The following is a 72,089-nucleotide window of genomic DNA, read 5'->3' on the forward strand; positions in this document are numbered from 1 at the left end:
TTTTAGGCAGTAAAGTCCTTTGCGATGCTTTTGTCGTACAAAACTAAAAAGAAAACGAGAAAAACCTACCTCAGTAAAAATTTGGACGGAAAAAAGATTCCATTGTTTATTTGTTTTCAATATTCTAGCGCGGTGTGCAATGTGAAGACATTCTACATTTTCAACACATTTTTCTTTTCTTTCTTTTTTTTTCCTTAATAAAGCTTTGTTGTCAAATTTATTTAAAAATTGCATCTCGTTTACCAAGCCCGACTAGCTCTGTCGGTAAAGCACGAGACTCTAAATCTCGGGGTCGCGGGTTCGAGCCCCACGTTGGGCGGAAGTATTTTTTAACTTAAAAGCGCAAAATGTTTTCCTTCTATATGTAAAATTTCTTAGCAAAATGGAAATTTCGAATAGTGAGAATCATTTTTTTATCAGTAAGAAAAAAATTTCTCAATACAGCTGCGTTTACGAAACGCAGCTTTGCGTTTTGGTAATAAAAAATTGCCTTACGTTTGGTAAGTCCGGCTATCTGAGTCGGTTGAGCACGAGACTCTTAATTTCGGGGTCGTGGATTCGAGTCCCACGTTGGGCGGGGGCGTTTTTTAAATTGAAATGCGAAACGATTTCTTTCTCTAAATGTGTAAGATTTCTTAGCAAAATAAGGTGACACTGATGGGTGAGAATCATTTTTTGAATCAGTGAGGAAAAAAATTCTATCTAACCTGCGTTTACGAAACTAATTAAAAACTCTAGAGAATTAAGCAAGCCCGGCTAGCTCAGTCGGTAGAGCACGAGACTCTTAATCTCGGGCTCGAAGGTTCGAGCCCCACGCTGGGCGAACGCTTTTTTTTAACGCAAAATGTTTTCCTTCTATTAACATATCAGATTTCTTAGCAGAAAAGTACAATTGAACGGCGAAAATCATTAATTGTATCAGCAAGGAAAATTTTTTCTTAATTATGTAATGCACCAATCAATCTTTCTACTCTATAGCAACTCGAAAATAAAATTTCCATTCTCTTCGCAAACCACTAGTACACGGGCTAAAACTGAGTGGACACTGTACAAGAAACAGAGCTTCTCCTCTGTGTACGAACACTGCTTTTTATCCTACTTTCCCAGTAAAAGCTAGAGTAAGAAGGCTTAATGCATCTTAAAAATATCGCTAAAAACAAAAAACAAAAAAAAAAGAAAAATGAATTTGAATTTTGACATCTTGAATTCAAATTATGTTTTTCGCAATCACGAGTGTGTGTATGTAGGCGTGTGTTTGTGTGTGGGGGTATGTGTGTTTGTGTGTAGGGGTATGTGTATGTGTGTGTAGGCATGTGTGTTTGTGTCTGTGTGCTGGCATAAGTGTGAGAGTAGTTGTGTATATGAATGTGTGTGTGGGGGGGGGTATGTGTATGTGTGTGTAGGCATATGTGTTTGTGTCTGTGTGCAGGCATGAATGTGTGGGTAGTTGTGTGTATGTGTGTGTATGTGTTTGTGTGCGTATGTGTGTGTGCGTGCGTGCGTGTGTGTGTAGTTGTGTATACATGCGCATGTGTGTAGGACATGGATGCAACCTGGAGATGGCTTTCGCTATAGGAGCAGCATCGTGAGGACCCGGTCGACGGTGATGGTGCGGAGGGTGGCGGTGGGAAAATAAAATGATAGGACGCCAAAAACAGTTAAGTGAGAACAATAAGCAATCGTGATTGCTCAAAAAAAAGTCAAAAATAAATAAAATGATTAAATAAATATCGAAACACTTAAAATTGGAAGTTAGGCATCAAGGCATAGCTATATTTTATCATTCGGAAAAATTTGGAGTTCTATTCAGAAAATTTAGAGTTTCTCGCCTTCCAAAAATTTAAGTTCGGGGTGACCCTCATAATCAAGCACTCTTCAATCTCTCCCACTATTTTACGGTGCCCCACGTTCCCCTGCTATGATACAGTTGATATTGCAACACAACAACACTAACTTTGGAATCACCCTAGCACTTCTAAAACAGAAAATCGATAATAACACCGAAATAAAAATACCGATCGGCTTTCTCTAACACAGCAACAACAAAGACAATCAAAATGCATCGTTTTTAAGTGTTCCTCTCCCCTTCTCTTCCTTCCCTCGTGAGCTCCGCTGTATATATAGATGGATTTCGAGGAAACTTGAATGGAAAAGTATTGTTCGAGTTTCGAGGATTTCCTTTTAAAGCTTTTCTGAGTACAATTCAAAAGTAACGCTTTTGAAGAAGGAAAAAACTTGTTTCGGAATTGCGTGATCAAAAAAACAAGTTTCGGATGTTTTCTTTTGAAAACTACCGAAACGCGATTTTAAAAAAATACTTCAATTCTCATATGAATAAAAATGAAATTATATCATGTTTTAATATTTTCATAAATTACATGTTTCACTGCGACATTCTGTGTATTGTACATCGAGAGGGGGGGGGGGACTTTTTTTTTTATTACAATGATGAGCTGGGCGGAAAACTTGCCACAACTTTTGTAGAAGGAAAAAACTTGTTTTGGAATTACGGGATCAAAAAAAAAGTTTCGGATGTTTTCTTTTGAAAACTACCGAAACGCGATTTTAAAAACATACTTCAATTCTCATATGAATAAAAATGAATTTATATCAAGTTTTAACATTTTCATACATTACATGTTTCACTGCGACATTCTATGTATTGTACATCGAGGGGGGTGGCGGGCATTTTTTTTTTTTTTTACTACAATGATGGGTTGTGCAGAAAAGATGCCACAGGTAGAGCCATGTGCACATAAAAGTTTTGAATTTTTTTGGACAATTTCTTGATTTCTATTGAGGTGAACAGTGGCATAGCCAGGATTTCATTTCGGAGGAGGTCCAATCAGTGGCCAGTATTTCATTTCGGGGCTGGGTCATCTAAGGAAATTTGACAAATTGATATGGATTATAATATCTTCTTAAATTAGGCACTAAACATTTGAGTGCTTATGTATGTATTTCACATGACATAAAAGTCAAAATTTCGTAAACAGGGTGTTACGTTTTAACCTGCAAGACCTCTATTTTAGCAACCTTAGATGCATACTTCCAATCACAAAAATATTCAAAATCGGATGTAGATTTAAGATATTGAAAGTTTGAAGCAAAAATGAAAATGATTCAAAAAATAAAAAGTTTAACTTTTTATACGGGCCCCAGGTCCCCTAACTTATATTTACGGAAATAATCTCCTTTGAAAAAAAATTCCAACGCAAAAAGTTTGAAGTTAGTACGACCAATATTCTTCGAGATATGAAACGCAGCGTTTTGTGACTTACACCACTTTACCCTCGCTGTCAATAACACCTTTGGGGGAAAATTTAGTGGCGAAATGGCGCCAAAAAACCTCTCCGAAAACCCTTGCAGAAAATGAACACAGTCCGTTTTTATGGCAGTAGACGGGCTCCGACTTGACGGCGGGAGCTTTTCTAGTGAAAGACAGACAGTAGGTGTCGCATGGCTGCTTGTTTACCCTCGAGGAACACCAGGGCACTTGTTCCGTGACAGCAGAACATGCTCCATATCATGATACTCCCCCTGACCCTTGCACAGTGTGAGTAAGGTAAGAAGTTTCTCTCAGACGTTTCTAATTCATTGACCAGTGAGTGTAGAAACACCGAATTTGCGATAATAACACCTTGTTTTCAAAAAATGAATGTAATAAAACTACAAGAAACTAAAAGCAGAATTTTATCAACATTAATTCAGAATGCAAACTTTTAATAAAAATAGTACTAACCGAAATGAATTTTTTTGCAAAAATCACGATCGTGAAAATTTACCCTTTTACATTTCATTTTTCTACTTTTTGAAACCCCTTCTTTCAAAAAATAAACGCGATAACTTTTCCGATATTTTTTTTTTGTTTTGTTTTTTGTTTAGAAAGTACTGTCCGACCACGGATTGTATGGAATTTTCAAACGTCCTGATGAGACGAATCTATCTGAATGAGGGGGAAAAGTGAAAATTTGATGCGTGTACTCCGCTCATTTGAATGACTCTGCTTCTGCAAAAGCTGACATCGCTAAAAATAATTGATTTGTCCATTTCCGGCTGTAAAACGAATGTTTGTTTTTCCATACAATCCGTGGTCAGACAGTACCTAGGAAGTAAACTTCTAAGTGAATTTTCAGTTATGTTACAATTTTCTTACCTGGGGGAGGGGGGAGAAAATATTTTTTATGTATTTTAGTTGCATTTTCACTAAAACAGTCAACATTTTTTACAACTCATTGCAGAATAGTCGTTTTTGGCCATATTTTGGTTAAAATAGTCGCCATAGCCACCTATGTTTCAGAATAGTAACTTTAGTCATCAGCGGTGGCCTTAAATATCTTGAACGCACTCAATACATTAAAAAATCGGAAACAATTAATTTTTGTTTTAAATTCTAATTAATAATTAATTACCTTTTTAATGTCTCGTGATCAGAAATATTGTTTTGGAAACTGAGTTTTTATTATTTCTACTCTGCTATCAGACTAAAAATAAATTTCACCACCTGAAGTTGTGCCGGTTTGAACTGGCTAATAATTTCCAAGGAGTATTTTGTTTATCTAAAAAGTTACGGTAACCTTTTTTTTTTTTTTTTTTTTGCTAGAAGTTTTTCGAGTCCGCGTAATCACTGAATAGAAATATAGAACAGTGTTTAGGTTAACAACTTTATTTACACTTTATGCATGAAAAAACAAACACAATGATGAAAATAGTTTATCTTTTAACAATATGAGTAACCAAATATGAGTGATACAACTTTTTATCATTCAAAATGCATAACATGCATAACAAAATGCATAACAAGATCTTTAAAGTTATCTTCAGTTTCCTAAACAAGAAGAGAAGAAAAAAAATTATCACTTCAGTTTAAGAAATCAAGTTTAAATCAAGTTCAGAAATCAAGTTTAAATTAATACATAGTGGTTGTTTCTAAACGCTCTAATTTTAAAGCCACTGCCAAAAGCACCCATATGGGGGGGGGGAGTGAGGGCTCAAGCACCCCCCCCCCCTTTGAAATTAGAGCTTCCTTGCTTTTAGTGCTTTTTTCTTTGCAAAAAATGTAAAAACATTTCTCTCCAGCAATTAATGAATAAGTTATTAAAAATATCAAGTTTTAATAACTCTAATCTGTACTGAAATTGGTTTCTACTGGGAAAATATCTTGCTAAACCATGGGGAAAACATCTGAGCCCCCCCCCCTCTTAAAATTTTGCATATGGGCGCCCTTGGCCACTGGTCAAAACGACTTGATATTTCATCACCAGAACAATAGTGAAACTACGGAGTTTTTTTTTTTTGAAGAAAAATAAAAGTTGCAATACATGTGTCAAAAGATAGTGCTGTTAGAATTAAAATTGTTGCTGTGGAGGTATGCTATTCCCTAAAATGTGGCATCAGCACAGGAACCGTCATTTTACAGTTCCAACTACAGTGATCTCTCGCTTATACGCGACCTCTGTTATACGCGTTTTTCACTTATACGCGTTTTTCTTACGGGCCCGGCCAGCGATATAGGGAAACAATGTTAACTCTTATTCATTTATACGCGAAACCTAAAATGCACCTTTCACTTATGCGCGATAAATTTTTTTCAATTTTAAGTTAAATCGCATATTTGCGCTTTGCTTATCAGAAGATTTGTACCCTTCTTGTTCTGTCTCTTGGAATGTATCGCACGCCTGTATTCCATTGTTCGAATTCTTCCAAACACGCGTTCTTTTTTGCACAAGTGAGCAATTGGGGGTGGAATTAGTCTTGTGATTGACATCGAGAGGGGAGAACGGGTTACAAACGAAAAGGTTGTCATCATTAAAAGTCGTGGTCAAGCGATAAGCATTGACGTTGCCTTTCGAGGATCTTTTCATCCTCGTAGACTATAGCTTTGATCACGCAATTTTTTAGGTTTTGGGGAATTCGCTTACTTGCTGTACAGTGTATAAAAATAACAGAACGTACAACTTTTTTTTTTAATTACAATGCATAAACCTAAAATATATGCATATTGATTCATTAATATTAGTAGTGTACTAATAGTATTACTATAACTGATGTAAACTTATTGCATTTAAGCTTATTTTTGGGTTTTTCGCTTATGCGCGAATTTCACTTGTGCGCGAAAATTTCGTGGTCCCCTTGGGTCGCGTATAAGTGAGAGGTCACTGTAGTAGTAGAGCACTGGGGCGAGCACAGAAATTTTGGAGCCGTCACAAATGACTTTTCCGCCCCCCCCCCTTCCATATTGTTTGCTCCTATATTTCACGCCTAGTTTTTAAAACATTGGGCCCCCTTCAGGCTCAGGCCCGGGCCAACAAGTGTCTCTTCTGCCCTCCCCCTGTGCTCGCCCCGGGTAGAGCAAGGTGAAAGGCATATCAAAAAACTTATGCGTTAATCATCGGTAAACTGTTTCATCAGGCTCCTGCTTTTTCCTGGTCAATATCTTTACTAATAATAAAGCTGAAAGTCTCTCTGTCTGGATGTCCGGAGGATGTCTTGATGTCTGGATCTTTGTGACGCGCATAGCGCCTAGACCGTTCGGCCGATTTTCATGAAATTTGGCACAAAGTTAGTTTGTAGCATGGGGGTGTGCACCTCGAAGCGATTTTTTGAAAATTCGACGTGGTTCTTCTTCTATTCCAATTTTAAGAACAAAACTATCATAAGATGGACGAGTAAATTACGAAATTATCATAACGTGGTACCGTAACATGGGCACAAGCCAATTGGCGAGATACGAAATTATCATAACGTGGAACTGTATCATGGGTACAAGCCAATTGGCGAGAAAATTCACCATACATTATTTGTAAATATACAGGCGAACCAAAAGACCTTTTAATTTTTCTATTACGGGCAAAGCCGTGCGGGTACTACTAGTCATTATATAAACAAATAACCTTGTCTTTTCAATAATAAATTTCTGGTTAACCCTCGAAGTCTATTGTTTATTTTCGGGTAACAACTTTCCCATGTTTAAAGAATCTCAGTATGTTTCCCTTTACATTATCTTGGAATTATATTTTTCCTTCGGAAACCGAAACTCCATGGTCTTATTATTGTTCTGGTGAAATATCAAATCATTATGCTCCGTAATTTTAAAATTAGAGCGTTTTGAAAAATCGCTTCTTTAAGTATAACTACCCTGTATATTAAATTATCAAAATTACACAACTGTCTACACTAAAACTTGGCACCAGGATGTTTTAGATTGTTCTTCTCTCCCCCTCCCTCTCTCTCTCTCTCTCTCTCTCTGACCTGGTGGTTTCTGCTTCTTTTGGGTATTTTTTGGAAAATAGTTATTAAAATTATCATAACTATTGATGTTTCATCTGAAAGATCACTTCTTCCTCTTTTAAAACATATAGATCTGGGATGCAAAACCTATGGCTTGCAAAGCCTGTTGAAATTGCCCACGTGTCCAGTCTAAAAAAAACTTATTATTTTATTCTTTTATTTAATTTATTTATTTAATTATTTATAATTTGTGGCTAATTTATGAAGTATTTACTATTTATCTTTCAGTTTTACAGTTTAAAGGTAGAATACAAGCTGTTTTTCTCCCATTTATCAGCACCAACTTCATGAAAAATCGCACTTGTAAAATTGGTACATTCACAAAAATAATCACTCTGCAAACTGGACCCCCGTAAAAGCGTTACAAGAAAATAATAATAAATGCAAAAATAAATAACTGAGATAACAATATTATTTTCACAGCAGTGAAATTTAACTACAGAGAAAATTAAAATTGAAGCTGTTGTTTTACCGGAAAAAAAAAGATTTTGATTTAAAAAAAATATGGACTTTTAGTTACTTGAGAATAAAAAAGGGATTTTAGGGAAAACAGGCAGCATTTGGGAGAACTACACAAATTATGTGTAAATTTTTGAGAAAAAATGCAAAATAATACTTTCAAAAAAAAAAAATAACAGGTAGAAATACTACAAATACAGCCTTACTTCGAAGTCTTTTTGTCTTAGCTTTGCGTTTCTCGGCAGAATACTTCTTTTGCTCTGATCTTTCTTCCTCAAATATTGTGTCGTGCATTTCCTGGGTGACATCCTTGTCATTTTTTAATAGATGGAAATAGACACCGGCTAGTTTTCTCCGTCGCTTCTGATTCTAAGCAAGACGTTCACATTTAATATTATTATTGAGAATTATAAGTGAACATTTATTCCAGTAAAAAAACATTCTCAATACTCATCCTAGTATGTATAATAGCCAACGATCGAGTAACCCACGAGTTTCAACAATGAAACTCGCGCCACGGCATGATAATTTGATAATATGTTTTGGTAATGTTTAACATGCAGGGAAATGCTTCATTTTGACAACGCTGAACTCGATCCGGTAACTTAACTGCTTTACTGGTGAGACTCATTTCAGGGGAATGAAGAAACGAAAAAGTGGTCAACAATGAACGCTACCTACTGGAGTTTAGCGTTAATCCATTGGAGTTAGGGTTACAATTTCAACTATTAAAATATCACTAAACAGGCAATGGCTTCGTTGAAAAAAGATCAACTTAGGTTCGTGACGACAAAAGTTTACATCGAATGAGTGTTATGAATCCTCGATTAACTAGTTTTGATCTGTCCAAGTCCATGGTGACAGCTGGTGTTGACATTGCAAAAAAAAAAAAAAAAAACGTTCTATGTGAACATAATCAAGGGTGCTCACCTAGAGCAGGAGGCACCATGGCGCAGACTCCGTCATTAAAATTTTTAGAGGGGTGTTTTAAGAGGTTTTTTCTTTTATTTGGGGGGGGGGGACTCTTGCTTTTAGGCGGGTCTTAGCAATACTTAGGGAGTGCGCCCTTGCTCTTAGAGGTGGCACCCCAGACATAAAAGCATGAAATTCATACAATTTTCAGAAACTACTATACTTGCATTTTTACGAAATCGTACATTGAAAAAACTAACAAAGCAAGTATGTATAAGAATTTAAATTTTTTTTTTCATGAAGCCCATTTCTTTGGAGCACTCATTTATAACGAACTAATACCACATTTCCATCGCGCTTGGACTTAAGCAAGTTTGATTGCAGTCTTGATATCTTGAACTTCAAGCCCTTAAAAAACTTGATATAGGACAAAAAAAAACCCTAGATTCTGAATAGTTATATAATGTTATTTATAATCTTTAAAATACGATGGTACAAAAGTTGTACCGCGAAATGATTTGGACTTAACACGCCTCAGTATTGCAGTAGTACCATTTAAACATTCTTTGCTTCTTTTGCCAGGTTGTTTGCAAGGAGAAGATAAGAGACAATCATCTAAGGATCAGCAACGTTCAGAAATGCATTTGTAGCATGTGAAGATAAGAAATTCGGCAAAATAATGGTGACTTTTTCGATTTAACGTCTTTCAGCCTAGGTTTTTTGGATTCCAAATTTCAAACCAGGAAGGAGGATGTTGCCCTGACTTTAAAAAATTAATGTTTTTACTTACGTGGGGGTGGTTTGTATTGTTTTCTGATCAGATTCGCATTACTATGCATCTTTTGCCCCCCCCCCGTAAAAATTCAACACCACGGGCATGCTTCAAACGCAAGAAATTTGAGATAAATTCCGGATTAAGAAAGATTTTTTTTAAGTACAAAAATTAGATCCCTTTAAATCCAGATACACTCAACACATTCACAAATATACATACAGCGAAATCCTGTTGCATTGAATACCAATACAATGAAATACCTGTTTCAGCGCGAGATAAATTTTCAGTCCCAAGTTAATTGCCGTTAACATTGCCTGAATTCCATTACAACAAAATTCCGTTCATGGCGAATAAAATTTGCGGTCCCTTGAAGCTTGTTGCAACGTGATTTCACTATCAACACTATTATGCATACACATGTGTATTTACGTACGTATGATTAGTGTTGGAGTGGGAGTAGAATGTGGGGGGGGGAGGACTTCATTCCCTAAAACCCTTTTGTACAAAACTCTACAGTATTTACTAATTTTGGAAATGAAATGAAGATTTGTTTATGTATCCCCCCCCCACACCACCCCTTTCACCTTACAGCTATCTTAGAGCAATTTTTCCACAGTAAAAAATTACTAAGTTATAACACTATTTCTACAGTTATTTTATGCATTGAAACACAGGTCAATGAATCTGCAAAAATATAGTTGTTCTACCTTTATCATCATACCTCCACTTTCTTCAATATCTTCCGTCATTTTCAACAAATTTAGTGCACGTTCATTTCCAATGACTTTGACCACTCGATCTGAAGTGAAAAAACTGACTAATGAGCATTATTCCATAAAAGCTAAACAAAACACATAAAATCTAAACAAAACCATAAAAACAATATTTCTTTATAAATGATACAAAAAAATCATTGTTATTTTATGAATGCGTAGAAGTTGTAGTCCGGTCAATTTAGACAGTTGAAATAACAAAAATTCCGGGAAAGCTAAATTTTTGTAGAGACCTTGGGTTTACTATTACAAATAAAGTGCCAAAAGTCCCCATCGATCCCATGTGCGCTAAAAAAGTTATTCGGGGACAAAGGTCAAAATTTTAGGTTTTTTGGATTTTTCTCAAAAACCGTAAGTTTTATCGAAAAGTACCGCAGATCAAAGTTGTAGATCTCAAAATTCTCTATAAAAATGGTCCTTATGATTTTTTTCTCCAAGACCAAACCCTCCCAGATATTGCGTACTCTCAAAAGACAGCCAGTCATTTATAGAATCCCCTCTACTCGCGTGGCCTTGAATAACATCTGGCTATTCTAGTCCGTGTGGTTCGCGTACCCAGAGGTGCCCAACCCACTAAGAGCAAAGGCGCACCCCCCTCATTTTCACGGAAATCCCCCCCCAAAAGCATGCCTCCCCCCAAATAAAAAATACTCCTCAAAACAATCCCCCTAAAAATTTCGATGGCGCAGTTTGGGCCATGACCCCTCCTAGGGGGGGGAGGGCACCCCTGACGTACCTGCTTCTTTTAGAGTTAAACGTGCAGTTCGAGTGAATAAACGTATTTATCACAAGCGTCTACTGTTGTTTGTGCTGGTCAATATTTAAGAAAAATGTAACAATTTCGCTTTATTTGCAATAAACTTTTGACTGAAGATGAAACTGTTGTGCTGGGCAGTCGTGGAATGCCAACTTTAATCGATGCAAGTGTCGGGAGAAGTTATAAGAATGCTGGTCATTTAAGAAGTCATAAGTCCGTTACAATTCGCGTGGATTGCAGAAAATCATACACCCGGAAAAATTCAATCTCTGCAGCAACGTGAGGATAAAGAGGCTAGTACTTCAAAAGTAAGTCCTCCTCGTACTGTAGCGCGATTAAGTGAATTTGAATCCAACTTTTGTTTTTAAAAACACTGCTTATTTTGTGGCTGTAAAGCGGATGAGGAGGCTGAGAAGAAGAAAACGCAGAATAATTTAAAAAATATATATATATATATATATATAAAGCAGCGATTAAATCATACTCAAAATTAAAACGTGCAAGAGCACCTTTTGACACACCTCAGAACGATCTTTAACTAATTTTAAAAGGGATTCTTTGAATGTAAGTGTGGAAACTTTATTAAATTTTTCTGCGATAATTCTGCGTTTTGTTCTTCTCAACCTCTTCATCCGCTTCCTCGCCACAAAATAAGCAGTGTTTTTTACAACAAAAGCTGGATTCAGATTCACTTAATCCCGCTCTTGTTCGAGGTGGACTTACTTTTGAAGTACTGGCCATGCTCATTACGGTGGATTGAAAAAAATCAAAATCTGATAAACGCTAAGTAATAGCCCGGAAAAGTTGCCTTTTGTAGAGATATTTGGTTCAACAAAAGGATTTCAACCGCAAAAAATATCTTGAAGTGTCGCTCGCGCCTCAAAGTTGACCATTAATGCATAAAAACTGGAAAAAGTTATAATAATTTCATCAAATATCAAAATTTCAGAAATTTGATGTTATCACTCTTAAGAGCAGACTTTTTGTGTAGATTACACATTGCATAAGATCATTTTAATAATAAACTGTATTTTAAAGTTCCACACATGCGTTGAGTCTTGAATTTGACCCATATAGTCAGAATTGAATAACATCGTGTTGCTCCGTACTTAGAGAAAAAATATTAGAAGTTATTATTTGTAAAAGTTTGCTTTCATATTAATTAATTCTTACATAGATACGAAAAAAAGTAAGTAATAAAAGCATTTCTTATCTAGTAAAAAAATGTTTAATTCTCCACTTAGCAGATAACTTTGGCTCAAAATGTCAAATTTACCTATGATAGAGAACAAAGGTTAAGTATAAAAATTTTAAAATAATGTGGCTTGCAACAGCCTACATCAGTCACCCTTTGAAACAAAAGACGTTGCTAAAGAAATTTTAATGGGTTTTGAGCCCTCAAACTGTAACCACATTGATAACAATAAAACATAAGTTTGGCATGCGAGTTGAACTATTTTACTTTTCATAATTTTCAGTCTTGATTAAAATTGTGGCGTGATGGTATTGTGGCTTAATGTTTCTAGATTCTAATTTGACTCGAATAAATCCATCCCTTTTGGTTAGGCAGCAAACTGTACCTGACATTTATTTTTCTTATTTTACCTATCGTCTCACTGCATTAGTATGACATGTGAGGTTTTGAGTACCTGACACTTCTTTTTCTTATTTTACCTATCTTCTCGCTGCTTTAGTATGACGTTAAGTTTTGAAAACCATACTACTCAGTAGGTACGTCACCAAGCAATTTCTTTCAAAGTTTTATCGGAATTCCCCTTTTTGAAAGAGGGAGCTGCCGAGTTTTACCAGTTATGCTTATCGATGAGCTCATAGCAATCTCTCTGCTTCAAAATTGAAATCTGGAATTATACATGTTCATTGTCCATCTTCGAACTGATCGTCGTAATCCGTCTTGAAACAAGTTCTCTGATGATGGTCATCCGCAATTCCTAGTGTTATATTTTTTAGATTCTCAAAGTAACCAGTTTGCAGAACAAGAGCTGATGTTCTAAACATAGTACGATGGCAAGTTTAAAAAATTCGATTGTATAGCGAAAATTTACAATTTCACATTTCAACTTGAGTTCTTTGATAAGCAGAAGTGGGAAAACTCGGATCATCTTCTTAAGAAAGGAATATCAGATAAAACTTTAAAAGAAATGGTGCTTGAGGGCGTAACTAGTGAATTATATGATTTCCAATACCTCACGTTATACTAAAACAGTGAGACGATGCGTAAAATTAGATAAAGAAGCGTCAAACACAGTTTGTTGTCTAACCAAGAGAGATGGATTTCTTAGAGTCAGATTAAAATACAGAAATCTTTCTCACAATGTATCACTAAGGCCAAACATTGTCAGAAGTCAAGATAATAATGCGACTCGCCAGCCAAACTATGTTTTATTGTATGAAATGTGGCTACAGTTTGAGAGCTCAAAAAACATTTAAAAGGGGGTTGTTTTGAGGGGTATTTTTCTCAGTTTTTGGAGGGGGACTCTTGCTTCTTAGGGGGGGGGGGGTCCGCGATATTGAGGGGTGCGCCCATGCCCTTAGTAGGTCCGGCTCCTTTGGGTACGTGAACGATGCCACCGGACTAGAACAGTCAGATGTTATTCAAGGCCACGCGAGTAGAAGGGATTCTGTAAATGACTGGCTGTCTTTTGAGAGTACGCAATATCTGGGAAGGTTTGGTCTTTGAGAAAAAAATCATAAGGACCATTTTTATAGAGAATTTTGAGATCTACAACTTTGGTCTGCGGTACTTTTCGATAAAACTTACCGTTTTTGAGAAAAATCCAAAAAACCTAAAATTTTGACCTTTGACCCCGAATAACTTTTTTAGCGCACATGGGATCGATGGGGACTTTTGGCACCTTATTTATAATAGTAAGCCCAAGGTCCCTACAAAAATTTAGCTTTCCCGGAATTTTTGTTATTTGATCACTATTTTTATGTCTAAATTGACCGGGCTATTGTTTCTTACTTATTCATAGAGAAGGAAAAAAGATTGAAGCAACAAATTTAAAATGATAAAAAAAATTAAACTAATATTTAGCAGGTTAGGGTATGAGGCTAATTATATATGATTTTTTTTCTTTTCTTTTTTTGAAAGTTAATCATTGATTTTAAAAAAATATTTTCAAAGAAGAAGGATGGCAGGAGAAAGGAAACTTTAAGTGTAGCAAGGTAGCATAGTATTTAGTTTCAAGAATTTAATAGTTAAAATTAATTTTTAAGCAAAAATTAAAACATTATGGAAAATATTTGCATCAAAACATGAGAATGATTGAGGATGAGGCAAACAAAAGTATAACTGCTCATCTGCCGTGGCCAGGTAAAATCAGTAACTTCAATTTTTTGAGCAATCACGATTGCTTATTGCTTTCATTTGACTGTTTTGATGTGCTATCATTTTATTTTCCCGCCAGCACCCTCTGCAGCATCACCGTCGACCGGCTCCTCACGATGCTGCCCCTCTAGCGAAAGCCGTCTCGAGGTTGCGTTCATATCCCACACACACACACACATACACACACACACACGAACACATATACACACACAAACGCATACATACAGACACCTACACGTACACACAGACAAACACATACACACACATCCACACAACTACCCACATATTCATGCATGCACACAGACACAAACACATATGCCTACACACACACATACACATACCCCGCCCCCACGCACACAAACACTCATACACACAATTACCCACACACTCATGCCTGCACACAGACACAAACACACATGCCTACACACACATACCCCCCTACACACAAACACACATACCTCCCACACACACACATAAACACACGCCTACATACACACACACTCCTGATTGCGAAAAACATAATTTGAATTCAAGAGGTCAAAATTAAAATTAATTTTTCTTTTTTTTTTCTTCTTTTTTTTTTTTTTTTTTTTTTTTTGTCATCTATTGCAGGCTAGCTTTATCGTACAAGCTTGCCTATTTGGTTTCCGCTGAAAAAAAAAACCTCTGATTCCAAGCTTGCCCTATAGTTTGCATTCAATCCAAAAAAAAAAACGCGTTTCTTCAGATATCTCCAAAACTCATTTCTGCAGACACTGCTGCTTACCTGGCCACGGCAGTAATAAACTATGAAATAACTGACATATGAGATAGTTCTTTTTTTCTCCTAAACCCCTTATTATCTTTTTAGCGGTATTTTTTTCTTCGACAGTCAGTTCCAAATGCTTTTTCTCATTTCTTTGATCATGTTCTTCAGCAAACAAGTGATCATGTCTTTCTAACCCACGGGCATTTTCTGGTTTATCTTTGAAGCAGCAATCTTGCGAAGTTTCCACATTCATTTCATCTTGTAACACATCACTCCAAGTGTTTAGCTTCCTCTTCTTCAAAGAAGCTTTTGATACATCAGTAGGCAGCTCACTTGATTCCTCGATATGATCAAATCCTCTTTTCAAAACTGCAGACTCTGTCTGACTTCCAACAAAACTACTGTCTGATGAAGACACTAATCCGGAACAGTAAGTTGAGCTCAGTTCCATAATCTGAAATTAAAAAAAAATACAGTAAATAATTGATTTATATAGAAACATTAGTGGTACCCGCACGGCTTTGCCTGTAACAGCAAAATTAAAAGGTCTTTTGGTTCGCCTGTATATTTACAAATAATGTGTGGTGAATTTTCTCGCCAATTGGCTTGTACCCATAATACGGTTCCACGTTATGATAATTTTGTATCTCGCCAATCGGCTTGTGCAAAAGTTACGGTTCCACGTTATGATAATTTCGTAATTTACTCGTCCATCTTATGATAATTTTGTTCTTAAAATTAGAATAGAAAAAGAACCACATCGAAATTTCGAAATATCGCTTCGAAGTGCACACCCCCATGCTACAAATTAACTTTGTGCCAAATTTCATGAAAATCGGCCGAACGGTCTACGCGCTATGCGCGTCACAGAGATCCTGACAGACAGAGAGACTTTCAGCTTTATTATTAGTAAAGATAAATCAGGGTGTCTACTGAAAATAATTTTTAAAATTCCCTCACTTTTCCAGGCTTTCCATACCACAAACAAAAATTTTCCAGGTGATTTTTTAAAGGTTAGTTTAGCTGCTTTCGCTATTTTTTTAGTGGTTGCCAATGCTTATGTGACATTTTATACACATTACGTTTATATCACTGTTTAATGTAATTCCATGTGATAAAAATTAAAACATTTTTCACAAACGTGAATGGGTTTTGATAATTTGTGCTTTCCTTAATCAAGGCAGAGTAGAAAACATCTAATCCCTCAGACTCACATTTAAATCAGACATTTCCTTTTTAAGGGGATCCAGTTTAGGCGGGTCAAAAAAAAAAACCTTTTTTATGTCATACTAGTGATACCCGCACGGCTTTGCCCGTAATAGAAAAATCAAAAGGTTTTTTGGTTCGCCTGTATATTTACAAATAATGTATGGTGAATTTTCTCGCCAGTTGGCTTGTACCCATCTTACGGTTCCACGTTATGATAATTTCGTATCTCGCCAATTGGCTTGTGCCCATGTTACGGAACCACGTTATGATAATTTCGTAATTTACTCGTCCATCTTATGATATTTTTTTTCTTAAAATTGGAATAGAAAAAAACCACATCGAGTTTTCGAAAAATCGCTTCGCGGTGCACACCCCCATGCTACATACTAACTTTGTGCCAAATTTCATGAAAATCGGCCGAACGGTTTAGGCACTATGCGCCTCACAGACATCCTACAGACATCCAGACATCCTCCGGACAGAGAGACTTTCAGCTTTATTATTAGTAAAGAAAATGTTGATAAAACTATTCAACAATTATGTTGCGAAAATTTCCAATTAGTTCCGATGCTAGTGAGCACTTAAGTGCCTTTGGAGGTTTAAAAACGTTCACAGTAGCTTTTTTCCCAAACGCGTTTTTCACAAAACATCTTTTTTTTCAACTGGTGGGCATTCTAGGGCAATTCCATGAAAAGTGAAACCAGTAGCTCAAAATTTCATATTGCAGTTATGTTGCTATATCACATATCACTGTAAAGCTTAAAATGTGTATTTTCAGAATATTGCATTGATTTTTCAATAAAAGTTAAATAATAATTTTTTTCCCTTGTTGGAAGTATGATATTTGGGCCTTAAATAACAATCAGAAAAAAAATACCACATTTTCAAACGTTTATTTCTAGTGGCAAAATACAACTAAACAAAATTAATTGCAATGCAGTTTAAACTATTAACACGATACTATAATAACATGCATTCATTTAATTTTTTTTTCCAAAATAAAACTAGGCAATTTAAATTTAAAAAAAATGAAGTTTAATGTTACGTCCGTAACAAAAAATTTAGCAAAAGCTGTCATTACTTCCTAAAAAATCAAATTAAAAGAAATCCTATTTTGTATCTTTAGCAATTCATCAGAGTAATTGTTTACTTAGTTTAAAACATTACAATTTCGTTAGTTTTTTTAAAAATTGGCGTTACAGACGTAACATCTTTTCTTTCGGACGTAACAAAAAGCAGTAAGTTACGTCCGTAACACGTGTATATTTCCAATTAAGTAGAAAAAAAGCACAGGATAGGCAATGAAAATATAGTGTATGACATATAATACGATATAACAAAACTTCTCATACTCTGATTTTCAAATTTTTTATAAATGTTAGTGGATATTTAATTTTTTTTTAATTATTCAAATACACATGTAGGCCGCTCAAAATAAGTTTTTTTTTTTTTTTTGTCCTCCAAATCATGCAATAAATTCAATTGAGGTTAATAATTCTACACAAGTAATTAATGCTTAATAACTTGTATGAAAATATTCTAGAGTTAAAGTTTCTTAATTTCTGAAACTTTGCTTCATCAGTGCACTTTATTTGAAAAGTTATATATATATATATATATATATATATATATATGTCACAAAAAAATGTGTTCTTCGAGTAGATTTTAGGTAAAATTACTCTATCATTTAACAGGATGAAATCCAAAGCATTTTGTGCACACTTTTCATTTATAAAGTTTTTTTTTTTTTTTTTCAAATTTTTATTACATGTATGTTAATCATAGTTTTTCTCTTCAAACTTCTATCATTCTGACAGCATGGCCAAATCGATATTACTTCATTAAAAATTAACTAAAGAGATAAGAATTTGTCCTGTTGTTGATTAGTTTAATCCAAAGCTACTGATTTACTTGTTTGTTATTTACTCTCCACAAAAATTAATATTTAGATTAATGTTTCATCGATACATTGAATATTTTACAGTTTTAAAACTTAAATTAAAAAACATAGATTAGAGTTAAAAAGTACTAAAAATTAAACTAGCTACATCCGATCCCCAGATAAAGCATATCTTTTTTTTGAAGCAAGATTTAGATTACTTAGGCAAATGGTGGCCAAAATGTATTCTCCTATGACAGTTTCGACCGGTTTTTCCACTTATGGCAAAAACATGCCAATTCTATAAAAAAGTGATCGAAATCAAAGGCAAATGTTAAACTTTAAAAGAAATTTGGCAGTTTATATGTTTGGTGAGAGATAGAGAAAATCATCGAAAATTCTCAAAGTACTCCTAAAACCTGTCACAGATTCACAGAAGAAAACAACTTTACTAAAGTTTAGCTTGTAGAAGCCTCCCCTCGCCCCTCCCCCCATGATCATGTTAAAAATAAAATTTATTTGTAACTGAATACTGAATAACTCCACACTTTCCTTTTGCTGAATTTCCCCTTGGATAATTTTACTTCCTATGATGCACCAATTTATTTTTAACATATTTATTTACATGGTGGTATATGCAGGGAGCCCTCCCCAAATCTTTGAAAACTCTTAAGGTATAACTTTAAGTGTCAAAATAATGTGTTAATCTATACCATTGCACTCTCTTAACAAAAATTATTAGTATATCTAAGCTTTCATTTGCTTTGTGCAATCAGCATATCAGACATGTTACGTCCGTAACACATTTTTGTTACGTCCGTAACAACTATATTAATTTCTATCATAAATTTTGTAAACAATATCCATGAAAACTTTATGGTTTTAGAAAGGTTGAAATCTCTAGAACAAGTACTTAAAAGAAAAGTTTAGCAATCTATGAATAATTCACAGGAATATTGGCTATTGTACGACAATGTATACAGTTTGTTTTATGAGTTACGCCCGTAACAGGCAGTTTTAATTTTTTGTTATCAAGCAATCTGTATCCAAATTTTTGATAGCATAAATAACACCAAACTGTACAACAGAAAAAAAAATGTAGCTTTTGATGAAACCAAATTGAAATTATGTGTACTTAAAGTCTGATTGTTACGTCCGTAACGGTGGAATTGCCCTCTAGCTCAAAGAGTTATTGACCAATTGTTCTGAAAATTGGTGGGTCTACCCTTTATTTAATTATACTTTATATGAACCTAACTGTGAGATGATATTGATAAAAAAAAAAGTTTTCTTTACTAATAATAAAGCTGAAAGTCTCTCTGTCCGGATCTCTGACTGACAGGATCTCTGTGACGCGCATAGTGCCTAGACTGTTTGGCCGATTTTTATGAAATTTGGCACCATGCATGTTAGTTTGTAGCATGGGGGTGTGCACCTCGAAGCGATTTTACGAAAATGCGATGTGGTTATTTTCCTATTCCAACTTTAAGAACAAAATTATCATAAGACGGACGAGTAAATTACGAAATTATCATAACGTGGAACCGTAACATGGGCACAAAAACCAATTGGCGAGAAAATTCACCATACATTATTTGTAAATATACAGGCGAACCAAAAGACCTTTTAATTTTTCTATTACGGGCAAAGCCGTGCGGGTACCACTAGTTATTAATTAAAAAAAAAAGTTTTTTAATGCAAGAAGTGTGAAAATAAGCGGGCATTTAACAAATTTATAGAAAATTTGGATTTTATTTTATCAACAGTAGTGGCTGTCATTTGATTACAATCAACAAAGCACAACGTATCTTCGTATTAATACCGGGAGAATGCGAAGTAGATCGAGTAGATAAGAGGGTTGGAGATAAGCAGCTTATGCGCCTAACAAGCTTAAAACGTTGGAGATTTCTTTTCAGCAATTTTTGAGTCATTTTTTGTGTAACCGAGAGGCATTCTTTCCTAAAATCAGATTTAACAGTATCTGATGCTTTACTCTCTTTAAGGCTACGTCTTTCTGCAAAACCAGTTCACATCCATAAGTGGTAAAAGATTACATTTCTGGGTAACATCCACTTTTATTTCATTACAGAATTGTTTTTCTCTACAACAGAATTTTTAAGAAAATAGATAATTATTATTTAATTATTATATTAGAAATTAAAAAGAATCATTAAATTGTTAAATGTCAAATACATCTCTTCACACAGGAAAGGGGCCATTGGTTTACCAGCCTGAAATCTTATTACAAAACCTTGCAATTCCGATGCCACCGAAATAAGGAAACCCAATTTTGCTCCCGAAAGTTCACTGCACTTCAACATTGATTTCACTGTGTCATAGGTATTTGTACTCGGTTCAACATTTGCAACCTCCTCCTTTTGAACAAAGACTTAAGTGTGGCAAAATATCTAAAGCCCTTTGTGCAACAGCTGAGCTCTCTACTCACCGAATCGAACAAATATTCCGTGGAAAAACATTAGTGTTTGTTAAGCGTAAAAATCAGCATGTCTGGCTGATGAATATTTTTAAAAAACGAGCTCATGTGTGCATCACATGACTTCCTTTTACTCCAATTTAATGTCGTTTTCTCATTATTGGCAGTTTTAATATGATTCAATAGTTTTCTCTCTAAATATCACCAGCAATGGCCAAATTGAAACCAGATTAAAAAAAAAAAATTAAATCGCCAAATTTGTCGCCAAGTTGGCGACCAAAAGACAGACGATATATTGCCCAGTGTCTGCCAAATTATAACACCACTTGAGTTTACATCAAAATTAACAATGATTTCCCCCCAAAAAGGGGCAAAAGACCCCTTTTGGAGCATACGAATGTAACCAAAAAGGAAGGTGCACAACTAGACCCCACTAGGAGTCTAGTACCAAGTTTCAACTTTCTAGGACATTCCGTTCTTGAGTTATGCGACACACATACGCACATACATACGTACATACAGGCGTCACGAAAAAATTCGTTGTAATCAACTCGGGGATCGTCAAAATGGATATTTCGGTTGTCTGTACGTTCCTAGGCACATATCCACGTGTGGTCGGGTTGAAAAAAAACTCAACATTCATTTGGGGGGTGAGCAAAATGGATATTAAGGCCGATTTTTATGTGAAAATGTTTTCGCAAATACAATACTTCCTTTTTTGTAAAAGGAAGTAATTAAGACAGCATAGAGAAACCTATTTTGATTTCAGGATTTAAATCCTGTTTTAAAAGCACCATGGACAATATGGAGATCACAGGATCCAATATCCAAAAGAAATTTTGAACCAAAATTCTCTTGTAAATTATTAAGTTTGAGGAAAGAAATATTTTCTTTTAGTAATTTCAAGTTGCATGAATTTCTGACCAAATGTATTTTACTAAACTGCAAAAAAGGAAAACAAATATTTTTAAGAGATCAATATCAAGAAAAAAAAACTTGAACATAATTGATTACAAATTTCTGAAGAATAAATTGAAGAAAGAATTGATATACATTTAACATAACAAATTTAAACAGGGTTCGTACTCAGTTTCAGAAATAAAATGAAGGAGTTTTGAAGGAGTAAAATGAGATTTTGAAGGAGTACTAATGGGCTGTCCTTAAATGATGTTGCACTTTTTTTTTCAACATGTTTGAACCCCTTCCCGTTTGTCACAAAGTGTAGCACTTTATCTTACTCCTCCTCTTATCACATGTTATATTTTTTAAAAACATAGTGTTATAACAACTGCGTGTTGTTACTTTTCGTCACCCTCTCTCTTCTCCTTGTCACATTTTCATGAACCTGTCTCCCCCTCAAGGCAGGACATTACTTGTGGATAATTCATTTCACAATATCATAAATGTGATTTTCTAAACAATTGTTTTTTAACACAATCACTTAATATAGTACATCTGCTTATGTATTTTTAAATATTTTAATAATAATTAGACACAAAATGACTTTTGCAGCTGAGAGTGGGGTGGAGAGAAAAGCAATAATTATAAAACTTGAAAAAATAGCCAAGCACAATTTAAGCATATTTTAATTCACTTATGAAATGTTTTAGTCTTCTAATAAAACTTTCACCTTCAACTTTTAGGACATAACTATGATCAATTTGTAAATCGCATCTTTATGAAAAAAAAATACACGAAATTACTACATTAAAATCGCCCTTTTCGCTCTTGCGATAAAGTTAAGTTGTCAAACGAAGTATTTCAATTAAGGGTCCATAACAGATTAGAAACAGAATATTATAATCAGTTGAATTCTCAAAATCATAACACACTCATCAATTATTTAAAATCATGACAGGATAAAAATTGCGAAACGCAATTGCAGGGGTGTCCACCTAGGGGGTTCATGGCGCAGACTGCGCCATTGAAATTTTTAGGTAGGGGGTGTTTTGATGGGTATTTTTCACTTTTTTGGGAGGAGGCTCTTGATTTAGGGGGGTTCTTTGCAACATTTAAGGGGGGTGCACGGGTGCGCCCTTGTTCTAAGGAGGAATGGGCACCCCTGCAATTGTGAATACATGCCACATCAGTCAAAACTAGGGGCCCAGATAGAATCGGAGTAGTATAAATTTTATGAGTTTTATTGTAGGAGGGCCACTGAGCAACATGACAAAGGGCCCACCTTGGCTCTTGATGGCCCTGGCAACAGATGCAGAATGTTCGCATCAGGTGTCTATGGATGTCATTTTTTAACTACCAATTAGGGAGTGGCAATGGATCGACGGAATAAAAGTTTCGAAATCTCCAAGTTAGACCTCAACATAAAAAAGGGGAGACTAAAAGAAAAAAAAAAGTAGTAGTGCCTGGGCTAAAATATATTTTAAAACTACAGAAATGGAAAACAGAAAAATTAAGTGTTAAAACGCACATGAAAATTTATTATATTCCTAACTGCCTCTTCAATAAAAAAACAAGAAAAAGAAACTAGAAGCAATAAATTTAATAAGTAATTTTAGATAATATTTTGTACAACTTAAACTTAAAATAAGCAAGTTTCAGGCATAGCAAATAGGCAACCAAAGGTTGAAAATGCATCGCAAGGTTGAAAATAGGTTTTGGTTAGATATTGGTTTTTTTCATACGTTCATCCGATCATTCGAAACATCGGAGGATGGTTTAAAACCAACCTATATCCGACTAAACGCATTCCCAACTTATTTCTAACCTTAAAACCTGTTTCACATTTACGCCCATTTATTGCAAGCGCGTTCTGCGAAGCGTGCGTAATGCGTCCCATAAGCCCCCCCCCCCCGCCTCTGCAGTCTTGTTGAGACCCAGGACTTGAAAGGGGTGAGGGAGGAGTGAGCCGGGGGCATAGCCGTTTTCTTTTTCATTCCAGGGTCACATACACATTCACACGTGTCGTACTTGCTCACGGCTAGTATTCGATCCTCGCAAGTACTCAAGTTTTCCAAAGTAAATCAATTCATTTTCCCAACTATTTTTCTTTCTTTCAATAAATTTAAAACTAAGATAAAACATTTTGTGTTTGTGTGTGTGATTATTAAATGCATTCTACTTTTATTTGTTTTCCAAGCACGACAAATCATTGTTGGCTGTGCAGGCCTAGATTTTTTCATTTTAAACTGCTTGAATTTTTTCAACAAATTCGTTTTGCCAGGGGTTTTTAGGGGGAGTTTGTTTCTAGGGGTAGTTTCTCTTTTTTTTGGGGGGGGGGGGTCTCCGATGAATCAAAATTCTTAATTTTTGTGCATTCGAACTGATTTTTTTTTTTTTTTTTTTTTTTTTTTTTGATAGATGCTTTATCTAGTTTTCTAAAGAATTTTGTGAATGCTTAGAATTCGTTTCAGAATTTCGTGTTGTTCCTTTGTTTAACTTCGGTAATTTTAAACGCACAATATTTAAAAATAGTTTGCTAATCATACAAATTACACGTGCAATTTACCATAGAAATAAAATGAGTACTTTTCATGATATTCAAGTTTAACCCACGTCATTTTAATTGTTTTGAAGATTTACTAACTGAATGTGTATGCGTATGTTTCTTTCTTTTTTTTTTTTTTTTTTTTTTTCAGATCAAAGCAAAATTGAACCTTCAAACAAGTTAGGTTATTTTTCATGGCAGAATTTTTAAGTCAAAAATTTTATTCTGTCTTAAGAATAACCTTGCTTGTAATTAATATTTCCTGAAAAAAAGAAAGAAACTAATGTATACTTATGAAGATAATTTTCGAGTAATTTTTTCAGAAAAATAAAAGGTTATTATTCTGAAGAATTTTTTCTGCTTGAATTTTTTCAACAAATTCGTTTTGCCAGGGGTTTTTAGGGGGAGTTTGTTTCTAGGGGTAGTTTCTCTTTTTTTTGGGAGGGGGGGTCTCCGATGAATCAAAATTCTTAATTTTTGCGCATTCGAACTGATTTTTTTTTTTTTTTTTTTTTTTGATAGATGCTTTATCTAGTTTTCTAAAGAATTTTGTGAATGCTTAGAATTCGTTTCAGAATTTCGTGTTGTTCCTTTGTTTAACTTCGGTAATTTTAAACGCACAATATTTAAAAATAGTTTGCTAATCATACAAATTACACGTGCAATTTACCATAGAAATAAAATGAGTACTTTTCATGATATTCAAGTTTAACCCACGTCATTTTAATTGTTTTGAAGATTTACTAACTGAATGTGTATGCGTATGTTTCTTTCTTTTTTTTTTTTTTTTTCAGATCAAAGCAAAATTGAACCTTCAAACAAGTTAGGTTATTTTTCATGGCAGAATTTTTAAGTCAAAAATTTTATTCTGTCTTAAGAATAACCTTGCTTGTAATTAATATTTCCTGAAAAAAAGAAAGAAACTAATGTATACTTATGAAGATAATTTTCGAGTAATTTTTTCAGAAAAATAAAAGGTTATTATTCTGAAGAATTTTTTCTGCTTGAATTTTTTCAACAAATTCGTTTTGCCAGGGGTTTTTAGGGGGAGTTTGTTTCTAGGGGTAGTTTCTCTTTTTTTTGGGAGGGGGGGTCTCCGATGAATCAAAATTCTTAATTTTTGCGCATTCGAACTGATTCTTTTTTTTTTTTTTTTTTTTGATAGATGCTTTATCTAGTTTTCTAAAGAATTTTGTGAATGCTTAGAATTCGTTTCAGAATTTCGTGTTGTTCCTTTGTTTAACTTCGGTAATTTTAAACGCACAATATTTAAAAATAGTTTGCTAATCATACAAATTACACGTGCAATTTACCATAGAAATAAAATGAGTACTTTTCATGATATTCAAGTTTAACCCACGTCATTTTAATTGTTTTGAAGATTTACTAACTGAATGTGTATGCGTATGTTTTTTTTTTTTTTTTTTTTTTTTTCAGATCAAAGCAAAATTGAACCTTCAAACAAGTTAGATTATTTTTCATGGCAGAATTTTAAAGTCAAAAATTTTATTCTGTCTTAGGAATAACCTTGCTTGTAATTAATATTTCCTGAAAAAAAGAAAGAAACTAATGTATACTTATGAAGATAATTTTCGAGCAATTTTTTCAGAAAAATAAAAGGTTATTATTCTGAAGAATTTTAAGATATTGAAGAAGAAGATTTTTCTTTTTAAGATATTGAAGAATTATCAATATCTTAAATTTTTGTTTATATTTTATTGAAACGTTTGTAAATGATAGAGAAGTGATAAATTGTACGTCAAATTCAGCCATTTTATCATTTTATGTTAATATGACTGAAAAATTATTCTTTACACTCGCTCTTCTAAGAGCACCTCGAGGTAATACTTATTTTATTAATGAGATGCTACAGTTGATTTTTTACATCGAAATTACGTTTGAAAATTGTTAGTTTACTGTTGTGTTTTACATTGGAACAACATTAGAAAATGTTGGTTAAGCGTTGCTTTTTACATCGAAATTGCGTTTTTAAATGGTTAGTTTACTGTTGTATCTTACATTGGAATAACATTGGTTGAACGTTGTATTTTACATCGAAATTACGTTTGTAAATGGTAAGTTTACAGTTGTATTCTACATTAGAGTAACGTTTGAAACTAACCAATAACCAACCGTTGGATAACCGTTTTCCGACGTACCGTTTTAAGGTACGTTCCGACGTAAGATGCCGACGCTGGTTCAATGTAATATGATAACGTTGTGCCAATGTTCGTGTGCTAGTTGGGTGCTCTGAATGATTGTTAATAGGAGGGAAAAATCGCTATTCATGTGAAACTATAGACCTTAGATATCTAAGTCAAGCCCAAACTTTAAACCAACTTTTTGAGCATTTTAATTAAAAGTTCATCAAATCGAAATACCAATCTTATTTCAAGAAACTGAATCATGATCAGGCCCGGGTCTACATTTTGGGCCCCCCCCCCTGCAACAAATTCTGTAGGGCCCATTCCCCCGAGGGTAGCAGTGCAACGTTAATAAGTCTTGGTGGTGTTCAATTTTTTTCTTACCCCCTCCCCCTTCCCGCACTGCAACAAAAAAAAAAAAAAAAAAAAACGATTACAGCTTGACCACGAAAAGAAGGCGGATGACCTTGAAGCGAAACATTATTTGTATCATTTGCAATAGGTAGAATCTGCCAGAAAGTACCGAATAGTAAGAGGCATGGTCTAGCTAATCCTATCAATTCCAAAATAATAACAAACAACCTGTTACAAATGATACAAATGATGTTTTTGCTTCAAGGTCATCCGCCTTCTTTCCACGGTCAAGCTATATAAGTTTTACCCTTTCATATCAGTGTTTGCTGGGCAAAAACAATTACGGCATGTATTTTTTTTTTACCATAACAATAAGAAAACCTGCGTTGTGTCTGAAAAGTTTCCCGAAAAAGAAAATACAAAAATAAGTTTAAACTTTAATTCCCTTACTTTGGAAACTTGCAAGTAAACGCGTCTGCCTTCGCACTCGTTTAAACGAGAACCAAACAAGTTGAACAATTTGTATGTATCTTTCATTTCATTTGGCGCAATTGCGCATGGAAGGTGAGGACTTTAGTTCTGAAAGATTTTCCTCTTCTTTACGAATGAAACATACACAAAAAAACAACGGAAAATCCTACAACATTAAGCTCTCAGACCACATCTAATCGCTATCGGCGCACAAACTGATTTTTAATTCCATAAAACAGTACAAAAAGGGAAAGATAGTTTTAACGGTCTTTCTAAAATGATCAAGCATTTCTATCATTTGCACGGATGGTGAAGCCGACAGCGACCGAAATCATGTTACTGCAAGCTGTGTGAAGCGTCACTTCTTAAAAGTTGGCATCGGAAAAAAAATCGTATTCTTTCTTGAATATAAAAGGATCTACGAAACCACGATCTTGCTTAAGTTTTGCCATGAATGATTTGATGAAGAATAAAAACTACGTAATTGAACAAATAGGGAACATATTAGTTGATCAAACTAGACCTATGAAGGAGAGATTTCGAGCGTTATTTACTCTGAAAAATATTGGTGGTGAAACCTCAATACATTGCATCGAAAGGTGCTTCGACGACCCTTCAGTGCTTTTAAAACACGAATGTGCGTACTGCCTTGGGCAAATGGGAGATTCTTTTGCAGTCCCTAAACTTGAATCGATTTTGAAGAATACTGCAGAAGATCCTATCGTGCGACATGAAGCAGGAGAAGCTCTAGCTGCGATTGGGAAGGAAAGTAGCCTGGAAATTCTTCAAAATTACATCGACGATCCTTGTGTTGAAGTTTCAGAAACATGTCAGCTTGCTGTTCAAAAAATGAAGCACAATACTTTTATGGAATCGAAAGTTTCTAGAAACCCTTACTATTCAGTCGACCCGGCACCCCCTTATCCTTTGGACCAGTACAGCACTACAGAACTTGAATCCATTCTTCTGGATGAAAATCGTTCACTTTATGATCGGTATCGTGCTATGTTTAGTCTGAGAAATATGGAATCCAACAGTGCAGCTCTATCCCTTGCCAAAGGACTTGATTGCGGAAGTGCGCTATATCGTCATGAAATTGCATATATTTTAGGGCAAATGCAGAAAGAAAATACTGTGCAACAACTTGCTAAGCTGCTCTGTGATGAAACTCAACATGAAATGGTGCGTCATGAATGTGCTGAAGCATTGGGATCAATTGCCACAGAAGAATGCATGGAAATTTTAGCTCGCTATCTCACAGATGAAAGAACTGTTGTCAGGGAGAGTTGTGAAGTGGCACTGGACATGTGTGATTATGAAAATAACAAGGAGTTTCAGTATGCTAATGCTTTATTGAAGATTTCTTCTTGATAATGTATTCATTTGTGTAATTGCTAAAAGAAAATATATGAGTTTTATAAGCTTCACAATTGTGTAAATTTGTTTTCTGAACAATACATTACACTTGATTCAAGAATGCTTTGCTCCTTTACAAAGAGGTAATAACAAAAGTTTTAACTTAAAGATTATGTTATTGTATCTGAAAAAGATTCAAATCCAATATAAAATTGTATTGTCAGATTTTAGAATAATGTTCTAAAATATAGTGTCCTATATCAATGATTCATTATTCAATTAATGTATAGAACTCTACATTTCCTGTGCAATTGTATTGTTTTCATTCATGAGTAGAGATGTATAATTTTGGAAAATTATGTGGTGGAGGAAAAAAAGTTTTTCTTCTAAAAAATTGCCGTTTGTACACACAAAAAAGTTTTTTAAGTCCTATTTTCTGAGAATGCTTAAAGTATTAACTTATAAAAAATATATGCAATCTTTTTTTCCCCCCTTTAACTTTTAACTTGTTGTCAAAAAAAAAAACGTTCTGTTTCATGGCTTTCCTGTTTAAAATACTAGAAGTTATTCTAATCATCATTCAACCATCATTTTGAAATAGCATGTGTTGTTTTTTTTTTCTTTTTAATTTTTAAATCAACCTTTTGAGCTATCATTTTCAGGGTTTTTTTTTTTTTTTTTTGGTATATTACATGCATTTATGCAAATGCGTGTACATGAAAATTTTTTAACTTAATCATTTTATAGCGGACAACTTCCATATCTTGAATCCCTCAGAAAGAGAAAAAAATTAGAAATTGACTTGAACAAGCTTTGAAAAAATTACACTTAGTAACCCCTCACAACACACATACATTATTATATATATTTATTATATGATCGCTTTCGATAGCGATAAACAAGTTATTCTTTAATACTTTACTAGTTTTAATCTTTATTTTGTTTCAATGTGTATACAATATCTAGTACTTAATTTTTTGATTGGTTACTGGATTGTTAGCAGCTTCTGAATAAGCAGATTTTCATTTTTCAGCAATCTTTCACTTCAATTTTTCTTAGGAACTTGATGATTTTTATTATTGTGAAAGTACAAAAAAAATTTTAAAATGTACAGCAATTTCTTTTTTTTTTTTTTTTTTCATCTACAAAGTTAAATGTTTTCTTCACCCAGTAAGACTTTAAAAAGCTTATGGCTGACTGGAAAGAAAGACGAGCTGTAAAAGGAAATCATTCTAAGTAGAGTGATGTTTTCATTGGGTTTCCCTAAGAGTCGGTTTTTGAGCACCTTTTGTTTATTGTTTTCATGAAGGATATTCTTGAAAATATTTCTGGAAACTTCTGTTCTTGTTTTCCTCATGAAGTCAAGGTTATTGGGAGTGAAGAAAATGAAGAACAAGTAAAACATCTGCATGAGCATATTACTAAGTGGGATATGGCAATTCAAGCTATATGGCATATACTCGCGTATAAGTCAAGAAATTTAGTACAATAACTGATGTCAAAAGTTAGTGGGTCAACTTATACGCAAGGCAGAACTTCCGAAAATTTTCCCTAAACAACTCTTAGGGAAAAAATCCTTGAAAACATGAACATTTTCCTGATTTTAGTCCAAACTTTTAAGCAAGATGCTATAGAAGTAAATACTTACACTTTCTGCTATAACTTTACATGGTCCGACTGTGAATTAAAGTTTAAAATAATTACAGTGAACGGCCGACTATGCGTAAAGTGCAGGAATTGCCATATACATGAATTTTTCCGGAAATCGCGAATTAATATTATTATTTTTTAAATGTTTAATATGGCTACAGCGCAGAATTTTGATATTTATTCAAAATAACAGCAACAAAAATTGTCACAGCCAAATCGAACCTTTGACAACAGGGGTCTGGCCAGAGAAGATTTGGGTCTGTTAACGGACCCTTCACAAAAATCCGATCAACCAAAACGGACCTTTCACAAAATCCCGATCAAACAAAACGGACCTTTCACAAAATCCCGATCAACCAAAACGGACCCTTCACAAAATTCTGATAAACAAGAACGGATCTTTCACAAATTGTTTATTGAAGGAGCAAATCTGAAAGCAAAATAACGCATATTAAACCGATAATTTTTGAAACCTTTTTTGAAGTCAAATTAGAGGGATCAGCTATACAAAATCTGCTAATTTTACAAAGAAAAAAAAATCGACACTCTTGTGATGCTCCTGCAAACGATAAATTGCTACTGTGAAATAGATATACTGCTTGTTTGTTTCTTGAAAGAAATAAACAGCTGAAAAAAAGTTTGGTTTTAAATAATTTTGTTTGTTTTATCAAAGCTAATTAGCAGCGGTGTTGTTGTAAACTTTTCTGAAAGGACACCTTGATAAGCACTTTTCTCCCCCTTTCTCCCCTGCTGATGGTTTAATAAACAATAATAATATATATCAGCGAAATGAACTTAGAACTGCAAAGGGGTAGTAAGGGGGGGGGAAATATGATCGCTTCAGATAGGGTTACCAACTTCAAAATTATCGCCATTTAGCGTCTGTCGTTAAACCTTTATAATGACTTGATTAGAAAATATTCTCATCATTTTACCAGCTTGCCAATATTTGCGTTTTTATGGTGCTGTGCGATATTTAACTGTTGATTTGGGAGAAAATTATATGGGTTTGATTTTTCGATGCTAACAAGGGTGATTAACTTTAAATAAACTTTTACTTGCCGTTTTTTTTCTTTAGATGTCTACATTTTAAAAAATACATTCTTTTAAACATCCGATATAAGAATCATAGTTTGTTCTTTTTTCAAGCTAATTTCGCTTTATTAATATGCAAATAAATGAAAAGTCTATTTTTGTTAGAACACGCATTTCAAATTTTTAAAGCAAAATTCCATTTTCTTTATGAGTAAAAAATTAAAATTCTGAATCGATGGTTTAATTTTATTTTTGCTTCAACTGTGTCCACAGATATTAATGATATGTTTATCATAGGACTCTAAAATGCAATTAAAAAATAATTTTATCTAAATTTTTTCTTTTACAAGCCGTTTTTATACCTTTGATGCCTTCACTTTGAGAATTACGATCTCTTTGCATCCTCTATGGGAACCCGATTTTTTGAAATTTTGATGTTTAATACGCTTTGTTAAAAAGTAAACAAATAAAATCTCTTTTTATTTTTGTTAAAATCACGGAATTTATAAGTTTTAAACGAAATTCTGTGTTTAAGAGTGTCTAAAGTTAAATGCTGAACCCTCGTCTGAATTTTATTTATTTATTTACTTATTTATTTTGCTACAATTATTTTAAATGCTGCACAGAAATATTTCTAGCATAATCCAACAAAATGTAGAATGGGAGATAGATATTGCTACTTCAGGGAGCGATGACCCCCCCCCCCCGCACCAAATACTAGAAGAACATCCCAGAATGATATTCTCAACATAGAAGAGGAAAATACTCTACTTTAAGTTTAAATGATGCAGTTTGTTCCCGCTCTAAATTCTAAAATTTCGATTAAACAAAAAAATTTTTTTTTTTTTTTTTTTTTTTTTTTTGCGAAATTATTTGATTTTTCACAAAATTAATTCACTTTTCACAAAATTTATTTTTCACAAAAAACGGACCCTGTGAAAAATCCTGGACAGACCCCTGGACAAACACCTCAATTGCAGAAGTAAACCCTTTTCTACAAAAAAATATTAATCAGATGTTTTTTAACATAAAAATGTTTGTTGCAATTCATTTTCCGTCTTTTTACAAAGTTTATATTCAAAATTAGCGGCAAAATTTGTCCGATTTTTTCTGAATGTAGGAACTAGACTTATACACAGGTTTTTGATTTTTTCCTCGATTTTCCTCCTAAAAGTAGGGGGGGGGGTCGACTTATACACGAGATTGTCTTCTATGCAAGTATATATGGTACATTTAGGTCATGGAAATAAGCATAAGTATTATTTACAGGGTTTATTCTATAGTCAGGCAAAAATGTTATTGATCTGGAAAGTCAACAGTGAAGCATTGCAAGTATAACAAAACAAATAGAATGCTCAAGTTTATTGATAGATCTATTTTTGAAAAAAAAAATTGGTTCTTCTGCCTACATTTAGAAGTTTGATAAGATCTCATTTGGAGTATGGTTATACAAATACAAATGTGATGACCAGCAACAGGCTCTGGGTCCAGCTATACTGGTCCTAATTAGTTCATTAGTCCTCAATGAAGATCAATCGCCCTCTTAAAGCTATCCACCCCCTTGCTCATTGCCACCTCTTCAGGGTAAGCTATTTCAAGTATTCACAACGCTACTAAAGTAGTAATTTTTCCTAATTTTCAGGTTAGCATGAGATTTGAATAGCTTAAAACAATGACCCCTTGTCCTGCTTTCCATGCAAAAATTTAACCCGCTAACATCTTTCATTTTGATAAATTTAAACAACTGAATCATGTCCCCTCTGACTGTCCTTTGCTAAAGGCTATACATATTAAGCTAATAAAAATGGTATCGTAATCTAAATCTGAAAGTCCCCCTTACTAGTCTAGTTACCCTTCTTTGAACCCTTTCCAATACAGAAATATCTTTCCTGAGACTAGGGGACCAAAACGGAACAGTATACTCTAGATGAGGTCTCACTAAATTCCTATATAAAGGGAGAAGAACCTTCTTAGATTTGTTTGAAATTTATCTATTGTTAACCCAAGCATTATGTTATCTTTGTTACTTGCAATGCTGCACTGTTGACTAAATTTGAAATCCTGATTTATTAAGACACCCAGATCAATAACATTTTCTGCCTGACTAATGACCAAACCCTTTAAATAATAACTTGTACGCTCATTTCCATGACCTAAGTGTAGCACTTGACACACTCAAAACAGGGTTGTTTGGTTTAAACCAATTGGTTTTTTTAAAAAACGTTTTTTTTTTTTTAAATAGCCAAAAAAAATCCATTTTACAGGTTTACATTGATTTTCCCACACATATTGAAAAATGTAAAATTCCATTTATGCTAAGTTCCTAGCTAAGTTGCAGAGATAAATACTAAAATTGCAAAGTTGCTTCTTCAAAATGTATTACAAGCTTTAATTGAAAAAAATATATTAATATATTTTTTATTTCATATATGTGCCATAAAGCAGATTTCAGTCAACTTCCATCATTATGCTTAATTTGCATGATTAGTTAAGATTTACTAAGGATTGAATCTTTTATTGTAGATGCAATCCATTATATTGCTCACTCCTGTTGCAGGGGTGTGACATTTTTGCTCATTTATTTGCACTTTCCTGGAATTTTAACTTTGACTTGTAAGGTAATCAACAGTCTAACTTAATTGTTTGCACCTAAAAATTAAGATTTGTTCTGCAGGTGAACACAAATAATATTTTTCGAATCAAATTTTTAAAAAAAAGTTTATACTTCACGTATATAACGTTTTTGGCAAAAAAAAAAATTCTTGAAATAGAATTTGCTACACATTTATTTGTTCTAAAGAGTTTGCATTTAATATTTTTTAAATTTCAATGCTGGATGCAACATGTATGCCAGTAAATAAGCTGTAATTTAAGCCATGTTACACCAATTTTTGTATTTTTGATTTGGTTCTTTGTTTTAGCGATAGTCGATATCTTTTCCAAGTCTTTCTAAAATAAGAACGGAGTCGAATATAGAGCAACACTTTTTTTTAAAACTTTGTCAGTACAACAGCAATCGATTTTTTGACTGTTCAATCATGTACTGTTGTACATTTTGCTTTACTTCAATATTTGTGACATTGTGTATATAAAAATCAGCATTATGTAAGATCAGAAAGAAAAAATATGAAAATTGTTCTTTTGAAAAGATTATGCTTAAAAATATAACTTTTACCTTTATTCGATAATTATTCAGATTATGTTGGTTTTATAAAGTTTTTTTCTTGGATCTTCATTATATTTTATTTTAACTCGCATCACAACCACTTCTTGAAGTATTTCGTATCATAAAGGGTCTATATATACATGCATACTAATATGTTAATCAAGTCAAACATTTCAATCAATATATCCCCGCAGAAAGCTATTTTAATTATTTAATTTAGTTACAAGATTTTGTTCTTATCTCTTTAATTAATCAAGAAATTAGGTATAATGTGACTATTGAATAACTGTTAATTACATGGAACCTTAATTACCTTCCGAAAATTAATTGTTTTTATCGCACCAAAAAAAAACCCGGTTTAAACCAAAAAAATCTGGTTTAAACCAAAAAAAAATGGTTTTTTTACCAACCCTGCCTCAAAAAGTTTAGGTAAAACCAGTTTTTTGCATCTAATTTGCAAATGAATGAATGTAGAAACAAAAAATTTGGAGGATATGTGCATTAAGTAATACGTCACTTGATAAAGCTGGGCAATGCAGCTAGTTTCTTCTAAAATGCACAAATACAACCATAGACAGGGTTCATACTCGATTTGGATGAAAAAATTCCATGACTTTTTCATGACTTCAATAAAAATTTTCATGACCTTGTTACAGCACCATTTAATATCTAACAGGAATAGCACTATTTAATATGTAACTTGCCAATTTTTAGAAATGAGCATTAGCGAAAACTTCTACATGACTGCCACTACTCCATTGAAGCACTTACTAATGGGAAAAAAAGATCCTTGTACACTTAAAAACTAAACTATTTTTATTTGGCTTCATCATATAAGTTTAAGTAAAGGAAAATTGCAGTAAATGGAACATAATGATGCGTAAAATAGTTTAGTTTTTTGTGTGTGTCTCCATGGGCGGATTTATGGGGGGTCAGAGGGGGGCAATGCCCCCCCAGTTTTGGGAGGACTTTATGTAGTAACAACACATCTTCCAAAAATTTAAAAAAAAAAAAATCATTATTTTTTCATTTTTGAATAGTTCAGAAGAGCATGGGTGGATTTATAGGGAGGGGGGGGGGCAAAGAGGACAATGCTCCCCAGTTTTGGGAGGAGTTTATATAGTAACAACTTATCTCACAAAATCTTATAACAAAAAAAATCATGATTTTTTCCTTTTTTGAATAGGAAATTAAAGTTTATTTTTTCTTTTAAACTTAAAATAGCCGTTTCTTACAAAGTTTGAACAATACTGTACAAGTGTATAGTCTACTACTCAATTTCAGAGGCTGGAAAGTGCAAATTATTAATAGGTTCTAAAATCCCTGAAAAGAATTGGCGCAGTATAGCCTACAAGGGCTCTTGAACCAAAAACCCAATCTAACCAACCAAACCTTGAAAATAATTAGACAAGTCTTTGAAACTCCTAAGCAAAGTGTGCTTCAATTTTATTTCTTATCAAGTGTATAAATTAAGACTTGTTCAAATGGGTAGTATGTTACTCTCTTGATACCTATTCTCTAAATCTGTGCACCATTTCTTTTAAAGTATTAACTTGCATCACAAAGCATTTTTAAAGCGTAAAACTTAAAAAAAAATTATTTGCCTATTATTTCCAATTAACCCTTATAAGACTTCAAAATTCAGAATTTTATATCCATTTTAGATAATTTCCTCCGGGGGAGTAACCCCGGGCCCCCTAAAACTGGAGATATTCTATATCCCACTTAAAAGGGAGCACTGCGTTACTCTCTTAATACCAGCCCTCTCTTTTAAGGTCAATTCAAAAAGGACAGCATGATTACACACAGTAATGAAAATGACACATAAAAAAGTAAAGGATGGCCTCACGCATCAGAGAAAACAGACAAAAACATGGGAGGGGGAGGGCAATTAAAAACGTTGCTCCAAAAAAAAAAATCCTGCCCCCCCCCAGGAACTCAGTCCTAAATCCGCCTATGTGTGTCTCTAAACCAGGTAATTATATAAAAAAACCATTCAGTAGTGAATAAATCTTCTGATTCAAAAGTACTTGTTTTGATTACTTATTTGCACATTTTCAAATGCATATAAATTAACAAGTTCAGAAATTTCAACACATAATGTGTGATTCCCGACTTTGAACGTAGCAGTGGGCCGCATGGATTAGTTTCACGGGCCGTATGTTCGGCACTACTGTTTTAGAGTACTAGAATTCCCCTTTTTCTGTATTTTATCACCTGACTAAAGATCTTTATTTTCTAAAACCTTCAACAAATTAAAATAAACTCTGATAAATTTTATACTAAAGTTATTACGAGTGATGGAAACCAACTCGGATGCAATTGAATTGCGTCTGTAGAGTGGGCGTGACCAAACCAAGAACTTGCAAGTTTGCTACTACAGAATATAAACATAAAAATTGTTAAAAATAATAATTAATTCAAAATGAGTGATGCCCAAGCAGTAAAATCACATCACTAAAAAAGGCGAGTGGTTGCAACAGGAGTGGATGCAATGAAATTTCAAAATTCATATCTGATTTTTGGATCGTTCAATTTTTGACTTTTAATAACTTTTATGTGCTATACTATTAAATCACTTAAGATTTCTAATGCTCTTTTAGTTACTGTTACTTTCTCTTTGTCAAGGACATTCTTTCATGACTTGAAATAAATTTCCATGACTTTGAATGAAAATTTAAATTTTCCATGACTTTTCCAGGTCTGAAATTTGCTTATTTTTTTTCCACGACTTTCCAGGATTTCCATGACCTGTACGAACCCTGCATAGATGAATTGAGACTTTTTACAAAGACATAGACAAAATGGCAACCTCGTTAGAAGTTGATATTAGGATGTCCTCATCCAAGGACAAACTGGCTGATTTTGGCCCACCTCAGTAAATTCGAGTTAAGTTAAGCAGTGCAGGATTATCATTCCTATTTTCCTTTAACAAAGAAAAAAAAATCTGAAATGTTAAATAAGGTGAATAGTGACACATTTTTATGTGCCTTGAAAGAAGGATACTAATAGTAACAAGTCTTAAAAATGCACATCTTTTGGTTTCTATACTGACAACATAGGAAAGACATGAGGAAAGGGAAGTATCAAGGCAATTCCTCCTGAAATTTTTAAAAATTGGTGGTTCTACAGGGAGTGGTAATGCTTTTATTTCCCTACATTTTCTATGGAACACATCTGAAGCTTTGCCCATTCTTTAAAAAAAAACTTTTCACAATATCGAGCAATAATTTATATAAAATATTGAAATTTATATATACATGCATGCATACATTTGATGCTGTGCAGATACAATTGTTGTAGGTATGTGCATTGGCTGAAAATTGTTAATAATATCCATATGAAACCAGGGGTGCCCACCTAGGGAAGGTCATAGCGCAGACTGCGCCAGTGAAATTTTTCAAGGGGGCTGTTTTGAGGGGAATTTTTCTCATTTTTAGGGAGGCTCTTGCTTTTGGGAGGGGGACAGGGTTGGCTTTTTGCCGGCAGAAACTGGTTTTTGCCCTGCCGGTGGCAGAAACTGGTTATAACCGGTAAAAACCGGCAGAAACTGGTAGAAACTGGCAAAAATTAGAAAACGTTTTTAATAGCTCTAGTAATTACTTAATGACAGGCAATTAAGTAAAATAAAATATATAACTCATTTCATCATTGCAAAAACTTAATATAATAGTTATTTAATAATTAGTGTAAAAATATGTTAAATAACAAGACTGACATTTCTAAAGCAAAGTAAAATTTATCGTAGTTGAAATTGCTATGTGTTAGAAATTTTAGCCTTGTAATGTTGTAAGTAACAAATTTTTCAGTTTGTTTATAATTATTTTGTTTGCATTTAATATAAAGTGTGATATATCAAATATTTAAATACATACAGATTTTTTTTTTATTTCATTAAATTCTAAAATTCAGAAACTTGTCATTTTACACTTAATATAACTGAATAAAGCTATTCTCAAAGAACCAAAGAGCTCTCCCCCCCCCCCCCCCCATTTTGATTTCTATGGAAAGCTAATAATCCAATTATATAAGTACTAACACAGTCTTCAACTTTGCTGTATGTAAGAAACAATATAATTGGTTAGATTCACTGACTCATAAATGTAAAGAGTTTCATTGGTTGAAACTAGGGGTGCAACATGGATGTCGATGTTTTGGAAACATCGATTTTTTTGTTAAAACGTCGATGTTTTTAACATCGATGTTTTACTTTCAATGTTTTTGGACTATCGATGTTTTGGTTTCGATGTTTTTTCGATGCTGATGTTTTTGCATTTTAATTGAAAATTATCATACAATTTTGCTCCAATCTTCTCGCTAGGTAATTAAGTTTACTTATGGAGTTGCAAAAAAAAAATCATTTTTTGCACCCGTTTTATAAGAACAATTTTTCTGCGTAGAGGATGATTTTTGGGAAGATCACTACAAGATAGTAAAAGATTAACTAGAGAGTAAAAAAGAGATCAAAGCTATTGGAAGAACCTGACACTGGTAGTAAGGTGCCAGAACTTGCAGTCTATTTCAAGGCTCCAGTTCTTAAACTAAAGGAAAATCCTATACGCATTTGATAGTGATGGAAACTTGTTCCATCGAAAGAGATGTTTCTCAGACTGGTGGGATAGTCTGCGAAAAGAAAAATGCCCTTCTGGGGGGACAAAGTAAGGAAACTTATTTTTCTCCAAACTGTCAACACCAATATTCGGGCTTACTTATCAATTTCCTCCAACAAGTCGTCCGTCTATTACCTTAAATTTGTGTTTAATTATTAACTAAGAGTACAACACATATTTCTTACTCCTAAAAATAATTGTTAGAGTTAATTTTGTATTTTTAAAATAATTAGCACAACTTTTTCTCATCATTCAACTGACGGTAAGTGCATGATGCACTTTTTCTTAGATTCTTTTTTGATGTAAATTTACTTTTAGTTTAATTCAGTTTGAAAATATTTCCTTATTACTATAACTAGATTGTATTAACCGGTGCTTGTCTTATTATCAATTTTTGCCCAACTATAATACCAAGCTGTTGTGAAATTATTCTTATTAAATTATATTCATGATTTGAGGTTCAGTATTTTCAATATATTCGTCGAATGCGTATTCTTTTGTATTGCTTAAATTAGTGTAGTATATTCAAAAATATAGGTTATACATTGATAAAAAGATCGATGTTTTAATTTCTAACATCGATGTTTTGATGGGATTGAAAGAATCTTCTCAAATTTCTCCTTTGTGCACAACAAATTAAGAAATTGTTTAGGTTTAGAAACAGCGTCAAAACTTGTATTTTGTTACAGGCTGCTGCAGTGTGAAAACAATGTAAAATTTGATTTTGAATGGTGATAGTGTTGTAAATAAATTGTATTTGGGTTAATATTTAATTATTTTTCTTATACATTTTCTATTGTATGTCAGGAATTGCATTTATGTCATTTTTTGAGTTTCTGCCAGTTTTTGCCATAAATGTGGCAGAAAGGGGTTTTTGCCATGCCGGTTTTAACCGGTTTCTACCAGTGGTTTTTACCGCCTTGGCAGAAACCTGCCAACCCTGGAGGGGGAGGGTCTTTGGGATCTTTAAGGGGGTGGGCACCCCTGATTAAACACTGATTATCTTTAAAACTTGAAGATAAATTAATGGAAACTGTTCATTATTGCTTTCACAAATACATGATTAGAAGCTAAAGGTATTTTCTTACTAATAATTTTACCTACCCACTGCATGTTAATTTTCATTTCTGCAGATAGGTTTGAGCTATGTGTGCAGATACTTTATATTTTTTCCCAACATTATTTTATTAATAAGTATTATGTAAGTATTAATAATTACAGCAAACACCAAAACTTTCAGAAAAATATTTCTAAAATAATTAACATAACCTCACTACAACAGCTGTTTTTACATTTTAGAGACTGAGATAAGAATAGCCTCACATATTTGTAAAATGAAGCAAATTGGTAGTGTTGCCACTTCTAAACTAGTATGTTATGGCCATCATGAAACTTTCTTCTATATCTTATGGATTCTGATCCCTCATGCATGACAAGAAAGCAATATTTCCAGGAAAAATAAAATTATGCACATAAAAACTTGACAACCTGAATTTCTGAATTATCGCAACAGCAAAGCAAAGAGCCAAGATTGAAAGTTTTTTTAAAGGCCTAGCTTGAATTAATTACAAATATTTAATTTGTTAACAAACAAAAGATGGCAACAGTTAAACATTTTAAAGCAGTGAGATATTAAAATCACGCTAAATATGCAGACTACAGCTTACTACAATTTATCTTTCATACTGTTGCATTAATAAAACTATTTTTATTTGCACAAAAAAAAAATCAGCCCCCATTGGAGCGATAATTGTTAGTTCAATTGGAGGATAGTAATGATTAATTTAGTTCAATTGAAGCGCCAAAATTGAACTAACGCCTGTTTACATATAGGTAAACATTTATTCTAAATTTCATCCGGAATGAAGCATTACTTTTTGAAATATAGCACTCGCAATGAAAACAAGAAAAAGTTTAATTGTACTACCCCCTTTTCAGTTATTGACGTGAAATTAGAACCAGCTCTTGTACCCTCTAAGGGCTACTTATTGATACATTTTGTTTGATTTCATTCATTATTTCTTAAGATACAGCAGTCACAATTGATGACAAAAAACGTTCTATAGCTCAATCCCCGTTTGAGCTATTGACACCAGATTGAATCAGCACCTGTACCTGTTAGGCACAACATATGAACTAAATTTTGTTTGATTCCATCAGTTACTTCCTGGGGAATAGCATAACTTAAGAAACATCCATTACTTCACCCCCTTGGAGGAATTCACGCCAAAAACCAATGGGCACAAGTTCACATAGGGGCACATATGTGTACCAAATTTCTTTTGATTTCATGCGGTAGAGCGGCCATAAAAAAAACTGATCACATACATACGGACACACAGACAAAACATTTTCCAAAAATGGTCAAAATGGACTCGGCACACCTCAAAACGTCCGAATCTTTTGAAATTTGAAAAGTTGCACGAATCCAATACTTTCTTCTATATATTAGATCTAGAAGAAAGTAAAAACAATAATGATAATATGAGCAATGCAGAATTAAAAAAATTGTTATTTGTGGTTTATTTCTTTAAAAACTGGGCCTAAACTAGAAAGTACCAGAGTTTGAGCTGCATCCCTAATAATTTGGCCACCCAAAGTAATAATTAAATGTTTTTCTAAATCTATTGTTTTAATATGTATACTTTTTAAATCTACTGATCAATAAATTTTACATTCCTTAGTATTAATCATGTTATGTATGATAGCTACTAAGCAAAATTTTGATCAGTTTGGCTAATGCTTTCAAACATTTTATAGCCAAGTGTGATCAAAATTAGCCATGTTTGGCCAAATCTGGCAACCCTGCTTTAAGCAAGCAACTATTGCCCCCACTTTGACTTATGACCTCAGTACAAGAGAGTTGCTGTGATTCATTACACTGCTTCATACCTCAGCTGTAAAACATTGCTCATTTGGTTCATAGATAATCCAATTGCTTCTCCTTTTTTCCTTATTGGTCCCATATGGACCATGTTTCTGAACATTTTTCACATGGTCCGGCCCATCATCGTTATGCTGATTTGGTTTGACTCGCTTCCAATTCAACACCAGTGTGAGGAGATGAGAATAAATATGCAACAGGACCATTGGCGTGGTTCATCGATTGAGAGAAGAATTATAAGCCTGTATCATGATGTAGGGTGTACACCAGTGTTTCACGATGCATCTTCTAATCCTAGAACCTCGAACTAACACCATACAAATTTTCTGTCCAACTACTCCAACTGACCTTCACTCATTTCAAAATGTAAGACAAAAATTCAAATTAAAGGCAACAATGCAAAACTACTTTAATTCGAACATTAACCTTTATAAAAACTTATTTAATGTGTATTTTTCAAAAAACCAGAGAGGTACCGAGTACTCGGTACTCGGCCAAATTTTGATCAGATTCTCAGCCAATACCGAGTAGTTGTAAAAAAGGAATATTGTTAAGGCAGATTTTAGAATTAAAAAAAAAGTGCAACGATATAATATACTGCACTCATTTATAATTCCAATTTACAAGTCAAATTTAAATTTTGAAAATAATGAAGTTTGTTATGTTTCAATGGAGTTAAATCTTTATTTTAATGTCTCCAAAGTTAATGAAAGTTATTTATGAAAAATGGAGCAGTGTAGAAACAGGAAATTTTTATATTATATTTGGTGGACTAGAACCAGGGGGGAGAAACGACACCTGTTGGCCCGGGCCCAAGCCTGAAGGGGACCCAATATTTTTTTAACTAGGCATGAAATATAGAGGTAAACAATATGGAGGGGAATCCGGAAAAGTCATTTGTGACGGGCTCCGAAATTTCTGTGCACACCCTTGACTAAAATTAAAATAGATTGATAGCATTTGTTTTAATTTCAATTTGAATAATCATCTTTTATTTATCTGTTTATTTTTAACTTTAAAAATAACTTTTTTTATAAAATTTTGACACAAACAAAATCTTTCAAATAATGCATAATTAAATTTCAGCTGGAATTTTGTTTTAAAAACTATTATATGGACATGGAGGTCTATACTACTATTTCAATAAGTTCGAAATTCATCACGTGTGTGTCTGGTTTTTCTTAAAACGTAATTGAAACTCGGTAACTTGGTACTTGACCGAGTACTTGATACTCGCCCAAAGTGCTACTCGGTACGTCTCTACAAAAAAGAATAGAGGACTTTTAGAGACATTTAAGGCATTAATACAGTCGAGCTCACTTAATGGATAGCCAATTTGGATGTCCATAATGGATGGCCGTTCATAATGGATAGCCAATAATGGACGAAAATTTTCTAATAAGCAGAATATTCCATTAAACAGGATTAAAATAATAGACATCAACAGTTTGGTACATTGAAAACAGGGGCGGCAAATAGGGAGGGCGAGAGGGGGCGGTTGCACCCCCAAATTTTTCACTAAGATTAATAAAAAATGGGTACATTCAATTTCGGTAACTTAGAAAATCATTTGCCTGCATTTTCAGAACAGAAAAAACTGGTACTCCATGTTATGATGGTGCATCTTGTATAAGATGCCCGCACAGTGTTGAGACTGCGCAATATTTTCGCGTGAACTCCATGTCATTTCACATAAATTTTAATGCTCATATTATAACTTAATGTTTAGCTGGTAAGTGTTCATTGATGCCTTGTAGAAACACATTTTAGCAACTCAATGTATTATATGCTTTCATGGTAACTTTTGGTAAAGATATGCTATTTTTGAAAAACATTTCACGTCAAAAAATACTTTTACATCAACAAATATATCTTGAGGCTCTTTACTTGACAATCTCTGAGTGACAGAAGATGGTATTCTAGAGTTAAATCTATAAAAGCCTCCTGGAAGAATTACTAGAAACTGTCCTTTTCATCAATAGAAAATCTGATATCATTTTAATATGTATGACTTTGAATTTATGTTTACTTTATTTATACTGCGGAGCGTTTTTTGAACAATGCTACTCTATCATAAAAATTTCAATCTGCTAATCTTAATTCTTGGATTGACAATTGAAACTCTTAGTAATTTTCGCACTAATGCATACTTGAACCAAGTGTGGAACTTTGTGACAGAACTTTCCATAACAATTTTTACTGGATGCCAATGTAGAAGAGATGACAAAACCCACATGAAGTTTTAGTCAAAATATTAAATCAATATTTTGAATAAAATGAACGATTCAGTTTCTCAAGAAATTGAGACAGGATTTGATGAGATACATTTATCATTGGTCTTAATTTCAATATTATGTAGGTCGGTTATAGAAAACGAAAAAGAAAATATTACACTTATGAGTAATAGCATGAGGGAAGAGGAATTGTTTTTTGAATTGCTACTATCCTTTTTAATGACGCAAAATAAATACTAGTCCAATTAAAAAAGCTTTCTTGGTTATTTTAAGAGCGGAATTTGAAGAAAATGTGTTTTTTGACATAATTTTGTTGCTTCCATTGTTTTTTGACTGTTTCAAACATTTGACAAACGACTTTTGCGATTAAATTGAAAAAAAAATGTAAATAAAACAAATTAACACGAAAATACAGCATATAGCTATTTCAAGGCTACAATGGAGCCTCTGGGAATATTGCGATTCGATCGACTCTTGGCGACGTCGCCAAATTTTGGCAATAAACAATTTTTCAGTTGCAACCCTGCTCCTCCAGATTCCCACCGGCAACCCTACTCAACTCCTCCGCGAGCTGTTTTGGCGATAACCGATTTTCCGATGCCTAATGGGATCGCAAGATCCCCATTAAACCTATGGATCCCCCGGAAGATGTATCACTTTTTCGTGTTTCATTTATTTCATTCTGTATGTAATTTTTCTCATAAAACGGCTGGTTAATAAATAGTGTTTCATGTTACATGACCCCCTTGTTTTGTATAATTTTCTAAAAATAATGAATTTGATAAAGGCTAATATTTGATTGAATTCTAAATTTATGCTTTTAAGTCGTTTTTTTTTTTTTTTTGCGGCTCAGATGCTATTGGATTATTCTGCACATGGGGAACAGTAATTTTGCAACCATGCCGTTTTATATTTTTAATATTGTAATTTTATATATATATTTTTTTTTTTCAACTGTTGCTAAATTTTTTGGCATCAAAGCCTATACGTTATTACTTTCCTTCTGCCGATGAAAAAGAGGGAATATTTTTTTTACTAACCTAGTGTCGTTAAAAATGGTGTTTTTGAATGCTTATTTTTTCATTAATTACCCCGTTTTGATGGGTTGATTATTTGTTTTATTGCCTTTTTTGTCGTGTTTTTTAGTATTTTTTTCTTCTAGTTTTAGTAGCTTTTTAAATATATTTTTGAGGGTTTATTTGTTTATAATAAGTGTTTTTGATGACTAAATGATTCAAATAATTACTCTGTTCTGATGTGTTAATTGCTTTGCTGCCGTTTTATCGTGTTTTGTAGAATTTATTTATCTAGTTTTAGTAGTATTTTAATGTACTTTTGAGGGTTTATTTATTCAGATTTGTTTATAATTAGTGTTTTTGAGGGTTAAATTATTCGAATTTATTGCTCTGATGTGATTATTTATTCAGATTTGTTTATAATTTGTTTTTGAGTATTAAATTATTCGAATTTATTACTCTGATGCGTTAATTTGTTTTAATGCCGATTTTTTTAATTTATCCAGTTTTAGTAGTTTTGATGTACTTTTGAGGGTTTGTTTATTTAGATTTGTTTATAAATTAGTGTTTTTGAGAGTTAAATTATTCAAATTAATTACTCGGTTCCTATGGGTTATTTTGAGTATTGTCCTAGTTCAGTTTGACAGTATTTTAACGTAATTTTGAGGGTTTTCTTAGTTGAGGGTTTGTTTATTTAGATTTGTTTATAATTAGTGTTTTTGAGAGTTAAATTATTCAAATTAATTGCTCTGTTCCAATGGGTTTTTTTTGAGTATTGTTCTAGTTTGATAGTATTTTAATGTAATTTTGAGAGTTTTCTTAGTTGATAATTAGTGTTTTTGAGCATTGAAGTATTTTTTAAATCAGATACTGTTTACTTTTTTTATTCTGTTTCAAAAACACTATTTCATTCGTTTTTCAGTTGGTTAGTAAAAAAAATGGCTCTCCTCTGATATGCCCCCCTCTTGGCGAGATTTTAATTTTTCGCTCAATACGAAAATCGCCAATAAGGCGATAACTTGGCAACCCTGGTTTTGCAACTTGAACGCTGGAAAGTAGTTTCTCGAAGTCTGTCTTTTTTCACGTGTCTCTGTGGTAGGAGGTAGGTGCTCGTATGTTCCGCTCTTAGGGAGATTTTAAGTTGAATACTCTAAAATAAAGTTTCAATTCAAACTTTATTTTAGAGTATTCTTTTTCTTGTTGTTTTTTAATGTTAATTTAGTTGAATTTTCTATTTTAATTATGAGTTCGGTTTGTGATGTTGTCCAAATGTATCAATTGAAATTTTTGAATGAAAAATTGTGAATACAAAAATGAGGATATGTTTGTAAAGTTTTTGGAAATAATTCGCGAAATTAATTGGGTGGAGTACAAAATACAAGTAAAATAAGGTTGTTTTTTTTGGAATTTTTTTTTGTCAAAACAAACATAATTTAAATATTTTTGTAAAGTAATGATAATAAAAAATGGGATAATTTCCCTAAGAGCGGAACATATGTGCACTGCCTCACGTGAGGAAGTAAAAGAAAAGTAAAAAAGGTAAGTGAACATATTTTGAATTATTGTGTTTTTAGTGTGTTTCTGGTAGTTTGTATTTTGGTCTGGTTGGCATTTTTGTAGCACAAAAATGGTGTTAATTTCACATAAAATCTGTGACTTTATTGTATACTGAACGGAGGAGATCTGTGACTTATATCTGACTGTGATGTATATTAAAAGTCGGAGGGATAACGGACCGAGCGGCAGCGAGGTCCTGGCGAGCCCGAGGTCTCATAGTACTTTCGTAATGAGACTGAGGCAGGGCCGGCGAGCCGAGGTCTCATTACGAAAGTACTATGAGACCGAGGGCTCGTATCCCGGAGAAACAACGGAAAAAAATTAATGCATTAATTTCATTAAATAATTAATGACATAATTTGAATTTTTCCTGTTGGCGCTAAAAAAGCATCGCTAAGAACGATGTATGACATATGACGTCATACATAGTTTTCTTGGCGACGCTTTTTTGGCGCCAACAGGAAAAAGTCGCCAAGAGGGGGGTATATCAGATTTGTTCCAAAAAAATATATACTTTTTCCCTTTTTTCTCATCGGCAGAACGAAAATAATAGCATCTAGGCTTTGACGCCAATAAATTTGGCGACAGTTTAAAAAGTCGCCAAGAGTCTACCATATCGCAATCTTCCCGAGCCTCTTCCTCAGGGCAAAAAACTCAGTACACAACCAGAAAGTTGAGGGAGAACTGAACGTCAACCAATTTTGACTTTTGTATCTCGGAGGTTAGAGAATTACCTTCGAAGCGCAATGAGGCAAGCAAAACCTTCATCTTTAGCTGTACTGGCAATAAAGCAAAACACTGGATATTGATTAAATATAATTCTCTGTTCTTCATGACTCCAAAAATAGCAGATTAAAACTTTGCCAAAAAATAAAAACTAGTACCGAGATATTTTGTGATATTACTTATTACAAAACAAATTTAATGCATTAGTCGCAAAAAAATTAATTGTTCTTAACAAACCTAATTATTTTTAACATTAAAACCATTATATTATCACTTCTTGTCAACCAATAAGTATTTATACCGTACTAAGGAAAGTCATGTTCGAGAAACTCGAGCCCCCAAACGAAATGCTGAAATGCCGCCTCTGATTGAAAATGTATTATATTAAGAGGGATATTCTTTTAACCAATATTCTAATAATCAGGCTTGACTGTAGTATAAAATACATGAATGACACATGCATCAAGGTTAACAGATAGAAATAGAATTCTATCTTCTGATAGAAAAAGATTCTGCTCCAAAACAAGACACTTACTCCAATTCTACATAAACTTCATTTATGAAGTTTTTTATTTTCAAGCGTAAAGCTGTTTATTTTTTTTTCTTTTAACTAGATTATAAAAACATGAGTGACAATTATTACCACTTTTTTTCAATATTTTTCCAATTTTATTCCAATTACCGGGTCCAAAAATTTTATATAAATGAATTAGTTTTGACATGTCCTCAGAACTCCACTTATTATTAGAAGCATATGGATGAAATATAATCCTAGCTCTTTGATAAATACATTGCAGAGTTCTATCATTCAAGTCCTTACCTAATCTTACATGAAAATGTTTAGCTCTTAGAAACCGTTCAAAGGTTGGATCTCTTTTTTTACCACTATAAATACCAAAAATCAAAAATGGATCATTAATCCCATACTCCTTAGAAAACTCCATAAAATTTCTTTTAAGTATTTCATCCTCTCTTGGTGTCCATTTTCCTTTTTTCCTCTTCAATCCTTGTTTTGCCCATCTTGCAAGATCTTCTTCAGAAGGCCGAGATACACTTTCTTTCTCATGCAAGGGTGAAATTTCAAAATCTACTGGTTCAGGCACAAAATCAACATTTTTTTTCATGAAGTCATTAGCTTTACTTTGTTTTGAAGGGATAACCTCCACATTAGTCATTTCTTTCCCAAATTTTTTTTCAACGTGAATTTTTTCCACGTCTTCGTTATTTCCAATGTAACTGTCAGCGGAAGCAAACAATGAATTGCATGTTGCACTTATATTATCACATATAGTATCGTGAAATTTATGACAATTTTCTATATTTTCAAAATTACTTTGTTTGAAGAATGGCATGCCCTTTAGAGCAGTTGCTTCATTTTTAGAAGACTTATACCTTTCAATATATGAATTAGAATTAACTGATTTATATACCCCTTGAAACAAAACTTCATCAGAAGAACCATCCGACTCTCCCAATGTAATATTGGAATTGTATAAAGCATTAGAGAAATTATCTGAATGATCATTTATAAGGCTATGTTCCGATTTTTCCCCACTTTTATTGGGTATTCCAGTCATTTTTAACTTTGTTTTTCTTTCACAAATATCTTGTGTACTCTTTCCATTAATTAGGGTTTTTTCAAGTTCTTTTACATAATTAACCCGATTATTCTGTTCAGAAATGAATCTGTTCTTTATAGAAGGTGTTTTACTAGGGATATGTTCATTAACAGTTGTATTGGTATCATCGCTCTTTGATAGGTTATGAGGAACGACCAAAGAAACTTCATCAGTTGTGTCAGAATCAATTGAAGAAAAAAAGATACATTTGGAGCTAGATTTGCACAATGTAGCTTCAGAAATATTTGGAGATTTATTTTCTGGGACAAATTGTGCACATGTTTTGAAATTTTTACCTTTACTTTTTTGAACTTCAAACTTCTTCTCAGAGCATTTATAATTTACTTTCTCAAAAATATCTTGATCAGAATCTGTTGAACTGTCACTAGATATAGTGATAATATCTTTTTCTACAAAAGCAGCAGGCCTAGAATAAGATTTAATTATAAAAGGATTCAATAAATTATTTCCTCTTGCAGGTTCAATACATGACTTGTTTTCTTCAGTACTTTTCTTTCCATTTCCTTGAAAAGTTGAATATACTTCTTCTGCATCAGAAATAGCTTTATGTTCTTTTTCTTTTGAGCGTTTCATTTTAAGAGAATTATGCACACTTTGTGCCATAAATTTTCCTTTTGATTTCTTTCTTCTGGACACAACATATACATTTGAAACTTCTTGTGATTTATTTTTTACACAGGATTTTTTCTCATTTATAATTCTACTTGGAATTACCTCGCATCTATTAGTTTTGCCTGTTTGGATTATCTCAATTTCATCTTCAGAACTGTCATTCGATAACGTAACAACACTGTTAACAGATGGTTTTATTTTTTTTCTTTGCTGCCTTGAAAAATTTCTATTTTGTCTGAGCTTATTAATGCAGTTTGTTGCCCCACGTGACTTGATTGCCACATCAATACAGTTTATACCATCCTCTTCAGGATCATATTCTTTAAAACTTTTATTAACCAACTCCTGTCCATAATTTGGATTGGTAACACTTTCTTTACCCAAGAATTTTAATAACTTAAGGCATTCTTCAGTTTCATTGAAAAAAGGGCGTTTACTGCTATCACCATAGTGAATGTTCGCTTTATCCTTGTATTTAAAACTCCTCTTTTTCTTATACGCAAAGCAAAGTTCATTCATTAATGCAGGATCTGCCATTTTACTAATCAACAGGTCCAGGTTTTCTGTTCGCTTCATATTATTTTTATTTTTATAAAGTCTGCTACTCATAGTTATTCATTCACAAGTGCATCAGTTCCCAAATATTTTGTCTAAATTACAGAATGGTTGATGCTAGTAAGAATAATGTTAAAAAATCATAATTCGTGTGAAAACTTCGTTACAAAAACGTTCATTAAAGGAAAAACAAAAAATGTGCGGGAGTTCGCTCAAAAAAAAATAATAAAATCACCTCACTCGAACCAATTTTTGTATACTGAGCAACATTCGTGTATACGAAAAATCTAACTGCTAACTTAAAATTTGCAGTTTGTACAACAAATATTCGCGCCACCGACTCTGCTGTATCATTAATGTCAACATGCATGCTTGTACTAGTCATCCGTCGTACAGGTGGACGTGCACGTGATTGAAGATATTAGTGAAGCCTTCCAGAAACATGAATTTCACTTAAGCCAATCAGAAACTACCATGAAGAAAGATTTCTTTTATTAACAAAAAAGGTTTACACGTCATTCAAAAAGGTGTGGTCTCAGCAGTGGCGGCGCATGGCTTAATTTGGCGTATGGGCCCGAAATGGGAAGATTGGGTATAGTGCCTAGAAAGAATAGTGTGCCGATCGGCGCTTTTTCCCCTTCGATTCTTGAAGACAAAATGTATGAAAACCGCTAGAGGGCAGTGTGGTCGAGGTGTACGTTCAATTTCGCGGTGTTTACATTAGTAGACGCGGGATTTTGTTACAATTTAGTTCCGCGTTTCTCTTTTTTACCTTTATTTCGTGAATATTTCATGAAACAGCGTTTAAGGCTTTTAATGGAGGCATTAAAGTTTAATATTAGAAGAAGTAAAGCTTCATCTTGTTTCGTACCAGGGTGCAAAAGTGGATACAAAACATGCAAAGAAAAAGTTTCGCTTTTTAAAGCTCCAGCAGATGAAGAAAAACTAAAGAAGTGGAACTCGTTAATTCCCAGGTTAGATAAAGTTTTTGATAAATATTGCTCAATTTGTGCTCTGCATTTCGAAAAACATTTTATTGAAACACATTATAAGCATATTCTAAATGGTGAGGAAGTTTTAATTCCTCGAGGAAGACCTTTTTTGAAAGATGAGGCAATTCCGACAATTTTCCCAAATCTGCCAACATACTTTACTAAAAAAATACCAAAACAAAGGTCCAGCAGGAATTATGCAGTTAAGAAAAATGTTCCCTGTTTGAAAAAAATAAAACTTGATCTTTCCACAGATGAAACTGAAATAACCACGTATAAATCAATTATAGATGAAATTGTTCATATTAATTTGCCTAACGAATATTGGGTTTGTATGAAATTTAAAAAATCTCCAAATATTGTAGTTTTTGTATATAATGAAAATTATGTGAAAAATAATATTGACGATAAAAAGATCATTATTGAAGTAGAAGAAAATTTACAAATCAATGCTACTATTTTAGTCAAAGGTGTAAAAGTAGATTATCCTGTTCTTAAATCAGTGTCGGATGTCAGAAAACTTTTTATTGACGTTGATGCTAGAATCATGTGCAATGGGATGGATACATCAGAGGAATTCAAATTTGTGTTGCCTGTAATGAAACGAACTGAATATTTTGCTGATGGTTCATCTTTAAGACACTGTAAATGTCAAGGTTTTGTATTGAGTGAAAAATTAAGTTGTAATTTTTGTAAAAAGAAACGTAAATATTTGTTGACGCAGAGAGCTCTGAAAAACAAAAGAAATATAGCAAATTTACAAAGAAGTATGGTTGCGGAAAAATTAAAAACATGCATCAAGTAACTTACCGTCTGAAGAAAAAATCAATGGATTTATCAAACAAATTAAAAGTTAAGGAAATTAAGAATAAGGCGAAACTTTCGAAACCTTTACAGTTAACTTCGGAAACTGTTTTAAAAATTTAAAAATAAAAAAAAAAAACAAAATCGAATTTTCGATAAATCGCTTCGAGGTGCACACACCCCCATGCTACAAACTAACTTTGTACTAAATTTCATGAAAATCGGCCGAACGGTATAGGCGCTGTGCGCATCACAGGGATCCAGACAGAATTCCGGACAGAAATCCAGACAATCCAGACAGAGAGACTCATTTTTATTATTAGTAGAGAAATAAGAGACGCGCTGTTATTGAATACTTAAGGGCCATTCATTAATTACGTAAGGATGATTTTGGCAATTTTTGACCCCCCTCCCCCATGTAAGGGTACGTAAGAATTTTCACCCCCCCCCCCCCCCCATTTTTATGTATGATTCCATTTTGTTTTTCAAAATGATAAAATAACAAATCTTGAATCGTTACATCACTGGAATCGTTATTAAATTCACATTATTAAATTAAACCTTTTGCTTAAAGAAATAGTTAGTGAAAAGAATCTAAACTGAATGTTTTTTCGACTTTTTTTTTTTTTTTTTTTGATGTAATATTAATTACAGATAAAACATGCCGTACGCAATGCGACTCCTTTATTATATTTTACACTATAAATTCTTCGTAAAACAAATAAAAAAAACATCTTATCCTAACACGTTTCTTACCTTCCAGACGCAAATGGAACATAATCTCTGCCAAATCACTTGACCGCGCAATTTCTAATGTGAAGTATCGACTTGGAAAATATTATGTAAGAATGAGTTTGACCCTCCCCCAAGTAAGGGTACGTAGAGGCTTTTCCAACCCCCCCTCCCCCTCGGGACCCTTACGTATTTAATGAATGGGCCCTTATAGTCTACTATTTTCATTGAAGTAAGGTAGTTTTATAATAAGGTAATAAGGTAATTTTATATGCTTCAAAAAATAAACGAACACCCATGTAACAATTAACATTTATTACAGAATTTGTCTTATGCGCAAAAATAAGTTTAATCCGAAAAACGGGGCTTTTAAACTGCGAAATCAGCATGCAATCGCTGATTTAAAACGAGTCTGATTGAGGAGCATAACGTACTACTCGAGTGTAGCGCCACCTGCATTTTCCTCAGATCTGACCTCACTTTTTCCCCGCCGATCGGCACACTACTCTTTCTAGGCACTATAGATTGGGCGCCTCAGTGAGCTCGTTTGGCGGGAGAACGGGGTTTGATCGGAGACTAGATTTGTAAGATTATCGCTCTTTCGCTGGCGTTACGATTTTTGTTGCTGCACTGGGCGATAACGAGGATGCAACCAGTGATGTAATAGCTGCGCTTTTTTGTGGGGACTGGTCGGACTGGCAAATTTGTTTTTCTCTTGAAAGGAAATAATTGATGCAATTGCAACTGAAATGAAATATTGTGTACCGTATCCTGTTGCAAAACCATAAAGGGTGGACTTGAACACTTATATTTTGCGTGAAATATGTTACAGTAGTTAGTAGTACAAGAAATTAAAATAATCGCGATTTCGATTGCCTCAGCTCATTTTAAGATAAATCTCGCGGGAAAAAGCGCGCTTTAAATTAAAATATTTTTAACAAGAAATGAGAAAATACGCAAAAAGAAAGATAATCACAACTACTGAGTTTTGCTAGTCGTAAAAGCAGAATCATGAGAGAAAATTGAAAATCCTTAAAATCAATTACAACAAGTGTTTTGTTTGTTAACTCGCATAGGAATTGACAGTGGATAAGAATTTTAAATGATTAATCTTTCTACTATTGTGTGCCAATAATCGTTACCAATCGCGCAAATAAAGGCTTAGAATTGTTCATGAAACTTATTTGAGAAAGGTTATTTTTAACTTCAGTTCAGTATGAATCAAAAGTCCCAAACGAATCCTTTCGTAAGCAGGAAAAATGTGTTCTTTCGATTGCTATCAACGAGTCGGTTCGAACACATATAAAATAAAATCTTTTTTTTTTTTTTTTTGAGCAATCACGAATTGCGTACTGTCCTCACTTTCTCAAGTTTGATGGTGCTCTGATTTTTCAGATTTTCATGACACTAGTTGTATTTAGGACCGAAATTTTCCCCTTCATAGTTACAAATCATGTGCGGTTTGATTTTATTTATATTCTTTTCAGGGCATTTTTTTTTTTTTTTTTTTTGAGCAATCACGAATTGTATACTATCCTCACTTCACCAAAAAGGATGTTACTATACTTTTACAGATTACCATGACGATGGTTGTTTTTAGTATTTATTTAAAGAGCGAAATTTTCGTCATCATAGTTACAAATCGTCAGCAGATTGGTTTTATTAATTTTTTTTTTTTTTTTTCAGGGCCTAACTCAAGCAGACTTTACATTTAAAAAAGAAGGTTTTTTGGGTAAAATTACGTTTTTTCAGGTGAAAACACCTGTATGGATGAATTTAAGCAGTAAAACTTTATTTAAATTCAAAATTTAGGGCCGTGGTAGCCTGATCGGTAAGGCATTGGACTCGCGGCAGGAGGGTCTCGGGTTCGATCCTCGCTGGTCGAAGACCCACCGTCGTCATTAAAGGGGACTGGGCGACGTTAAATATGCTCGTGGTCTCAATGTCCTCCAAGTGAAACGATACCTCTGGGGGTGCTAGCACCAGGTTGCTATTAGCTCTTGGACTAGTTCTAAATTCTCATTAACTGTTCGATCCGGTGATGGTGCTGCCATCTATCGGTATATAAAATAATGGAGGCAAGGCACTCAGTATGCAGTCCTCGACATAAATACAGTTGAAGTCAGTTGTGACTCTGAATAGGAAATTCAAAATTTCCCGATTACTCATTCCCATCAGTTAACACTGATGAGAAATAAAAATACATAATGTAATGCGTTGTAAATAATCTTTATGATAAATGCACTGATGGATATCGGCCATAAAATCACAATGTTAATTACTGCATCCTTTTATCACTATTTTATTTTTCATGGACATTCCTCATATTATCTATTCTGAAAAATCATGAGTCACAATAGGATGGGTGCAGATTTCTTTGCCATTTCCATTCCATTTCATCTGTAGAAATATGAACTTCAACGAGTAGAGTCCTATCGCAATTCGTGTTTGCGGAAAACTCAAGATGTTAAAATTCAAATGATTTTTTTTCCTCTAAATAACAGAGGACAGCACGGAAAAGGAAACGTAACTAAACTTCCAAGTGTTGCTACCCCCGAAAGTGGAATCAAGGGAAAATTTTAAATCTTTTTCAAAACCTTTTTCGCTGAAATAAACAAGAAGTATTTTGTTTATTTAACAGAAACTGGCAACCGATAAAATTTTTAAATCAGTGCTCTTTCTCTCGTCACCAATCGCATGCATGAATAAAAGCTTAGGATTAAAAAGGATGATAAGGCTTAGGGATGAAAACACATCCAACAAAAGCTTTTGTCGGATGTCTTTTCATCCATAAGCTCATTTCTTTTTCATTGAGAAGGCGTTTCTTATAACGCTGAAACACGTGTCTACAGTAATCTGCAATTTGGGCTTTCTGACGTTACTTTACTTTTCAGCGCGAAGATATTTATTTATCTTATGTTATACCATGCACTACATTTTCATGGTTTTGAAAAACTGTTGGATTGATCAATGGGGTATATTTTCGTTGAATATTAAGAAAAAAAAAGTGGTTTCAAAGGCACTTTTAGATAATGTTTTGACTCGCATAAATGATACTGGCATATTTTCTTTCTAAAAAAGAACGTTTAACAAAATTTTAAAACAACGATTATCAGGCCCGTCATTTCAAATTTTTCCAGTTGTAGGGGGACAAGCGATTGATTGCGTATGAAATGTTCAATTTTGCACTCCAAAGATGTAAAACGAATGTTATTAAAGTGCACATTTGAAAAGAAAGAAAAAAAAAAATTGTACACCCCTGTTTTGGAGTTACTGATCAAGCCATGACGGCTCCATTTAGATGTGCATTGTTTTGGATTGTGCGGAAAGTAATTTCGTTCCCCCTCCCTCATCCCCACACGGGTTTTTTTCATTTTTTTTTTCACACCAAACTTCCCTTATGCCGTATAATCACTATATTTTTTGATAGCTTACGTATCAAGGCTTAAGCCCTGGTTTCCTAGGAGCGCATTCCCGTGAGGCTGAAATCAAAGTCAAGTGGATTCCGGCGTGGCCATTCACGGCAGCATACACAGAAGAAATCAAGTTTTCCCAACGGCAAGGAGTGAAGCCGACGATCGGCGTGTTCGCTTCTAGGAAACCAAGGATTTAATAGTGAAAAAGTTCATTTGAATCTACGTAGTACTTTTTGGTTGGCGAATTTTCAAACATGAAGAGTGAAAGCCGAAATTTCAGCGTATTTTACTTTTTGCTATAAAAAAGGTAAAACTTCTGCTAAAAAAATTAATTAAAAAAAAAAGCCGATGTACATGGAGAAGATATATTGGCAGCACGCCAGTACCAAAGCTGGTTTGCAAAATTTTTACTTGGCAATTTTGATGTTGGAAAGACACCTTTTTTTGGAAGGATAGTTGGGAAAAAACGAAATTACTTTCCGAACAACCCAATACATACTATAAAAATAAAAGGCGAATTAGTGCAGCAATGAATTTTTGTAGGCTGTATTTTGTATTTGTGTAATTTTCTCTTTTGCAGTTTTATGTTTCATACTCGTGAATTCAAAACATAATTTTTCCGTACAGATAGTTTGCTTATGTACCTTGGCTCAATTTATTAGTTTTTTCGTTTAATCCGTGTTTTCTTTAATTCAAAGTACGTGATTAATGACATCCTACTGTATGTATTCTTTTGAACAAAAAGTTGCTACGAAAGTGAAACATTCTATTTTTTGCAAAATTTTCAGTTATCCATTTGCAGTATTCAGCCGACGATATTTGACTTTAATGTCATTGAAATAGAGGCAAATTCTAACATAATGTTAAACTAAAACATAAAATCTTTAAAAAATAATTTTGCAATGGTTTTTGAGATTCTTGAAAACGTGAAACTTGTCTTGCAGCGAGGTCTTCTATTAGGATATTATTTAAATCAATTTCATGACAACACTCCTGTATGTGAACATTTTTTGGATAAATTATTGGAAGCTACAATCTATTGACAAAAGTATATTAAAACTTTATTTATATATATACATAAAATATTATTTGAAATTTACAATTTCATAAAATTTTATAAAAACAATTTGTAAAAAATGTATCTATTTACAAATGCAACCTTACATTTTTCCTAAGTTTAATACTCACAAAATCATCACAATGGATTCTTAATAATCACAGCAAAATCATGATTGAAAGCAAAAAATTACTGAAACCATAAAATATACTAGCACTATATTATATATGCAGTGGCTCCCAAAAGTGTTCGTACACTTATGATTTTCAGCGAAATATGCCATTATCCATTCGTTAAAGATAATATTTTGGAATGGGTATTTAAGTATAAGATCTATGATTTATTTTCAACAAAGTTACATGAAAATTTTTAATAACATAATAAAACTTAATTTTTAAGAAATCAATAATAAAAAAGTGCTAGAAATTTGATCTCACAAAAGTCTTCGTACACTTTGAAAAAAATGTCAAAAAAGTAGTAAGTAATCTAACTTTTTACTAAGTTATTATTTAGTAGAGAATGTCATGCAGTATCAACAACAGCTTTTAAACGTCTGGGAATAGATTTCTTTTTTAATGCAATTTCTGAGTAAGTGTTCAGCCGCACTTCGAGTCTTACTGTTTCTAGTTCGCTTTTTGTTTCAATGGTATATTTTCGGAATCTAGCCACCAGATATCTCCAAATATCCATTAAGTTTTAATCTGGCGATTAAGAAAATATTTCTAAGCTACAGCACAATTTCTGAGGCACCAAACGCAAACAGGTGCTTCTTATCATTATTTTGATAAAAAACAAAGTTGTTTCCAATTACCAAATTTTGGGCTAATTGTTTAAAATTGTTTTTTAAAATATTTAAATGAACAGCATGATTCGTTATTTCATCAAAAAATTCCAAACTTCCAAGTCCTGATGCTGATATGCACCCTCACACTATAACACCTTCACCGTCCTGATTAACTGATCCAACTAAATTCTTAAGATTTAATTCCTCATTTTTTCTTCTCCTTACAATTATACAACAATTTAACCCAAAATGCTGAATTTATTTTCATCTATAAGTAAGACGCTGTTTCAAAACGTTTTGAGCTTATTTATCATTGATTTTATGACGGAAAGCGTAAGCTGTCTGTTTTTCGCACAAAAGAGAAAATTTCTGCGGGAAGAGAATCAGAGAACATGGCGAACAATTTTAGGTCAAAATTAAACGGAAAATGTTTCATTCAACTCTGCAGAAACTTTTCCAGCACTCAAAGGTGTATTTTTCTTAATTTTTTTAACTGTAAATCTCTGATCACGCTTTGTTAACTTTGCCACTTCACCTTTTCTTATCTTGTTTTTAACCCGATTCTTGTCTTCAAAGCATTTTATCAAGCATTTCACTATAGAATAGTATAAATTAAATAATTTAAAGACATTTCAATCCAATTTATTGTTACTGTGAGGGAAAAAAATCAAATTTTGAATTGTGTTTGTTTTTTACGCATACCTGCCATTTTAAAATAATAAGCAAAATATTAGAAAATAAATATAAAAAAAAAAGCCACATGACTTTACAGTGTCATTACAATGCAAAAATAATAAAAAAATGACATATGATAATTTTAATCATGAATTTATTCGAGAATATTTCAGTGTGTGATAACTTTTGAGGCATATTTTTTCTGTCGCTTCGTTTTTTGACAAATTTCAAAAATAAAATCTGGTAATATTTTGAAAAAGACTACTCGGTTTTATTCAGAATGGTATAGGAATGTGTGAAAAAAAATTGAACTTCATATTTGAACTCTGTTTTCCATTATTTTGGTTTTACTACAAAATTTCAAGGTGTACGAACACTTTTGGGAGCCACTGTATACAGTTGACGTTCAAATTTACATAACTGTAATTTATGAACACATGATTTTACAAACAGTTCAGCAGCCAAAAAACTTTTTATTAAAGCAATGTTATTCAATTTTTCGTGGTCTCCAAGAGCTCATAAAATGAAGCTATAGCTGTGTATATATTTACATATATCATAAATTTAAAAAACTTAATCAAGCATACTCCACATAAATTCCTTACACAGATTTAAACTTTTTCCTTTGCAGCAGCAATGCTAATGTGCAAACAGAAAATTCATCTTGCCACAAAGGTAATTTTATAACTGAAAAACCAAAGTTCTTTTTTTTTTTTTTTTGCTGACACTTTAGATGTGTTGACAAAAATTTTGTTCTGCCATTAAAAATAATAAAAGCAGAAGTAAAATATATGATAGCTGAAATTTTGCTTAAAGAGCATTAACCATTTAAGTGCTAAAAATGTTGATTTTTAGCAGCTCATTTTTTTTCAAAGAAGCATATTTTATAATCACGTTAAGATGAAAAAGTTATCAAAACATTTAGAAGCATTCAAAAATTTACACTAAAATGCAACAGTCAGGGTGGCAGATAATTTTTTTAGACATTGTCTGACTATACTCTTTTTTTTAAAATAGTTTTTGTGAAATTGTCAATAAATTTCAGAACACAGTAAAAACAATAACTCTCACTTTCATATAAAAATATGAGTATGTTACATAGCCTAGCTGCCACCCTGAAGAGTGAAAATTAGGAATATTTTGCATGTGAAATACTCAAGGTAAAATTACAGTATTTCAAAGAGGGTGAGGGTTGATACATTACATGCATGAGATACAACATGAATTCAATGCTAAATTGAGAGACTTCAGAGTTGAACTAACTTCAAAGTTGAACTTGGAGTAAATAGCATGAATGATATGAAAAACAACAACCTATTTTGTGACAAGAGCTGTTGTAGCCCTAACAGATGCTGCTATCCCATGTGATTTTAATAGTGGGAGGGGGGGGGGTACTTAGAATACTTTTTTTTTCAGTTTAGCAACACATTTTGTTTTCCTCGGTTATTTTACTCTCAATAATGGTACCCTGACGCATGAAACGGGAAATCTTATAAATTGGTATCTTGAACACGGGTAATTTTAACAATTTATTAGTACTGTCATAACTAGAGCATATGGCTGAATCAAGCCACTGAGCAAATGTGATTCCGAAAGCACCAAAATGGCAGACAAGCAGATTCACTTAGGGGCTATACATTTAACAGTCTGAACGCCTGCTGTCATTACCGGGTAATGACAGCAGGCCTAATTGGGGGTGGCCCAAAGGGGTGCCACTCCCAAATTTGACGTAGGACTAACACATAGAAATTTCAACATAAATATTATTTTCATTATGAACCAAATTAAACAAATTTCCTTTTCACAATATTTTGGATGAATATTTAAAGGATATTTTTTTATGCCAAAATATTTGAACAATCTATCAAATCGGAGCTGTTACAAAGTACTTCATTATTACACAAAAATATATTGTTAGAATTATGTGGAAGGTTTGAGTAAAATTCAAAAAACTACATTGTATTCATAAATTTTAAATGAAGCTCAAAGGGAAAACAGTTTTAACATTTCGGAATATTGCTTTAAATAATTAAATGCTTCAATACCTAAAACCAAAACACACAAAATTATAAAAATATTTAAAACGTTGATTTTATGCAGTAAAAGGACCACTACTGTAACTTCCTGTACATTAGCTGTTAAAAAAAGTACAAAATTAATGAAGCATGGATTATATGCTGCCGCGGAGCAACTGCGGTTTTTTTCTCAACATCAAAATATTAAACCTCAATTTACAGCAGGAGGCACTAACAGAGACTGCTTCTTTGCCTGTAGGTCTGTTGATTTTATGCAGCCCGAATTTTCCTTTTACGCAGTTCCAGCCATGTAAAATAAACAACCCTACAGGCAAAGAAGTAGTCTCCATTTACTCAAATCATTTGCACTGATTTTTGACTTTGCCTTTACTCTTGGTCTTAATGTAATTAACTTATTATAATCACGACTTCAAGACGTAAGCCTTATTGATTAATTTTGATTATTGCTCAAAAATTAATACCTCTTCTAGTTTTTAATTTAGTATTTCAAACTGTATGTTAAATCCAAAATCAACTTTGTTATTTACTATCTTATTATGTGCTGCCACATATTATGCAAAGATTTTTTTTCTTCAGATTGTTTTTAGGATCTGTGGATTATATGCTGCTGTGGATATTATGCAAGAAATTACAGTAATTTCATTTTTACACACAACGTCAATTTCATGTTAGTGCATCATAAAACAGTTAATTAGTGAATGATTACTTATCCTACATTGAAGAATAAAAAGACTATTTAAATAGAGAAAATGTAAAAATATCTCCTATTTCAAAGCCTTGACTTTCTTTGAGGACACTAGTGCTAAAACTTCATTGTTTCTTAATGAAGCATAAGAGTAAGAAGATTTTATAATATCTAGAAAAAGTTTTTTAAATTTAAAATGAATGTGCTATAAATGTGTTGAATATGTATTCAAATGCATACTTTTTTACAATAGCAAAATATTGCTGCATATTTTGTAAATAGATGTTATTTTTTAAATCTATTGTAATCTTGCTAAATTTGGCATGTATTTCTTTAATTTTCATTCAAAACTGCCTTAGTTTATGAACCTTTGCAGGCTTTTTTCACCTTGTAGTCTATGGGTTTGGCAATAAATGTAAGATATTGCCAAGTTGGCACTTTTTTTGGTGACTGTGCCAGATTCTGGCAGGCATCGCCAATTGTTACCAAGATTGGCGACATTTAGCAACTTTTTGATCCTTATAAACCATTGTAGATTTTTTCAGAAAGTTGGCCGCAAAGAAGTAAACAGCACTGTTTTGTAGCTCTGTTGAAAAGTAATTTTAGCAACTGTACATACTTTTTTTGTAAATAAACTAGTTCTAAAAAGAAGTTAGTTCTGTATTTTCAGAGAATAATTGAAGTTGAGCTGGATTCATAACAATATTATATATATATATATATATATATATATATATATATATATATATATATATATATATATATATATATTATAATCAGAAAAGAAATTGAGAAATACTTCAATTAAAAAGTGGAAAATTACTTCCTTTACACAAAATTAAACTCAAACCCGTCATTTCAATATTATTCAGGGGGGGGGGGTGTATATACTCTGCATATTGGATTGCGAAACAACAAAACCACAGCTACATAAATGGAAATATATTGATTTCTCAAAGCCAGAAAGGGCCAATTGTCAGCTACTGACCACCTAAATGACGGGCCTGGTTAAATTATATTCATAGCCACTTAATTCTTTCTTGTGTGAGAAAATATTTAATATTTATTTAATGTCATCTTTATTCCATTACTACCCTTGCTAGAAAATTGAATAAGATTTGTGCAGTAACTTGCTTAAAATTGCTTGATGTAAAAATTAAGTACCGCTAACTCTATCTGCTCCTACTAAACTAAGACACTATGAATCATCATAGAATGCTATAAATCTTTTCTGTAAAAATAACATAGACTCATGAGATGGATAATTTACGTATATATAAAAAAATAAATTACAAATATCACAACCATTTAACACATTATGAAATATAAGAATACAGTGGCTATCCAAGAAACATGAATATGAATTTAGGCATCACTCTGAAGTGTATTTTAACTTTGCAGAGAGAGAATGGTGGATTTAAACAGGAAAAAGTTTTGAGATTAATGTAGATATTGATAATGGAAAGGGGACTAGAAATATATAGAAATATTTAACCGGAGATTGCTCACATGACCAAAACGAACGGGAGTGCTTGCGCAAGGTATCTCATACCCGAGGAGGTTTTTTAGTATTTTCGAGTTTAATTTTTTTTTTTTTTCAAAAAGGTTGAAAATGCAAATAAGAGAAAAGAGTATAGTTATAAAATACTTTCTTAAAAGACTTGCATTCAATTTCTACATTTTTTTGCAAATGCATGCCATATGTTCAATGCAAATGTTTCTGTCACATTTTTCACACACAAATTTGGTTTTTGTGTTTTATATTGGGGATTTCAGTACAGCTTTTGTACGTTGACTTCGCTTTTTTTAGCAGGGGATGCAATGTCTTCACTAGATCCTAGTTTTAATTTTAAGTCTCTTGGAAGCATTGCCTATGCTTTAGTTCAGAACTGTAGCAGAAATACTCGTGCAGGGTATGATACACCCATATAAGTCAATTCCAAAGAAACTAATTTTAGAATGTCCCCACCGCTTCTACCCCTTCAAGGTTATGTATGACCTATGGGTCGGCTACTCAAGGAATCGTCCACTTCCAAAAAAAGGTGGGGAGAAAATTGATTGAAAGCAAAGAAGTGGGTATGTCATACCCTGCGCGAGTAATCTCAGGTTAAACTTCAGCCAGAGAATATTTAAAAACAGAGTGAAGTATTAGCCATTAAAACATGATTTTCACAAAAGGTCTCAATTTGTAAAATCACCATGACTTCAGAGAAAAAAAATAAAGGCGATGAGGAGAAAATATTAATAAAAAGCAGTGTAGGGGCTTTTTTCCTGTGTGGCAGCATAAACATAAAATTTGTAAAGAAATAAATTTCAAATAATAATAATACACAAAGAGGGAAATACTTCTTGTATTGCTTATGTCTCATGCAATATAATTAAATAAATAATCAAATTTGTAACCAAGTAGCTTTATTAAAAGTGTTGCACTGTAGTATATATATCTCTTATAATAATAATAACACAAAAAAAACAACAATAAATTAAACAAATACACAAATCCACCAATAAATAAATAAATGAAATCAAATAAAAAAACTTTAAATCTTCATGAATCAAATATATAATAGTCGGACCCTTACTTAAGAAGAACTTTTTTTGGAAATTTGATTTTATTTTTTAGTGTGGAATTTCGCACCCCCCCCCCCCCATTTCTGTACCTCAGAGCCAGACTGACGTAATGCCAAAAATTTTGATTTTCCGTTTATTAGTGTATTGTATGTAGAAGCTTATTCCACATCTAGGCATGTGAATGTCATTCATTAAAAAAAAAATCCTTTTCAATTTTTTACCAGGGTTAAAAGAGTTCGCGTCCTATCCTTAAACAAAGAAATAATAAATAAACGAACAAATAAGCAAACAAAAATAATGGCACTTTTTATTCAATAAATAAGTGTTTAGGTCTGAAAAGTTTATACTATAAGCTTGTTTTCAAAATTACTTGAACAAAATTAAGTTTGATCTTATTTAGAAAAAACTATTTATAAATATTATCAAACTTGCCATTATTTTCCCCCCTATGAATCAAAAATATATCTCCTCAGAAAATAACCATACTGTTGTACCAAGGTTTTACTGCGGATACATCGTCACCTCAGAGCAACAGTAGGATACCTTGCTATTGCTCTAAGCTGACAAATAGACAGTATTTAAAAATAGAAATATAGAAGAAAAAATTCAAACGTGGTTAAAAAGTTCAAATTTGGACTGAAATATTATTTTCTTTCTCCCTTTGAATGTTTTTAAAGTGAAAATTTATAGGGAATAGATATAATTCATTTAAGATAACCCAAATTGATAATTTTCACATGTGTAATGCTTATAAGTTTTCAATGCAATGTTTAAAATAACTCTTTACTCCAAAACTATTATAAAGTGAAAGTTTGTATTGTACAGGAAATTTTCTATTTAATGAGCTTACTAAATGCTTGATTTTCTTCTTAAATAGAGGTCCGATTATACACATTCATACAGAGAAAAAAAAAAGGTCTTTATTTGAAGTAAATGAATTTATTTTGGAAATTAAAATTCAAAACTGGTATATAACAAATTAAACTTAAAAAAATCATTTTCCAAATTTACGAACTTCATGACAAAACCTTTGTGTGGTTAAACTTTTTAAAAATGTTTCATAATACATAATAAGATAAATATTGCATCAAATGTTAAACAAACAACTGAGACATAATTCTCTGCAATTTGTGGGGGATTCGAACAGGCCATTCGTATTCATTTGGCACGGGACCTTCGACCCCAGACTCAAAGAAATAAAATAGGGGAAACCAGATTCGAGTTCGTCTTCTGTCGTCGCGAACAAATGCTCTGTTATTTGCTAATGCGTGGTAATAGAGGAAAAGGCGAGTGGATATGTAAAATGCTATAAAAACATCAATTGAATAGTGCTCATGTCCAGCAAGAATAAAAAAGACACCAAAGATGTTGAGAACCCACGTGAATGTATGCAAATAGTACATACTTCTTGGTGTATCTGCAAGAAAATAGTATTGAGGTTTAGAGAATCTTTAATTTTAATATTGAAAACAGAAAGTGATTCTTTTATTACATGAAAGTAATAATTCATAAATTATGTATATTATTTCTAAAGGGTGATTTTTTTGTGGGGAAAAACATAACTTAGTCAACAACTTACCAAACTTCATAAATAAGACATCGTTTTAAAGATTTTTGCAATGTTATCAGCAAAAAATAAACAATTCACATTTTGGATATTTCTTTAAAAAGTACACTTAAAAAGACTTAAAAAATTCACTGATATGCAATTTAACCGTTGAGTTCCGCTCATATTCATAAAAGGCAGACTTGTGCTGCCATGTAAGGAGGATAAACTGATAAAAATAATATTGTTGAGGGAAAGGGCATCAATTTTTAAAACATAAAAACTACTATGTTTCGTAATGATTTTGTAAATTAAATATATTACATACATTTTTAAGAAGAAAAAAATCCAACAAAATACAAGCCCCAAATGCACAATTATAGAGTTTGAACTGACTGAATAACTTTCTGCCATCATGCTTACATTTTTTTTCATTAAAAACATTTCATTTACTGGCTTACATACACATGGAAGGAAAGAAGTAACAGAAAAAAAAGGTTAAAAAATTAAAATCTAATTAGTTTTTGGCAAATTAAAATTTCACAGTCAAGAATTGCAGACATGTGAGTGCTCCATATTTCTTAAAGGCAAAAGTCAGCGTCAATTTTAGTTTACCTAGCAAGTTTTTTTTTTTTCCTTTTCTCAGATTGTACCAGTGTATGGGCCTTTATATTTTTTACACAGCAATTTATTATGTAATATGTTATATTGTGCAGAGATAAAGCAAGATTTTTTGTTCACATGAGAGATTTTTGGGAAAAAATAGAAAATAATAATTTAACTTTGAATGAAGTAGTACTTTTGTGTTGTAGTCTGTGATTTTGTTTAAAAATAACTGCAGAACAAATTGAGGTATTTTCTTAAACTTGGCATTGATAGATCGAAAGTTTTCAAATTTCTTGAGCTATCAGTATTATTGGATTTTGTTTTTTTTTATGGTGAAAAGATATTGCAGACAAAAGTTACTTTGCAATGGAGTACTTGAGAATATGCATTGTTTTTGCATTAAAGTTTGAGCGGATTGTTCTTTTTTTTCTTCTTTTTTTTTAAAGACTCTCGTTTTTGGCAAAATTAAAAAAAAAATCTATTAAATAATAAGGGTCAATTTCTGAGGAATTTTGATCTAAAAATCTAGATATGATCATTTGTATCCTAGATATACAAGGAAATTAAAAAGGATCATGTGATTTTTCTGCTCAATCACAAAGACAATAGAAATCTACACGACATTTGAAAAATTAAGTGAGATCAATAAGCAATCTTCTTGATTGCTTAGCAAAATTTTCCAACTAAAAACTAAAATTCAATCAAAAATAGAACTTCAATCAGTTATAAAATACTTACATTCAGTAATGAAAAAATTTAGAAGTGTTAGCGCAACAGTATGTCCACTGAACATATAATCTCCACACGTTCTCACTCCTTGAATGGACATACCTCCACCAAGCCAGATGAAGAAAGCTGTACGAATTTTATCGCTCCAGGCTCCATAAGACTGAAATAACATTATATGTTCAATAAAAAAGAAAATAAATCAACATTACACTTTTTCAAAATTTGCACTTTACTAATGCTGATATAAGATACTTATAGGTACTTTTCCCTCATGGCACATTTTAAATTTTAGAGAGTATTTTTCATTTTATTTGACCCTATGTTTGCTCGAAGTTACACAGAAACTATTTATTTAGCAAGCCTTGATACAAAACAAAAGGTTCCATAAAAAAAAAATCCACTAAATAATTAAATTAAGCCATTAAAAGTAAAATAATCCTCAGAGTTAAAAAAGAATGCTATAAAATTTTTTGAAAAATCCAATAAAAATAAATCACTAAATCAACTTTAAAATGTTCCAATAACATAAAATAAGCAGCTAAAAATATATATCAAGCCTTAAAACAAACACTAAGAGGTAAAATTTAGAAAGCAAGGGACAAAAATGGTCGCACTACAAATGTATATTTTAAATATTTGTCAAGGTAGAAAGTAACCAAGTTGCTGAACAGTGGAGGCTCGTGCCTTAAAAAAGTGAGGGGGCCAGATCATTGGTGACGACATAGGGTACGTTTGAACTCCCTCCCCCCTTTTTTTAAACATTTAAATTTTCTTTAAAAATATTTGTGTTAAATAAATAAAATTAAATTCAGTTTAAACAAGGACAAGCAACAAAATACTTAAACTACTAAGTACATCGTGAAAGATATTCATCTCATATTTATGTCCATGATTGCTGGACATGTTTCTGTCCAGTACGCTTACCGGCTCTGCAGTACGCCTCCCTTGCAGCACCGGTAAGGTGCTGCAAGTTAGGCACTTTCACCTCCTGGTTTTTCAAAATACATTTTTAAAAGCAATATTAATCTAATATTTTTTAATATTAATGTTATTTTTAATCTTTTAATAAATAATTATTTTTAACGAGTATAAGATTAGTTTTATTTTAACCAAAGACCAAATCACAAAAAAAAAATATATATCAAAAATATTGTGATCAGAGATATATGTAGAACTGATAAATTAAATAATTTTAACAAAGATGAAAACACATCTCAGTATTCTCTTTAAAATAAATGAAATAAAAATAGATAAACTAAATTTAAAAAAAATAAATAAATAACAAGTTAAAAAAATCTTAATGATTTACATGTGGGTGCACCCTCCCTGCACATGATTCTTCCGGCACCCAAGGGCCAGATTCAGAATTTTTATACTATAGGAAATAAAGGAGAAAAAATAAATCCAGCTCTAAAGTTATTGATAACTTGTCACATTTTTTTTACATTACAACAGGAGCAGTAATTCAAAAAAAAAAAAGTAATAATCTTTGCGTAGCAATGGAAAGATTTTTTGAATAAAAAAAATAATCTAACGATATATGCAGATTCGCACAAGCACATCATCTTCATGCACGTAATCTTCGATTAGAAAGACAATCCGCTGATGAGTTGCTGGTAGAAGGATTCTTCCCATGTAAGTTTTAATTAAAATGATGCAATTTTTTAAATTGTTTTTATACAGGGTGTCCAGAAAAGGGTTCCCTGGTTTCAAAATTAAATGTCTCAAAAACAAAGCACAATATTGGAAGACAATAAACGATGTGCATATTGGTGAAACCCCTAAAAAGCATATACAGGAACTTGGAAACTAGTTTAAAAAACTGCCAACAGGTGATGCTGCACGCTGTATTGCAATAAAAGTCTCCCTAAATAGTAAAGCAAAGAGGTTGGACGATAATTTCTAGCGCATATGTAAGCATATCTGAGAGGCTAAACTAGTGCTGAAACTAACATCTTCGCAGCAGTATTTAGGGAGATTTCCATTGCAATTACAAATTGCAATGCCACCCGTTGGCAGTTTTTTAAACTAATTTCTAAGCTTCTGTATATGATTTTTATGGGTTTCACAACAAACATATACTCTATTTTATTCCAATATCGTCTTTTGTTTCCGAGACACTTAATTTTGAAACCAGGGAGTCCTTTACTGGACACCTTGTACATATGCGTCATTTATAATTTAGACATACATTTTAAATCTTAGAGCATTTTTTACGGGTAAATTATTTGTTGTATATATTCAGTGTTCTGACCACTTTTGCTATAGCTTAATTGTCACTAAAAGTAGATGCATCAACTTAAAAAAGATCTTTTTTACTGAGCAAGAAAGAAGTGCAGTTGAGCCCTATTATACCACAAAGATTAGGAGGTATATTTTGCCCCTACATTATATCATAGCCATAATAAAACGAAAAACTATTTTACAAATGCAAATTAACGACAATAATTCAGCACAGTAAAATACTATTTAACCTTGACTTAACTTTCCAATCAAACTTTGCTGAAATCATGTCCCACATCATAGCATATAGACTATTTTAATTAACTGCCTTCAAAATGATGTACTACTGAAGGACAACTAGTGTAGTTTCTCAGAACATTACTAACGGCTGGAAATGGAATACAAAAGCAGATATCAGACTTGAAAAAGAAAATTTGAAGAGCAAGATTAGAGAATTCATTAATGAAAGAAAACTGGACTTTTCTATTTTTAAAAAATATTGGGGGACATGATGGCACCTATTACCAATTCATCGGCATACAGAGACATGGAATAACTGGGTTTTACTGCATTAAACAATTCACCACTGTTCAAAATAAGTTTATCTTAAATACATTGTTTATTCAATACTAGAGCTATTTTTTCCTCATGGCGCTTTAAATTTTCCCATCAATATTAGCATCTGCTGTTCTTAAAAAAAATGCCAATACATAATTTTTAATGTAGATTGAATGATTCCGATTTCTTTCACTCCATATGCATAGTTCCCCCCCCCTCCCCATTTTTTTAATAGTTTTAAATAATTTTTCTTCACTCACAATATTTTCTCAACACATAATTTTAAAATTTAACTTAATTTCTGTCTAATTCAAGGAAGAAAATTGTGTCTGATACATTAAGTTTACATGCCCTTTCCTATAGCCTTATGTCTTTCAGCTTAGTATTTACTTGTGCTTGCATTCCCAATTTTATTCTAGAAATTAAAAAGGAATTCAAAAAGCTTTATGAAATTGAGAGAATCCAATAATAGTAATTATTGACCAAGTTTATCCAGGAGCATTAAAAGTTTTATATAAACGATTGATAATGCAAGAATTTTATACAACTTAAAATCCTTACCCTTGCTTTGCATTCCAAATGCTTCCCAGGAACAGAAAGAGATGTGATGATCATCGTTATACATCGTAATAAAAATACAGAACCAAATAATGAAAACATCCTCCTTAGAAGAATAAATCTGAAAAGAATGCAATAAAAATTTATAAAAAAATAACTGAAAGCAAAAGGAAAAATAAACAAACCTTTGTACATTCAAGCTAGAGTTGGTAGATTTTTCCAAAACGTGAGAAAAATTATGTAAACCAACCAGCAGAAATTCTATTTTTCCAATATTTGCTCAAGTGTCAAAAATAGATATGCTTTATTTATGGGGATTAGTTGTAGACAGTTTCTCTGGTAGTTTTAACTTCTAATCTGACAATTGTAATGCAAACAATGAAGTAAATAATTGTAACTATTCAATGAAAATCACCAATTAACAAACAACGATTTCTTATCTTTCAGTCAATTTTTCACAGGATAGAAATGTCAATTTGGCTATGCTTCTAGAACAATACTAAATTTGAAGAGAAAAACTATGATTAGTGTGTAGTATATATTCTTTTTTGAATCACTTTTCACACTATCCAGAAGTTCTCTACTGAAAAATATTCTCCAAATAGAATAGTTATACAGTTAAACCTTGATATCTCAACCTCCTTATCTCAAAACCCTTGATGTCTCAAAAAAAAAATATTTCCCCAGCATTTTCTATAAAAAACCTCATTTATTTTCCATAGTTATCTCGAAATTTATTTTTCGAAACCCTTGATATGTCGAAATTTTTGCACAGCAGCAAGTTTCAATTGTCGTTTTTCTTTGACAATTTTTGTAGCAAAACCAGTTCCAGGGACAATTGCATAATGTTTTTTATCCCTTTTCTTGGAAATTTTGTGAATAGGGGTTTGGGGCAAGATAATAGGGGAGTGTTGGTATGAGGAGTGTGCTGCGTTTTCCCCAGAGTTTAGAATCTTTGTGCATTTCTCTCAAACATATTGTCCACTTTGAGGAAAGGGGGTTGATTTTTCGTTCGTTAGTTTTCAAGCGAAAACGGAAAATGCGTTCCTCATTTTCATCATTCTGGTTTTTTAACTCCTGCAAAATGGCTGCTGAGAACTTTTTGAAAGTGGGGTTACTGTTTGAAGATAAAATTAGAATTTTTAAATTTTAATGAGAAAAAAATCAAGTTGAAATTGTTGTTCATTTCAAAATCTCATCCCGTGCACTTTCAACAATTATAAAATTTCAAATCTAATAAAATATTGAAGACTACTTTATTGATCATAATTCGAAGTGGTCCCATAGTACATATATAAATGCATATAATGTACGTGTGTGTTATTGTGAGAGTTACTAGTGTAATTTTTTTTAAAAACCTTAATAACTCGATATCTCAAATTTTTTTCCCATCTGAAGAGATTTGAGATTGTACTGTATAAGTTTAGACCATTTTTAACAGCCTTCCAATTCAGCAGATTTATTCATTTGGTGTATTCTTTAACAGATAACATACAGTTTAGACACAAAAAATAAAATTGTTACAGCACACTTAACTTTAAGTTTATCAAAAAAAAAAAACGTAACTAAAAAAATAATTATTCTTTTAAAGTAGGCTCTCAATTAACCAGGATTATTTTATCCAAGTTGCGGATTATTATGACTTCAAAAATGCTTACTAAATTATTTAGTATAAGAACATGTAGAAAGAATGTTACGGAATTTGCAGAGCAGAATTCCTCATAGAGCAAACAAAAAGGCAAAACCATCCACAATTTCTTTCATCACAAAGCTGAAAAAGTAAACTGAATTTCTTGTACATAGCCATGAATCTAGATGACCATTAAAATGTCTCATTTCTTTAAGCAACTCTTTTGCTTGACTTCTCTTTTAAATTAATTATGTCCATGTACAATTTCATTTTTCCACCAAAATTTGCATAAATTCAGTTATTTGGGATATTTGTTTATTCCGGCCAAGGCAACTCCCGACCATCCGGATTAATCAGAAGTCGACTGAACAAGAAAATTTCGTCCTTACCTATGCTTATGGAAGAATAAAATGGCCATCCAAATCAAGAAAAGGATGATGCCAGTGA

At 32.7% G+C, this 72,089-nt stretch overlaps 3 protein-coding genes across 3 annotated transcripts in view; 1 reads left to right on the top strand and 2 right to left on the bottom strand.

The window, feature by feature from the left end:
- Positions 1–4,667: 4,667 nt before the first annotated feature.
- LOC129226319 (phosphorylated adapter RNA export protein-like) lies at positions 4,668–27,044 on the bottom strand. The gene is made up of 5 exons (XM_054860920.1): positions 26,979–27,044; positions 15,082–15,517; positions 10,144–10,235; positions 7,956–8,118; positions 4,668–4,828 (listed from the first exon to the last, which is right to left on the bottom strand). Exons 2-5 carry the CDS (start codon positions 15,512–15,514, stop codon positions 4,821–4,823), a joined length of 696 nt encoding a protein of 231 aa, XP_054716895.1. The 5' UTR covers positions 15,515–15,517; positions 26,979–27,044; the 3' UTR covers positions 4,668–4,820.
- A 335-nt stretch (positions 27,045–27,379) lies between these two features.
- LOC129226194 (deoxyhypusine hydroxylase-like) lies at positions 27,380–28,412 on the top strand. The gene has a single exon (XM_054860794.1). It carries the CDS (start codon positions 27,450–27,452, stop codon positions 28,368–28,370), a length of 921 nt encoding a protein of 306 aa, XP_054716769.1. The 5' UTR covers positions 27,380–27,449; the 3' UTR covers positions 28,371–28,412.
- A 33,667-nt stretch (positions 28,413–62,079) lies between these two features.
- Positions 62,080–72,089, bottom strand: part of LOC129226989 (sphingomyelin synthase-related protein 1-like) — a 19,907-nt gene continuing 9,897 nt past the window's right edge. Inside the window, exons 3-6 of the mRNA XM_054861617.1 lie at positions 72,032–72,089; positions 70,016–70,133; positions 66,683–66,833; positions 62,080–65,209 (exon numbers count right to left, since the gene is read on the bottom strand). The exon at positions 72,032–72,089 is cut by the window's right edge and continues 184 nt beyond it. Of these exons, the coding sequence (XP_054717592.1) occupies positions 64,887–65,209; positions 66,683–66,833; positions 70,016–70,133; positions 72,032–72,089 (650 nt within the window). The 3' untranslated portion in view covers positions 62,080–64,886. The remainder of the gene's footprint in view (positions 65,210–66,682; positions 66,834–70,015; positions 70,134–72,031) is intronic.

The sequence above is a fragment of the Uloborus diversus genome, chromosome 7 (assembly GCF_026930045.1).
Source record: "Uloborus diversus isolate 005 chromosome 7, Udiv.v.3.1, whole genome shotgun sequence".
Classification (NCBI taxonomy): Eukaryota; Metazoa; Arthropoda; class Arachnida; order Araneae; family Uloboridae; genus Uloborus; species Uloborus diversus.

Bases quoted from the DNA above. Each gene is read 5' to 3' on its own strand.
- LOC129226194 (XM_054860794.1), top strand. From the start codon at position 27,450: ATGAATGATTTGATGAAGAATAAAAACTACGTAATTGAACAAATAGGG.
- LOC129226319 (XM_054860920.1), bottom strand. From the start codon at position 15,514: ATGGAACTGAGCTCAACTTACTGTTCCGGATTAGTGTCTTCATCAGAC. The intron at 10,236-15,081 runs GTAAGCAGCAGT...TTTTCACTTCAG, and splicing joins TTTATTACTGCCGTGGCCAG to ATCGAGTGGTCAAAGTCATT. The intron at 8,119-10,143 runs GTAGAACAACTA...CGTCTTGCTTAG, and splicing joins GTGGAGGTATGATGATAAAG to AATCAGAAGCGACGGAGAAA.